Below are 72089 nucleotides of genomic sequence, written 5' to 3'. Positions count from 1 at the left end.
AGCAAGAGCTGGGCAGAATATTGAAGGCTGTTGGAATTATACAGAACTTGGAATTGGGGTCCCTGCCTTCGTGTTGTCTGCCCTCTAATGGGGGATATAGGGTAAGCATCAATTTATAAGGCCCAGCAGAACCCAGATCACAGAGCAGGTGCCATAAAAGCCATTGATAAAAAAGCTTCCACTCACCAAGAGTGAACCTAATGTAAACTAGGGACTCTGGATAATAATGACATTTCAATGTAGGTTCATCAGTTGCAACAAATGTACCCCTCGGGTGTGGAATGTTGGTAGAGAGGGGGAGGCCCTGTGTATGTGGGGCAGGGAATACATGGGAACTCTCTGCTCAATTTTGCTGTGAGCTGCTGTAAAAAATAAAAAGAAAAGCTTTTAAAAAAGCTTCCATATTCAAAGGGTAGGAAGAGTCAACTACCAGAGCTATGACACTTCTGGTGGTCACATGAAAGCCAGACGCTGAGTATGGGTTCAAGGGTGCTTTGGACCCTGAGTCATTAGAAATGAGTTTTTAAAAAGGAAAGAAAGAAAAGGAGGGAGGGAGGAAGCAAGGAAAAAAGGAAGGAAGGAAGGGAGCTCATTTGAAAGACTGTTTCCAATAAACCCACCAACCATTGATTTGTAAAAGCTTTCAGTTAAAAGTAATGAGAGAGAGAGAGGGAGATGCTGCATTTTCAGTATGTTTCCTTTGAGTACATTGTTTTCAGAAGATTTAATTTATTCTTTTCAGCGTGGTACAATAGAGGGGGGAATAAAGGTTGAGCGAGGGAGACAGTCAAAGGCCAAGAGATCTGCAGTGTGACTCCTTCCTGCAAATCCACAAATCTCCAGTAAAATCTGTAAAGGAAAAAGCCCTAAAATGCCTGCCTCAAAGTAATCAGAGAACAGGCTACATTTTGTGTTCTGGGTGTCTTAGGGTGTAACAGGGACAGCTCCCGAGGGTTTAGGAGAGCGAAGGCAAGAGAGGAGCATGAAAGGGAATATGAGTATCAAAGGAAAAATAATTTTATTAGTGCTGGTTTTCTTAACTATGGTAATGGTCAATTTGAGGAATATTGTTACAGCCAGAAGGATCCCTCCGGTGGATATATTATACCCCAAGCCTAGAAACTGCTGACATCAACACCAAAACCAGATGGTAGTTTCTAAACTGGTTTAATAATAGAATCCAGAGTTATCACACAGAAGAATTTCAACTACTAAACCAGTTTAATCTGAAATGATGCTTGGAAGGTACAACAGTGACAGAGGGGATAGCTCCAGTCATATGGGAAAGCACTCATGATCCATTCATCTTGGAAGATTATTATAGAAACAGAGAAATCACCTGGGGATTGACTGTTTATTGTTAGGCGATAAATTGAACCATGCTGGCAGGAAGTCATGACATCTGCTAAGTACTTTGAACTTGGCCAGAAAACCACATATCTCTTCTTGGTGACTCACTTCTCCAAGATGATAGGACTCACTGCTTTTCAACTTATTCATAATCAGACAAGAAAGAAGGTGGCAGGATGTCAGTGTGATGCTCAAAGATACTTGTGGGAGAAACATATTATATGTGTATTAACTTTCTCTTCTGCTAGATGTGGAGCAGATCGGAAACATTTCTGTGTTGGGTCCATGGAGACTGGGAAGGATGATGGGCGAATGCAGGTATTTCAAGGGATGGGTAATTGATCCCACACACATTCAGGGCCTCTGAGGTGGCAGGGCCACTGTGGGGTAGGGGTGGGGTTCAGTAGGCGATTACGGTGCTGCAATCCCTGTGGATAAGCTTGGCACCGAGGGAGTGGAGCCAAAAATGCGGTCACTTGACCTTGAAGGGATTATGTACACCTAGGGAAACAGTAGCAGTATGACTCCCACAGGCTGAGAATCAGGCCCTCTTCCATTCTCCCAGGCCCAAAGACATGTTTTATAACCAGGCTAGTTACAGCTGCCCAAGCATCTATATCAAAATCTACCTTCATCTGCCTCCTTCCGTATCTGTTTCCAGCCAGGTGTGATCCAGTCCCATCCTTCCCTAGGGTTAAGCTCTTACTGTCCATGATGTGAGACCTCTACCTGCTCCAGCTGGACTATTTAAGAAATCTTTAGCTCAGTGTTTCTCAACGGTGACTGCAAACTAGAGTCACCAGTTTTAAACCTAACTGTATTCATGCTCCAAATTTGGACTCAGTTGTTATGGAGAGAAATTGATTATTGAATTTAGATAAAGCATAGCCCAGGTGATTCTAATGTATAGCCAGGGCTGAGAACCATTGCTTAGCTGAATCTGCTTCTGGGTTCTGGGTAGGGTGTATCTGATGCTTTTGTTGTATTGACTTCTATTGAGTTGACCTTGTATTGATTCTCCAGTCTGCCTAGGTTCTGACCTTTGATAATTTTTTGTCATGTCTCCCAACCTATTGCCTCCTTGGCCTCTGAAACTTGCATTCTCCTACGCAATCTTCTTGAATATGGCTTTTCCTGCAGAAAAACCCAATCATATCAAGAGGCGTATTAGTAGAACCTTTGCTTCTAGAGACCAGGACATGATTTTCTGGTTCCATCTGCAGTCTCTGGCTGTGAGACATTAAAAAAGAGAACACGTGACCAAGGGGGGCCCTGGTATCACCACCCCAAGGCTATAACAATGTGTCTTTAGGGGTCTTGCTGTCTTCATGGCTCCCTGAGTTCAAAACCCAAGAACTGGAAGGTGTGTGTGTGGCTTCCAAGGTTCTCCAACTCAGAGCCAGCACTCCGATTATCGAACTTAATACATCTCAGAACGGGTGGAAAAACAGGGTGATCAAAGTTCACACTTTGCCTTAGTAAAATGTCCTCCCAAATGAGGCAAATGTTTGTTCCTGAAATGCCCGGCCTCTACTTTGGGATTCTTGTGTGTTGTTTAAACTTCATCATTTCACTGTTGAGGACACAGACGGGACAGTGGGTGGCTTCCAGAATTTAGACCAAGGTGAAACTCTCATAGACCTTCATTAGGCCTCACAAATCCCTTCCCTACTTTGTGTCTGTTATCCTGCGGCACAGGCTTGCCAGGATGACAGTTTGAAAAAAAGAGTGAGAACTTCCCACATCTCAACAACTTTGGTTAAAACCTCCAGGAGTTCTGGTCTCTTGCAAGTGAGAGGTTAAAAAAAATGCTTAGGAGTTGTGAACTCTTCCTTTGAAATTCTCATTTGCCTTTGAATATGCATACTCTTTGTCGTAATATAGGAGAGTCACCTGTATTACCCACAGCTCAGGCTGACTGGGAGAGATTTTCAGTCCTGCAAAGCTAACTTGGTGTTTCGTAGGATTATATCTTCTTTCTTAAGTCTTTTCGGGATGCAGAATGCTTGGTTTTCCTGAGCTCAGGTTCTGAGATCTGACGTACCACCCCACGGTTTTCAATCTGAAATGTAGCTTTAAAAACCAGCATAGAGGGCTGCCCTGGTGGTGCAGTGGTTGAGAGTCCGCCTGCCGATGCAGGGGACGTGGGTTCGTGCCCCGGTCCGGGAAGATCCCACGTGCCACGGAGCAGCTGGGCCCGTTAGCCATGGCTGCTGAGCCTGCGCGTCCGGAGCCTGTGCTCCGCAACGGGAGAGGCCACAACAGTGAGAGGCCCGCGTACCGCAAAAAAAAAAAAAAAACCTGCGTAGATATGGTGGTATTTGGAAAAACCAAAAACAAAAACCCAACTCCAAAATAGACTTATAAGTGAAGTTGTCCTCAAAAGGTGTTGAATCATATATTTGCTAAGTTAGAAATATTGTTTAAAGCAGCTTTGTTCGTTCAGTTACTCCCTGTTCATTATACGAAGGACCTATACAATTTTAACAATAGTTTTCTAGACTTCCATTCCTTTGTAGTTATGGGTAGTGGTGCTAATTTTTCAAGAAACTGGAATGGGCATTTAAGGTATGGGTTTAGGCTGCCTGGTGAAATTCAATGAAATCAATAGGAAGCTCCTATGTTTGCATTCTGAGCATTGGAACTAAGGAGGTGTCAACACACATACATTTCCCAGTAATGAAACTTCAAGATGTGCTCCTTAATGGGAGATAATCAACTGCAATGCAAATTTAATGAACTCTGATTTTGAATTGCAAACCAAACCCAATATCCCACAGAAAATTAATCTAGTCAATAATCTCATTTGAAGCCTTAAGCTGTGAGAACCATCCCCGGTACTGACCAAATCTGCCTCTTCAGATGCTCATGGGAGGTGACCATCCTTCTCAGGTTTACTGCCTGTTCCTGCAGTATTTTCTGCATATTTCACTACTGGCTCAATGCTACCACTCTTCATCCTTAACAGGGGTGCTATCAGACTTGTAGTAACCACCCCTGAAATGTTAACCTCCATAAGACTGGGGGGAAAAAAAAAAAAAAACAACTTGATCTGAGCTCATATAAAAAAAGAAAGAAAAGCTCCTTCTCAACCAAACTCCACTCCAGTTTAATGTAGGCATCTACCCCCGCCGCGGAACAGCTCCACTTTCCCCCCTCCATCCTCCATCAAGCCTTGGGGACCTTTTCTTACTTTCCTTGAACCACAAAGAATCTCCCTTGGCCCCTCTGTCTCAGAAACTGGGGGGCTATTTGCCCTGCATCAACTCTTCAAAGTGGAACTTCCTTCCTTGATCTCATGGCCCTTTATCCTTCAAAGGTCCCCAGAAGAGACCACCTGCAGAGTACTCTTCTTTCCAATGTAAAACTACTTCCTGTGATTACAGGTGCTTCACCTCCCATCATGCCTTTTTAGGAGTGGCCGACAATCAGTGGGACCAGGATGCTTTTCTGGCTCTTTTGATAAGGCGCCCTGGTGCCAGGCTGAGCAGGCAGCAGAATATGTAGGTCTGGAAGGTAGGAGAGAGATCACAGCTGGAGCCCTGGGTTTTGATCATCCCCACACGGAACTATTCATTGACATAATCGCTAAGGTAAGATTCTCAGTCAAGGAGATGGAAAATGGAAACAAAATTCCATAGCACCCTGAATCCTTTAGAAGGTGTGGATAAGCTCCATGGGGCCTGGTCTCCTGCAGGTGAAGGAGAGGGAAAAAAAAAAGGAGAGACAAATGTAGTAACTGGAAAGCCACACCATGTAGAGAATGCTCATGGCATAGAAAAAGGATGTGATGCAGTTTTATGCATCTTTTCTAAGTTAACGAGGAATACAGGTTATTAAGCATTTTGAAGAGTATTTTGGAAGCAAATAAAGCCTTCTGTAGAAGTTAATTTCTAAAGATTTATAGACTTGGTGCTGAACTACTGTTCTTACAGTAACTGCAGAAGGGAGAAGAAGACTTAGCAATAATGGTCTGGAAACAATAAGAGGCTGCCATAGCGTGGTTGGTGTGATTTGTGGTTCACAAACCACATGTGGTATATGCACTGGAATCAAGACTTGACGTGAGGAGAGACTTCTTCTGAAGCCACATTTGGGTTAAAGGTTATTCCCTCCCTGCCCCCCCCCCCACCGCCCCCGCTGCCAAGTTCCTTAGAGGAGAAAGAATTGAAGGCACGCGATAAAACCCACTTTGTAAACTTTACAGTTCATTTTGTTTAAGTAATCCTAGTATGCATTGTAAACTGAATCTGGGTTGCCAGATTTAGCAAATAAAAATATGGGACACCTAGTTACATTTGAATTTCAGGTAAACAATGAATGATTGTTCCAGTATATATCTGTCCCGCGCAGTATCCGTTCTGGATCTTATAGGATAACCCTAAACTGAATCTAATTCTCATTAAATGAGTGTCACATTCAACATTCCCAACAACACCGCCTCATGAGGATCCCGGTGAAAAGCCTTCTAGGCTTCGCTGTTGTCCTCTGCACTTACTGGGTGTCCTCAGTAGCTCCACCACATTGCTGTTTCTCCAATTTCTTTATAAAATTTTCATTCCCTTGTGTACCAGTGGCTTAAGGAAACCCTCCAGATTCCTGCCCCCTGAACCTGCTGGATCCTTCATGTGGTTTTTCTCCTGTTGACCCTTTTCTCCTAGTTTTTTTCTCTTCCTCTAGCCACTCCCCCACCACCTGGCTTTTCAGATGGTCTCTTGCTTTCCAAGATGACCCTCCCCTCTTCTGTAGATGTCCTCTGCCTCACACTCCAAGCTGGGAGCCAGCCTTGCCCACCTCTAAGTGGGAGCTGATTTTGTGGGTTGTGGCCAATATGGTGCACTGCAGCCTACTTACCCCAGTTAGCCAGACCAACAGATCTGATAGATCCTCCCTAACTATTCAAGCCTAGAATTTCATTTGGCCCACAGTGGCCAAGATGAGGAGAGAAGTCCCTCTTACAGAGTGCTGTCTCTTTAAGGCTGAGTTCTGCAAGGTTTCCACAGTGAAGGCAGCTCTCCAGGTGCTGGGGGAGTGAGGGGCCAGTTCTTAGCAATCACGTGGTTAAGGCAGAAGCACATCTGAGAGTATTTTTTACAATGTTTTATTTTATAATACTAGGATTTGGGGGGAAGGGCATTGTACAGTTTTCTTAGGAGCTCCAGACTCCGACTCAAAGCCTCATTCCAAAGAGCCCTTTCATATTTATTCACCCTGAAATAAAAAGATTTTAATTTGAGCTGACAGTCTCCACATTTCATTAGCACCGAAATCAAGTAAAATCAATTCATGTCACCAGGATTGTTTATCACAGAGGAGGAATAAAAAATATACACATATAACCGCATAGTGGCAGATTTCACCCAGTGGTTTTAGAGAGAAGATGCCTCTCTTTGCAACTGATGTACTCAATTCCACAGAGTACCCTGAAATTGCTCTCCCTGGTTACCTCTGTGGGGTTATCTCAGCATTTCTTGTGACCTAGAGCCCTAAGAGTTCTGGTTTTGGTCCTCTGAGGCATGTTTACCGATGCCCAGGCTGGCAGTGATAAATGCCATGTCTTTTTCGACCAGAGGTTATTTCGACCAGAGTCCTGCTCAACTCTAACAGCTCAGTAGCTGGGTATAGTTTCTGCAATGGCCCAGGGTGGGTTAGATCTGGGCAGGATGGGGGCAAGCCCCAGGAACCACTCCTAGCTAGTTAAAACATTATTTCCATGTGAGCTAATGCCATTCCTCCAGCTTTTCATGGAAACAGCTCAGAATTATCTAGCGACATCTGGAATGACTCTCTCTCTCTTTTCCCTCACAGTGTGAACACTGTCAGAGATTTTTACTTCATGTGACTATTTGCCCTGTAAATGTGATTATCGTAGTGACTGCATTTATCCACGTGGACAAATGAGTTTGTACACGTAAAAATCTTTGGGGCTGAAGCCAAACAAGGCCCCTCTCCTTTGCCACCCTTCATTCCTTCTAGCTCACAGCTATTTTTACAGCAGCTTGAGAGTCAGGAGTTTTGGGAACAAGCCAAGTGTTTTGGGGTGTGTCTGCAGATTCAAAGACCTTTGGGGAAAAAAGCAGCAAAAGAAAACAATTTTCCTTTCCTTGGTTTCTAAGCATTTCTGTTCATCTACATCATGTATGTGAATGTTATGCTAAGTTGTTTTACATTTGGGGGAATAGACTGTATTTTAATATTCTCTGTAATCTTGGTTTTCATTTCCTCGCAAGCCCTTTATTCTACTGCCAAATCGCTGACCTGTCTAACCTTTGCTGCAAGGATAAACTCTGACCTTCATGGAAATTCCACCATCTCAGGAAAGGAAAACTTTAGCTCCAGCCAGGCTGAATCTTGCAGTGAAAGGAAGCTGAAGTGAGATTTTTATTGGAATAGGCACTGTCAAATGGTTTATTCAAAGTGAGCATTTTAAAGAGTTTCTTTTTTAAAAAAATTGTCTCCAGCATTATTGTTTTAAAATATGTAGCTTCAGTTGGTGCCCGGAAGTAGGCTGTAAAAAAAAATTAGTAAAATCATAACAAACTCAGAAAAAATAAAATAATAGCAAACTCAATGTTTTCTCATAGTGTACTGATCCTAAGTTCAAATCTTCAAATTTTATCATAATGACTACAGGTCTTAATATTACAGATATGAAAAGCTACTTAGTCTTTCTCTTCCATATCTTCCCATTTCCCTTCCCAGTTCTGAAGGGCGTTTTTAGTCACTAAATACATTGTGATATTGCTTTTCCAAACTTTTAATTCCATGGGCTATGGAGGGTTTATTAAAATGGGTGTGATTCCCAGTACTATAGAAAAAGTATTCTTTGTGTGGGGAGGGAGCGGTAACAAGCCATACAATTACACTTATTTGCCTAAGTGTTATTTGATTTCCAGAAAGAATTTACTATTAGTCTGAGATCAAAAAGTCATTAGCCAAGATGAAAGGTGAAACAGAAGTCTGCAGTAGTTAAATTCAGCCTCTGGGTAGAGTTGTCTGCTACTGGTACAGGGACAGTGGGCCTATCCCGTGGAAGGACAGAATGGGACCATCTTTCCAGATCCAAGGTCTGAGGGGTTCTGTGGAATAGACATCACTGTTAGCTGGCTGAGAAAATAAAGGTCAACAGGTAGGACACTATTAGCACGAGTCCCTCAGTGCACGTACTTTCTCATTGGTATTTCATGACCCCTCTTCCCTCCCTCAGAAGCAGGAGAAACAATGAAACAAATATCTGTATTGAGCTTCTATTATATGCTGTGACGTATTTCAAGAGGGAAAGACTGTGTTCTCACCTGGCCTTGCTAGAGAGCTAAGCCACTTTCACGTGAACTCAGAGCCTGGCAAGGACGCATCTACCTTCCAACTGAGTAGTTGGTGATATTTATGCTCTAGGATATGACATCATCATGATCACAGTCTCCTGAGGAGTTGTTAAAAATGCACTTCAGGGCTTCCCTGGTGGCGCAGCGGTTGAGAGTCTGCCTGCCGATGCAGGGGACCACGGGTTCGTGCCCCGGTCCGGGAAGATCCCATATGCCGCGGAGCGGCTGGGCCCGTGAGCCATGGGCGCTGAGCCTGCGTGTCCGGAGCCTGTGCTCTGCAACTGGAGAGGCCACAACAGTGAGAGGCCCGCATACCGCAAAAAAAAAAAAAGTGCTTCATCCCCTGAGATTCTGAACTAGTCAGTAAAATACGAGGCCCAGGAATCTGCATTTTCAGGAGCACCCACAGTTTCTAGATGCAGCCAATCAAAGCTGTCCTCGTTTATACCAGGCTTCATCTGTTTTTTTAAAAATGTTAGGCAGGAGAAAAGGGCTCCAGCTAAAAAGATTAGTTCCGAAACCGTGCACTGAAAGATAGTCTTGAGGATTAATGGATATTTATAGATATGTATAAATATATGCATATATATAATACTAAATAGATATATACTCTTTATACTTATATACTAAATTTATTTAGTTTTATGTACCTTTTAATATTTTAATTATATATACATACAAAATATATATAATTAAGGTACATATAGACACGTTTTATTTAAGGCTGGAAAATACTAATGCTCCTTAGTAAGGATAATTATTTTTGTACCACATGAGAATTATTTTTGGTAAAAAATTCCAGCAGGGGCTGTTTCGCAAACTCCTTTGGCTGCTTTTGTTGTGAAGGCTTTCTGTGGCAGAAAGTCTCTGTGTTGTATGTGTATAAGGAGGTTGTATGCGTGTGAGGAACATATATAAACTGTATATATTATATATAATATATACATATATATAAGGGAGAGGGGAAAGAGCAGAGCTCTGTACAGATTGAATTTGGCCATTTGCTCCTCTAAATGCATAAAGTACAATTGTTATAACTGAACGTGGGTGGAGGTTAAAACTCCCGAAAGAGTGGTGTCACATTCTTGATACCGACAGTTCTTTTCAAAAGCTCAGCGGCAGTCCTATTTTCAGAATTTCTAAACTGACATAGTTTTGAGGTGCCAGCTAGTTAGAGAAGACAGAATATATTAATAGACTCAGGTGGTAAGATCCAGAGGTATGACTTTAACCTTTATAAATAAGATCCCTGGCTTTCAAAATCCGCCTCCCCCCATCCATCTCCAGCTTCCCACACCCCTACTGATTGCTCATCAGTTCCCAAGTTCCCATAATTTAGGACAGTGCCTTCCACTAAAAAATATCCCTGAAATACATTAGCACATGGACTGCAGTGCAAGCTAAGCACAAGAAACAGACCTCAACCCTTACTCCCCAATATTCTTATTCAGTGGGTCTGGATGAGGCCAGGGATTTGCATTTTCACAAGCATCCAAGGGCTTTCTGAGGGGACGGATACTTGGACTACAGCTTGAGCCAGTCCACGTTACAGCGTGCACGGCTGACGGTGGATTCCTTCTCCAGAGCAGAGGGTCCGCACTTCATGGGAAGTGCAGGGAATATACAAGCTCGGGCACACCAACACCTCCTCCGTGCTTTCTCAGGAGTAGCCCTTGATAATCATCCATACGAGACAGATGTTTAAAACATAGAAACAAATGAAAAAGACTAGAAAGAGCTCTTTACCTTCTTAAGACCATTATGAGTAAGATCATACGATGGGACCATTTTTTACCGGAGGAGGAGGGTTGCAAGCCTTTAAGTTTGGAACTCAGTGCATAAATATCAGCGGCATTTGTCCTGCAGAGCAGACAGGGCGTGGAGAATGAGCTGGAGGATGTTCCTCTGGACACCCTCCCGGGATAGCTGGGGACACACACCCTCTCTCATCCATTCTTCATCTCTCCTCCACGGACACTTGCACTTCTGAGGGCACAGACACTTCACTGTGAGGAAGACTGATTGGATTTGTGACCTGGAGTCAAGGGAGTCAGCTGGGGAGACGGATCGGCACGAGGTTGAACTTACGGGGAGCAGCAAGGGCCTCGGAAACACTGAGTGCACGGAAATGGGGACGGTCCTGGGTCAGAGGGACCGGCCTCCCTGGCCAAGGTGGTGATACCCAGGAAGACCTGAAGCGGACTGATCGTGATTCACGTCAGTAAGAAAGTTGTAACAAAGTACAGTAGGGAGGGACCACTTTGGGTAGAAGGTTTTAGGAAGGAATAGCATCAGCTAGAAGGACCTTGAAGAAAGAAAGGGATACGGATGTCAGATGGGGGAGCCAGGGAAGGGGCGAGAGCCTGGATGCTAAAGGATGCTTGGACTCCTGTGGTCCAGTCCGTTGTCATAGATAAGGCTGAAAGGCCGGCTGGGAACAGCTGTGTGTCAGGCTAAAGGTGTGTCGGTGTGTGTCAGTGATGTGATGGAACAGGTGAGTACTGTGATCAAGCCCAGGTTTCAGGAAGATCGATCAGGAAGCAGCAGATAAGATGGACTCATGCAGGGCAAGAATGGAGTCAGAGACATAAAGGAGATTCTTGCCATAGTAAAGGGAAGTGTTAAGGAGGCCTGAACTAGGGCAGTGGCATTTAGGGCCTTTGGGACACTTGAACTGGCAGTGGAGCTGGACCTGGTTAGGGAAAATTACCAGTTTGGTTTTGGACCTGTTGCACTGGAGATGCCAGCAGGCTGTCCCCGTGGAGATGTCCAACTGGCATCTGGAAAAGTGGGCCTGATGGTAGGACCACTGGGTTAGGGAACAGAACCTCAGGAGCTGCCTATGGTTAGAGACAGGAGGAGTGGGGAGGACACAGGAAAGGAGGTGTTCCCCGTGTGAGGGACTGCCGTGGTGCAGTGTGATGGGATACAGGGAATCAAAGAACCTCAAGGAAGAAGCGGCAGCAAACTGTCACCTGCTGCAGCAAGGCCAGGGCTGATAATCCCTGGGGTCGGGGCTACGGTTGGTGTTAGTGACGCAGGCAGAGTACGGAATAACTCGTAATCTAGGGTCGAAGCAGAGGAGCAGTATCTGCTTACACCAAGGAAGTAGCGTAACTGAAGGGAGGATTTTTTAAGTATTCATTCATTCCCTCATTCATTCATTCATTCGTATTACTGTCAGAAAGACAGAGGTCTGTTTGTCAGGGAGGTCTAAGGAGAGAGTGCAAAGGTTGAAGATATAAACAGGCCGTGTCCGGGGAATTGGCTCAGAGAGGGTCAGAGAGGATGGAATGAAGAAAAGCATCGAGCAGAGGCTTTGGCACGGGAGGGGCCCACTTTTTCTTCAGAGACAGGACGGAAGTTGCTGGTGAAGGTACAGAGGAGTTAAAAGAGAAAGGGTGTTGTTTAGCGGGTACAGAGTTTCAGTTTGGGATGATGAGAAAGCTCTGGAAACGGATGGTGAATGTACTTAACGCCACTGAATCGTACACTTACAAGTGGTGAAAATGGTAAATGTTATGTTAGCTATACTTGATCAGAGGGAGAGAGAGAAAGGGTGAGCTCAGTCTTGCAGTCAGGTAGGTAGGGAGGGTGAGTGCTGCGAGTCCCCGAGGGTGGAGATGGAGGGAGAAAAGCTGTGAGGACCCGTACCAGGTAGCACAAGAACTGGGCACCAGAATGGCCCAGGTTCAGTGGTGACGTGGGAGGTTCTCCTTTTCTTGGTAAATGTTAATCCTATCACGTCCATCCTTTGCCTAATATTTGTCAATGGTTTCCCATTTCTCTGAGGATAAAATTCTAACTCTACCAGGACCGCCCACGCCTGGCATGAGCTGAACTCTGCTCACCTCCCTAACCCTGCCCCCCACCATTCCCCTCAGACTCCTCCCTGCAGCCACACAGGCCTTCTCAGGTTCCTGGATGGATGTGCCGGGCACACTTCCTCCTCAGGGCTTTTGCACGTGCTGTTCCCCCAGAACAGCCCCCTTCATCCTGCAGGTTTCAGCCTGGACGCCCCCTCCTGAGGAAGTGGCCTCCCTCTTCCCGCATCATCCCCGATCACAGCACCTGGTCACTTCCTTCACAACACTTGTCACATTGGGGAACGATGTATGTATTCCTGTGTCAACTCGTTCATTCACTGTCCCCCCCACTAGTCTGTGAGTGTAATATCTTTCCTGTCTCTTCCCAACAAAGTGCTCTCCACACAAAGTAGAGATTTGCTTGGTAAATATTTGTTGAATGAATGAACGAATGAATAGATCAATCTCCTGACATTTTGCAACAGTGCCCAGTAGTCTGGGCACAAGAGAAAAGAAAACAGAGAGTGGTGATTACAGAGGACTAGGAATGACTTTGGGGAACGTGTGTGAGAAGCTGGGGGCAGGGGGAACTTACCAGATTCAAGAGAAACAGATGTATGAACCCACTAGGACCTTGAATGGACTGATTGAGATGAACGTACCCAAACAAGGAAGGGATGCAGGTGCACAGGTTTATTGCGTATTTGTGCTCGCGTGGCAAACTGAGCGTGATCAGGCCAACAGACACACTAGATTCATAGCCAGATTTCCCAAGTGCCGAGATGGCCTGAGGCATCAACAGTAGTGAGAGCTACTCTTGGGTACTTGCTCCAAAACAGTGCTTGCACTTTGCACATCAGCTCGTTTAATCCTCACAACAACCGTCCGTGGTGAATACTTTTCTGAAGATCAGACGGTGAGCAAGATGGCAGAGTCCCCATTCAACTCAGTCCCCTCTGCCTGTGGACACTGAGGTTTAACCACTCCTAGATTGTTACCAAGTGTATGGGGTTCCATATTCACAGTCACTACTGTCAAGGAGATGATAACTTCAAAGCAATCGCAGGAGGATTGAACATGAAGGTAAAACCCTCAGAAGGTTCACAGAAGGCGTATCTTCTAGGTGCTCATGTGAGACAAAGAGTTGGTCCCCCGCACAACATTTAATAACCAGATCACTTGCCCTGGGGCCTAACATCTTTTCTTTTGCGAAGTATTGTTTAAAAATACTTTGTCCAGAGCACACCCTTTAGTGATTACTTGATTGGAAAGCCTCTGTGGAAACGCCACATCTTGAGTCCCACTTGCAGTCATTCTTCCTCCTTCTTTTAAAGCACCAAATGCTGTCTTTGGCACTCTGCAGATTGGACAGAAGGTTTGCCTTCAGGGGCAGAGAGTGAAAGCCATAATTTTCTGCCCCACTTAGTGCTATAGGCAATTTTCATTTTCTGTTTATAAAAATTATTAGCACCGGTAGTATAGGAGCAGCTTTTGGGGTGGAGTTTTGTTGACATTTCAGCTTGGGAGCTTGGAAGGAAAAATAAGATCAAAGTGGAGTAACATGAGGAAATGTAAATATTAGGGAAACGGCCTAGAGAGGATGGTGAAATGCCAGTCCATCTGACAGCACATTTCCAAGGAGAACTGTATTTTCATGACCGGTTCACATGTAAATAGTCAACGGGATGGATTATTTTGGCAAAAGTGAGTTCAGAAAATCTGCTTGATAATATTCATTCAACCTGCTTTGCTTTCCTGTTGACGTCAGTATTTTCCAGCAAGAGCAAGTGTTCAGAAGCCACATGGAAGGTGCGAACCCCAGGCAGGAAGCCTTCCCGGCACCAGCCTCCTCTGGGCAATGGAGAGACAGTTCCCTTTGGGATCTGCTAGCACGGTTTTGAGCTTTGGCAGTAATGATCGTGAGGCCGTAAGAAATCGATTGGTGCTGGGAGAGACCCCTGCCTCCTCCTCTCTGAGCCCGTAGTATACAAATGGTCTTATCAGTAGTAGATATTAACATACTTAAGGGTTCAACGTAGAATCACTGTTGCAAGGCAGAGGAAGTGCTGATGTTATGGCTCCGTGAATTATTTCTCCTTATTTCCATCGACCTCTGTACTGCTCTTGGAGCGACGGCACCACACGTTCGGGTAAAGTAATGTGAAGCACACAGTGAGGTGGTTTTGTAGGAGCCGTAGGTTGAAAACTGCTCTAAAGGTCACTCTCATCTTCATCAGGCCACAGCTGTGTGGGAAATACATTAACCCATTAATAACCTGAGGTGGACAAGACGGACCGAGGGGGGAATGCCTGAAAAACAATACATTTCGACTGTATTCCCAAACAGTGAAGATTTCTCTTCATTCCTATGAGACTCTCACACATCACTCTGTAAACGAAGCTGATCGTGAAACTTGTGGGAAGCAGTCTAAAGTTTAAATGGGTACCCACACTCTTCTACTCACATAGAGAGACCCCTGTTTCCAAATCATGGGGATTTTAAATACAAAGAGGTATTGGTTTTCCAGGGCTGCTGTAACAAAGTACCACAAACTGGGTGGCTTAAACAACAGAAATGCGTTGTCTCACAGTTCTGGAAGCTAGAGGATCACCAAGATCAAGGTGTCTGCACAGTTGGTTCCTGCTGGGAGCCATGAGGGAGAATCTGTCCCAGGCCTCTCTCTTAGCTTCTGGTGGTTGCCGGCCATCTTTGGTGTTCCTTGGCTTGTAGAAGCATCTCCTTGATCGCTGCCTTTATCTCCACATGGTGTTCTCTTTGTGTGCATGTGTCTGCGTCCAGATGTATCCTTTTTATAAGAATGGCAGTCATATTGGATTAAGCTTCACCCAACTCCAGTATGATCTCATTAACTAATTACATCTGCAAGGACCCTATCTGCAAATGAGGTCGTGTTCTGAGGTCCTGTGGGTTAGGACTTCAACATATGAGTTTGGGGAAAACACAATTCAACCCATAACAAAAGAGTTGGTCTCTTGAATTAGGAGCTTATTAATTAGTTTATAAGATATATAGGCTCTTGATTTCCCCTTTTACTTTTTTTTTTTTTTTTTTTTTTTTGCTGCCCAGTTTCTTATAATAAAAGTTAGGTAAAGAGGGAAAAAATAAAGTTCAAGCCAATGTGTCTCACTTTGTGGCATGAAGCTTTGGTAACAGGATGGGGTGAAAACGAGGCTTTTAGTTCATGGTGTGTATAAGCAGCTTCCCATCACAATGATAGATACGGGGGTGGTGGCTGAATTACGGATAAGATACCAGACCTAATTATAATGACAATGATGAAGTAAGGATTGCAATCCAACTGAAAGTTGGGAGCCATAATATTGATATGTCTTCTTGCAGCAGTGCTCACTGCCATGTGATTTACTTGTCTGACACCTTCGTCAAGTGTGTATAGATGGCAGGTTCTATTCTAGGCTGACCTTGGGGAGCCCACGCTCCACAGGTTGGAGCTGGAGCATCCCTGCCTGGAGGTCCAGGACCCAGGACAGGGCTTGAAATAGGTTGTGTTTCGTTGAACAGACCGGGGCAGACTGGTGGGCTTCATACCAACAGACATGCTTGTTTGCAGGTCAAAAGGTTATGTAGCTCTTATTTAAAAAAAAACAAACAAATAAAACACACACCTTTTTCTTCCCACGTCTCACCACCTCATTTTCCTTCTAACCTATTCTCAAGACCTCAGTCATGTTAGACATGCTACTTTGCCCCATCGCTCCATCTCATTAACTTATTTTAGAGAAAATAGTTTTAACAGCTTTCTCCAAGGGAAATTATTCTGAAATTTCAACGACCACAGTTTTTCCAGAACATTCTAAAATGCAGCAGTAACTTCTGAAGGTATCAAGGAGAAAATGTTTAGAAAACGAAATTCCATTTTGCTAATTGCCATGCTGCATAGCTCTTAGAGGGCTGTGGTGAGGATTACGGGAGAAAGGCACCAGAGTGGATTACAACACAGAGCTGACCTTTTACCACCCGGCTGAAGCTTGAAAAACAAAACCAAATCCCATCTTACTAAACCATACCTGCGTCTTTTCTGGGAAATACCCCAGAATACAAGCTTGTTTGTTTTGTAAGATGGTTTCCCTTGCCTGGGAGAACAGTCCCGAAACTCAAGTCATAATGTTCTCATGCTGCATAAGCCTTTTGCCGCCTCGGATTGGGCTTGAGACCTTTTTTCCCCTTCTCCAGCACACATCAAATGCTTAAGATCATAGTTTGTCCTGGACAGGTTGTGCAATTTTAATCTTATAAATATGAAAATAAAAGGCACAATTAGAGCTAAAACAGGACACTTTATTTTTAAACCAAAGGAAGCAAAAACAGCAACAGGAAAGCAACCCAATTAGGACTGTCTCTGGGGCAAATGTCCATTGGTCCCAGTTTCTTCTACTTTTCCCACCCTTTTCTCCATCCCCATCCCATCCCTCTCAGCCTTCTCGATCTTGTCTGCCTTGGTGAAGCTCTCATGTTCTGATTCAACCCCAGCTTCGGCCACTAAAATAATGAAACTTAAAAAATAGATTTAATCTGATGTCTTTGGGACAATGCATTTTTCACTCTCAAGAATAAAGGGGACTTTGGAGTTGAGGAGATGCTTTAGCCAGTGAGTAAATTGCTGGTGGTGTCAAGTAAGGTGGCCCCAGAGTGGCAGTGGCCTACTGGTACAGACCCCATTAAGAATAATGGCTAATACTTACTAAACTCTTATTGTGTGCGTGTATGAGAACTCGTTTGTATTTTATAACAGTCCATAACGACAGGTAAAATGGTTTCATTTTACAGGGGATGAATTTGAGGGGGAAAGCAGTTAAGTCACTTCGCAAGTTACTCAGCTCTCCTGGCAGAGTTGGGAAACTAACCTGGGTCTTTCTGACCAAAACATTACCCATTACTCTCTATCTAATAATAGTAGGACAAGAACTAGGAGAACAAGGAGGCAGAGATCTGTTTGTGATCTTAAGAGTAGAGTTATACAAGATCCAGAAGTTGGAAGTGCCAGGGAAAGTCATTAAGTTCCAGTATTTTCCATTCTCCTTCAGCCATGGGGCAGGGTGAATGTGGTTTCTGCTGTTGACAAGGCCTGAGAAAATGTTACAACTGAAGTTTAAATATCAAATGTGTGCATACAATGGAATACTATTCAGCCTTAAAAAAGAAGGCGATCCTGCCTTATGCAACCACGTGGATGAACCCGGAGGACATTACGCTAAATGAAGTAAGCTGGTCACACAAGGACTAATACTGCATGATTCCACTTATATGAGGAGCCTAAAATACCCAAAGTCATAGAAACAGAGAGTAGAATGGTGGTTGCTGGGGACTGGGGGAAGGAGGGAATGGGGAGTTGCTGTTTAATGGCTATAAAATCTCAGTCTTGCAAGATGAGGAAGTTCTGGAGATCTGCTGTGAGACATTGAGCCTACATTTAATAACACTGTATTGTACATTAAAAATCTTATGGGGTAAGATGAAGGTAGATCTCATGCTAACTGTTCTTACCACCATAAAAACAATACCACCAAACAACCTCAAATGCATAATGGAGCCAGTCAACCTTTTCCAGCAATAGGATGGGGGTTAGGGTGCAGGCAGCACGGGAGAAAGTCAATGATTAGATGGTGCTTGAGTGGTGGATTACAGAGGCAAAGGATCAGAAGAGGACACAAGGCCATGGAGGATGCTGACAAGAGAGGATGTGCTAGAGGGCTCCAGGGTTCCACACAGGCAGATGAGGAGACAAAGCCAGTCACTTGTCTTCTCACCGTTTCCTCGGCCTTTCCCTCTTGCCGGCAGCCTTCTGGTTGTAGCATAGCTTCTGTGCCTGGGACGCTGATGTGCCTGCTTCCTAGTAGGAGGAGGATAAAGAGAGGTGTCTGCCCCCTTCTATGAGGAAAACGCTCTCAAGGACATCCCCAGCAGCGCTGTGCTTGTGTTCCATTGGCCAGACTGACTCATGGCCACCCCAGGCCAGGAAGGCTGGGAGAACCAGTAAACCAGCTGGGATTATAACTACAAGGAAGAAGAGAATGGGTGAGCGAGCCGTGTATCTGCTGCTACTATTGCTGTTCGCACCTTAGTGTAAATAACTTATCAGTTGGCTTTTTTACCTGAAAGCTGTTACGCTATAGGAAAGGAATTTTGGCAGGTATGTAGGACAGAAATAGACCTAAGGTGAGGAAAGGGAAGGATAGTTTCGTGTACCGTGCGCTTTAAGAACACAGGTTTCTGAGGAGTTCCAAGTGCAGATCGTTGTATAAATAGAAAGTGGCCAGGCAATTGAGGGGCCCAAGGGCCAAGTGATGGGATGGGGTGATGAAAGCAAGATGTGATGGCAGCAGTGATGAACCCAATTTATAATTATAATTTTCCCAGGATTGGCAACTCTTCTGGTGTCCCAGTTGCTAAACAACCTCTCCAATGCCTGTTTATTTGGTTTTGTTTGTTTTTGTTTTTATTGCCATGCAAACTAAACTTCACGGATGCCTGCTGTCAGTAAACCACACCCAGGACCCTTTCCAGGCCATTAAGAAAGATACTAGTGGGGCTTCCCTGGTGGTGCAGTGGTTGAGAGTCCGGGAGGATCCCACGTGCCGCAGAGCGGCTGGGCCTGTGAGCCATGGCCGCTGAGCCTGCTATCAAGAAGAAGGCCAATCATGAATTAGCTCAACAGGAAGAGCCCAAAGGAGGGGGAGATCCTGAATCGTTGCCTTTAATTTCTTTTCTCTCATTTTTTTTCCCAGTTAATTTTAGTTCAGTTTCATCTTGCAAGTTCCTTTGGCTGCAGAGGTGTGGGTTTTCCCTGCAGTGAGGTCAGGGCACTGGGCTTGGGGAGGATCGTTTACATTCTTGGTCTCCCCATGGATGGAGCTGCTGGCAGCTCTCAAAGGCAGACAGTGACTCTTTGTGGACACCGCAGTGGGTGACTTGCCAAAGGTCATCTACGGAGATGGGGAGAAGCTACCATCCTCGGGCTTCCCACTTGTACTTGTGGCCCACAGGAAACCCAGAGAAAGGTTTGCCCTTTTAGTGTAACTTCTGTTATCACCAGTTCAAGCATCTGGCACTGAACTGCTGGAAGATGGTTTTTTAAATTTGCGTTATTTAAAGAGATTCTATTGATTTATCACGCTATAGTTGCTACTTCAGATTCCTAACATATGCATGAGTGATTTATGAAAATGTTTGTATCTTCTAAAATTATAATTATTGAATATTGGTATAGTTTTCTCCTATGTCCTCAATTATTTCACTCCGTAAAGAGCCCTGATTGCATGAACCACCCATCCCCCCTTTGAAAGTCAAGCTCTCCCTTCCAGGCTAGGTTTTTGTACCAGATAATTTGATATTACACTCTCATCCCTTTTAAACTACAATTAAAAAACAAATTAAGTCAAATTTTTTAATATTTTTATTTGGAGAAAGTTGCATAATGAAGACAGTTCTACTTATTTTAGATTTTTGACATTCTAGTGAGATTACCGTGTTAAAAGAGTTTAATTCGTCTTCTTAATTAGCAAAACATATTTATAGGTGCTCTATTAGACAGTGTATAAAGGAAAAAATACAGGCTCTTCTGAGAAGTAGTTTTCATTCTAAGGAATGAATTGATATTTTCTATTCAAGTCCATAAAATTAATTTCAAAGTGATTTGAAAATTACCTGTCACACAATTGACTATTTTTAGGTTCATCTCATGGATCTTTGTAGATCCCTCCATTGTATCAGGTGCCACATGGAATTCCAGCTCTCCGTTTACTTGCTTGTCTCCTCTGCCAGCCAGTAAGCTACCAAAATGATTTTGGATGAATATATAAATGGCTGGGAATGGGAAGGAGAGTAAAATTAAACAACTAATAATGAGTTGAAGCAAATCCTTTAAAAGGCGGCAGTTACTGGAACAGAAGTGCACGGTTTAACTAAGGCACAGCTGTGTTAAGATATCAGTGTAAAAACACATGGAAATATTTGCATCTTATTGCCCCCAGATTTAGTTAGGGTCCTTTTGGCAGTAGAGAACAGCAAGAGTGGAAATGAAGGTTTCATCTTCCGCCCACCAGTATTTACTTCTCCATTCAATTCACAGAAGTCCCACCTTCCCTCACATCCTCACCATCGCTAGTGGGTCCTACTGCGACAGCCTCCGAGGCTGAGATCCCTGGCCCCTCCGTTCAGATAGCCTTTCCAAATCATGGGCCTGAATATGTCATTTCTCCTTTAAAAAACACCCAGTGCCTCCTCATCATCTTAAAAGAAAGCCAAGCATCTCAGCATGCCCTGCTGCTGGGCTTCTCCTCACTCGCCCCATCCACCACCAAATGGACCATATACGTTAGTTATTGTAAAATTTCTTGCAGCCCTTGCACTCGCCGTGTTGTTTCACATCTCCGTGCTTTTTGCACATGCTGTTCGCTCTGCATGGACTGTCCCTCTGCCCTTTGTCTTCCTATAATCCCATCTTCAGCTTCTAAACTGGGCTCAACAGTTAAGTCCCTTGAGAGCCCTCCCTTCCTTCTCTCTCTTCCTTTGTGACTGAGTTTATCTGCTTCTCTTGTAACATCTCTTTGTCCATTGGTGTTATTTTGTGCATGTGGTGATTGTTTCCTGTTCCCTGGCAGGAACTGGGTCTAGTTCATCTCTGACATAAGGATTCACACATTATCTGACATGTTGCATTTGCCTGATTCATATCTGTGGGAATGACTGAGTGAAAGAGTATTTGTAGACTTTGTTGAAGAGGTAGGGTTGTGGGAGATTTTCACATGGTGGGGATGAAAGGTTTAGAATGTCCTTGAATTCCAAGTCTATGTGTATTTAAGTTCCAAATACTGTATATTAGTTTTAGGGAAGCCTTCTTTCTAGTCCTAGAGCATTGGTTCTCAAAGTGGTATCCCCAGATCAGCATCATCAGAGTTACCTGACACCTTGTTGGCAATGCAGATTCTCGGACCCCATCCCAGACCTGGGCAGGACCCAGCAATCTGTATTTTAACAAGAAACACACTTAAATTTGAGAACCACTGCCCCAGGGAACAAGGAAGTCAGGATTGAGCGATATGCTGGTTTCCTAGTTTGAATTCAGTGCAGACCAGTGTGTTTACACAGGCTCACCAGTGTAAGGAAAAGCCACTAGCGACTCTGTTCAACTTACCTAAGTATATAAGATCCCCCCTTCCGATCTACTTTCCTTTCTTAGCCTGGGTTTCCTACATCCCTCAGTTTCTAATGGCAAAATAGAGAGTTCTAGAAAATAAGATCTAGAACGTTTGGTTAACAGGAAAAGATATATCAGGAACGAAAAAGGCCTGTTTATGTTGGAGCAAGTGCATTGGCCTCAGGGTCTGCCGTACCCATTGGGGAGAGGGAAGGACACAGCGGTACGTAGCGGATGGACCGTGGCTTTGAAGTCAGGGATACCTGGACAAGGATCCTACCTCCAACGCTCAGAAGCTGGCCAGCTCCTTGACCTTCGCAGGCCTTAACTCCATCAAATGTGAAAGGGGAATCACAGTCCCTATCCTCTAGGGGAATTATGAGGATCAAATGGGACACGACATATTCAGGTGCTCAACAGATGCTGGCCCTTTCTGTCCCCTACCATGTGGTAAATGGCCTGTCCTGGGCCAGATTCACAAGGGAACGAAAGGGTAGGGCTGAATCAGTCATTGCTACAATCTGAGGCAGGGCTACCCCATGGCATTCCAGCAAGGCTGGGTGACAGAGAAACCCTGGTAGGTTGCTAGGTGAAATACAGGACACCCAGTTAAATGTGAATTTCAGATAAACGACGAGTAACTTTTTAGGTAGTACTTGTGTGTCCCCTGCAACATCTGGGACGTACACTAAACAATTATTCTTCATTTATCTGAAGTTCACATTGAACTGGCTGGCTTGTATTTTTATTTGCTAAATCTGGCAACTCCGACTCACCTTAGGGTAGAAGCAAGTTCCATGGCAAGGCTTTCTGCCCCACTTCCTAATGTTTTAATAAAGGTCATCTCTGACCTTTATTAAAGGTCATTCTGGGTACAACCTAATAAGGAAACTCAGCACTGGGAGACACTGGGTGATGTGGACCCAAAGGGGAGGCCCAGCCAACTGTCTTGCGGATTTGGGAGGAGGGAAGGGCTGCTGCTGAGGAGTCTTGCCTCTGCCAGCAGAAGAACTGGAAGCCCCCTCTTGCCCTCCCTCCCACTCCAGGCCCCTCTGGAGGTGGAGTCGCGGTCGTTGCCCCATTTCTGTGCACACGTTCCACAACTTTAAGTCAGATGAGGGATTAAAAGCCATCGCCATCCTTGTTAGGATTCGATGGTGTTTTTTCTTATTTTCCAATCTGGTATTAGTATGGTAATGGGACTCTATTAAATCTAACAGGGAGTTGGATCTTAAAGCATTTGCTTATTTCCACCCCTTTGAACGGGCTTAGCAGTTGAATGATTTAAACTAGGAAGAGCCAAGGGAGTTAGGAAGGAGGGCTGCCTGCCCCAGGCAGAGCTGGAGGAGGGTGCTAAATGTGGTTATCAAGAGATCAAAGACCAAGGAGAAACTCCTTTGATCTGCTGCTTGTCAAAGTTGCAGTTAGATCTTTGAGACTCTGCATTTGGCCCCTGCCTCCTCCCCACCCTTTCTTCTTATTTCTTCTCTTTTCCTGGACACCTGGAAGTGCTAGACCCAGGCACGCCCTGGAGAAAGCCGTGTGGCTGAGTGTGCTTAGGACACAAGAGACATAGCCTCTCCTCGAGGAAAACCCCTTTTCTAAACACAGTTGCTTTCATTCATCATTTTTGAGGGGAGAAAAGGTAAATGTGAAATCCCCCCAGTTATACCTGCAGATGCATGTCCCAGCGTGTGAGCTGATATGAATCATACTGGTGGTTTCAGTGCGTTTCCTTTGATACAAACAGGAAAGGTACCAATTGGCTGGGACTAACTTTGAGTTGCCTGGATTTTCCAAATGTTTGGAGTGGCGGGGCCGGGGTGGCGGGGGAGGCAGGAGGCGGGGGAACCCGGGGGAGGTCTGTCACATCTGAGCAAAGGCTGTTCCATATCCAAGCCATATTCTACCTCTTCTGATTTCTGTGACTTTTATTTTCTAGATAACATAGGACTACACAACCCCATTTAAGAGCCCTGCTGTGTCTTCCCCTTACCCAGAAAAGCTGTTTATCAGGGCCCTTAAGATCTTATTTATGGCAATCCTCTGAGCAGCCTCGGTCTCATTCTGAGAAGTTTTTACACCACTTGTACGAGTCAGGAAAGTACAAGAATAATGGGTACATTTCTGCCGATGAGTCAAACACTTCATCCCTATCAGTCTGTGCAAGATACAGGATGTCTGTGGTTTTAACGTTTGCGTCCTTAATGGACAAGATTTGATATGTGTGTTTCCTAATCCCGAGCTATTGAAATATTGATTCTCATCCTGACCTGGCCTCCTGGGAACGGAGCCAGTCTATCTGCATCTCTGCGCTCCACATTTAGACCATCTTCCTGCTGGCCTAGACTGTGAACACCAGGATGAGATTAGATTTGCTGGGGGTGGGGCGGCTGGGGAGGAATGTAAATCCCAGTGAAATAACTGTCTGGCCTCATTTCTATTCGACAGAATGGGGCAGCTATTCTAGACGTTTCTGACCAGTGTTATCATGTGTTTTTACCCAAATATCCTTTTTGCCTTCTTTTCCCCGTAGGTGATTTTTTCAAATTTATTTTATTGAAGTTTAGTTGATTTACAATCCTGTGTTAATTTCTGCTGCCCAGCAAAGTGATTCAGTTATATATATATATATATCTTCTTTTTCACATTATTTTCCATTATGGTTTATTACAGGATATTGACTATAATTCCCTGTACTATACAGTAGGACCTTGTTGTCCTATTTGATTTTAATGTATACAGGCTGTCTGGTGAAAATAAGAAAAGAAATCCTAGCTAGAGATCCATTTGAACTTCAGAATAGAATTGTCTAAAAAATGTAAAGTATTTTACAAGGAATTCCAGAAAGATGAATAATTTATACCTCGTCGAAAATATCTTCTGACATGGAAAATATTAGAAGCCTTTCTGCTATTTGTATGATCTTTGAGTATTGATGAAAGATGGTTTGGAACCAAGCTGTCACAGCCTGGTGCTGGGCACAGTCTGATGGGCTCTGACGCCATCCTATTTGAAGATGGAGGTGTGGGGAATGTGTGTGCCAAGCGACCATCCATCATCATCAGTCCGACCCCTTTCTGCCATGTCGATGCTTAAGAAATAGAAATAGAACAAAGGTGAACCCCAAGGAGACTAACGGGCCCTCGCACAACATGTTTAATGTCTTCTTAAACATTGCTGACTCCCTTCCTTCATCCCCCTCTCTCACACCACTTCCCCAGTTTGCACCCACGCAATCATTCACCTGGACCAGGTGATGACTTCCTACTGTGCTTCCCCCTTGCGCAAGCTTGTGCCTTCCCATATTCATCCTCCATACTATTGCCAGACTGAGGTTTTGAAGATACCCACTTGTTTACAATCCTTTAGGGGCTCCCTACTACCCAGAGTCCCATGACCCTTTATTAACAGATACAGTCATCCATGACCTGACCCACCTCCGTCTGCAGACTTGGCTTCCTTCCAAACCTATCTTGAACTTCACCTTCCAGAAATACTGAAATGTCATGTTCCATGTTTGCCTTTGCACGTGTACTTTATTTTTCTTGGAGGTTCATTCCTTTCTCTTTCCCTTTTGGAGACTCCCCTCAAGGACATCTCCAGGAATCCTTCCGCATTTGCCATCTCTTTCTTCATTAACTTCCCTTCCTTAGCAGTACCTGTGTTTGCCTCCATCGCTGCCCTCCCCGTATCTACTGATTTCTTTTGACCCATTCATCTCCTTGACTACGCGGTGAACTCCTGGAGAGCGGGAGCAGTCCCTGTTTACCTTTGTGACTTACTCAGTGGAGCAGAGAAGGTGCTCACGAGGAGTCTTGACCGAAATTCAAGAGAGGATGCTGAGAGCAGAAACAGGAATAATAAAGGCAAAAAGAAATGGGCATCAGTAACATTTTGATTTCGCTGACAACCCTTTAAGGAAGGATTATTATCTCCATTTTATTGATGATGAAACTGAGGGTCACAGAGATTAAGTTTGGCCAAAGGTCACAGACAGCAGTTGGGGGAGCCATAACCTGAGCATGAACACCTAGAACAGCTCCAAGAAATGATCAATAAGGATCAATAAGTATTTGTTGAATTGAACTGGTTGCTAGAATATCTACCAGCATTATTCCTGAGTGGGTTCATCATCAAATCACACGTAGGAAGAGAATCTTCAAAGACCATCTAGTTTCTTTCGGTAGGACTTTATCTTAATACCGATTTGATATAGTAAAATTAGGTAACGGTCCCCTGGGTTTAAATATTCATTCATTAGTTCCTTCAGCAAGTATTTATCCAGTATCTTTTATATGCCAGGCACTGTACTAACACATAGGGGTGTGATTTAGGGGAAGAAACCTGCCCCAATGAGGCTCTTCTGGAAAATAATCTGTCTAGAAAAATCCCTGTAATAATGTGGAGTGAACTAACCATTGACTCACCAGTGGATGAGATACGGTACCGACCAGGCTCATAGAAATCATGCACACTAGTAGACCCAAGTCACTGAAGCCAGGAGCACTTATGAATCACCCAGGACTTCTGGATCTTCTTGGGTTTGTTAGTTGGAACAGAAAGGACTATAAGCAGCTGAGGAATTTATTGAAAAGATGAGTTGTGACTCAGAGAACTACTAGGACAGCTGAAGGGCCAGGCTCAGGACCTGGGCAGAGTCAGAGGGAGGCAATGCATCAGATTTTTGGCTAACATCCCTCTGCAGAATGGGCCAGTGGGGATGCTGCTGCCACCTGCCAGTCCCTGTGGTCCATGTGGCTGCTGGTGCTGAATTCTGATGCCGCTGGTACCATTACCACCACTAGAAAAGAATTATCCTATGTCCCCACATCTCGTTACCATCAGCTTCTCTTCCTTATGCGTACGTCTACCTGGTAAGCCCTGTGCACACTTAAGTCTGTACCTTGGCTGGCAAGGATGCTGGGAATGTGGGTACCCCACCTCTGCAGCTACTATAGAGGAGCAGGGGCTATGCCTCCCCAAAAGACTTATACATAGGAGAATTCTCCAACATAGGAAGGGCATCTAGACAGAAAAACAGTATCCACTATAGTCACTAACTTTAAATCTTAGGATTGAGGTATCTCACCAATGGCCACATCATACAATATGAAAACGAATAAGTATTTATCTTTGTTAACACTCCTAATTGAATTCCTGAACTGCCTTTGGTAATTAGCATCAGTGTTTTACAGAAATAGTGGTCAAAGTTTTACCACGTGCCTTTCTTTCTGGAAATAATAAAAAATGGAACAATAATATTTTGTGACAATATCTATTTTCCTCCTTCCCTTCCTCCCTTCCTCCCTTCCTTCCTTCCTTCCTTCTGAAAACACTTATCAGGTGTCTACTATATACGAGGCACTGTGCTTGCTACTAGAAAATCAAAGATAAATAAGACGTGCTTTTTACCATCAAGTTGTCCCTGACACCATGGAGGAGAGACGGACATGGACAAAATAATTACCCCGCAATGTTAAAAGGCCTAGGATAGACACCTAAAAAGGGTTCAGTCAGGACATGAAAGGTTGTATGTTCATCTTTACCCTGTGGAATTGACAGGTTAGAAAAACCTTCATAGACAAGGTGGTACTTGAATTGAGTCTTCAAAGATGTAAGTGGTCACCTGGAGAAAAGGCAGAGGGACATTCCCAGGTGGTGGGGTGGGGGGACTCATGATGAGCGAGGAGGGCATGAAAAATTGCTGACTAGTCAGCAACTCTGAGAGCTTGGGATCGCTGGGACACGGTGTTTGGGGAGATGGCTGGTGGACTGTGTGAAATAAGACCTGAATGAAATAAAATGACAGGCGCTCCTTGCATGCAAAGGGGTTTGGAGCTTATCTTGATGGACCACAGAGCCACTAAGATCTGGAATGGGATGAAAAACCAAGGGGCCAATTAGGAAATTATCACAGTCCAGGTGGAAGATGGTATAAGATCCTATAGTACTGTCATAGCCGTGGGAAGAGAAAAGAGGATATAAAATAATTTTTTAGGAGCTGGAATGTGTAGGACTGTGTATGGCTGAGGAGAAAGCTGGTGGTGCCCTTCCTTTAACAGAGAACTCAGGAGGAGGAACAGAATTTTGTTTGGGGGCGAGAGGGCTGGTTGGGTGGAGACTGAGATGACTCTTTATGCTTTAAATCTAGATGCTTTATGCTTTGATCATCTAGATGGAGATGTTGTGTTGGTGGCTGCATATAAAGGACGAGAGCTCAGGAGAGAGATCTGGAATTAGGGTCAAAAATAAAGAGTTCCATCTCTGTAGTTACCTTACCAAGAAATCTCTAGGCTCTCCTAGTTACTAGAGAAAACCTGATAACATATATTCCCAAAGCGTGAAACTGGAAAAGTCAGGCTTAGTCTCAGAATTCCAAAGTTGGAGCTCAAGTTTGCACCTTCCTAAATCTCAGAGTATTTAAAGCAAATAATACCGTATTTATTGGGATTTGCATTTATGACAGTGGAAAGGACACTGGGTTGGCAGTCACGTCTGTGTCTTCTATGGAAACTCTACCCACTACTTACTTTGCAACGGGGGTAAATTACTCTGGACTTGATTAGTTCTTCTCTGCAAGATGAGAACTAATTGATCTCTGTAGTCCTTTTTGGTTCTAAATTAGCCTGAATGACTGGAGTCCCACCTTGGATACATATGAAGCCACATCCTTTTGATTTTTTTTTAACATCTTTATTGGGGTATAATTGCTTTACAATGGTGTGTTAGTTTCTGCTTTATAACAAAGTGAATCAGTTATACATATACATATCTTCCCATATCTCTTACCTCTTGCATCTCCCTCCCTCCCACCCTCCCTATCCCACCCCTCCAGGCGGTCACAAAGCACCGAGCTGATCTCCCTGTGCTATGCGGCTACTTCCCACTAGCTATCTACCTTACGTTTGGTAGTGTGTATATGTCCATGCCTCTCTCTCGCTTTGTCACAGCTCACCCTTCCCCCTGCCCGTATCCTCAAGTCCGTTCTCTAGTAGGTCTGTGTCTTTATTCCTATCTTACGCCTAGGTTCTTCATGACATTTTTTTTTCTTAAATTCCATATATATGTGTTAGCATACGGTATTTGTCTTTCTCTTTCTGACTTACTTCACTCTGTATGACAGACTCTAGGTCTATCCACCTCACTACAAATAGTTCAATTTCGTTTCTTTTCATGGCTGAGTAATATTCCATTGTATATATGTGCCACATCTTCTTTATCCATTCAGCCGATGATGGACACTTAGGTTGTTTCATCTCCGGGCTATTGTAAATAGAGCTGCAATGAACATTTTGGTACATGACTCTTTTTGAATTATGGTTTTCTCAGGGTATATGCCCAGTAGTGGGATTGCTGGGTCATATGGTAGTTCTATTTGTAGTTTTTTAAGGAACCTCCATACTGTTCTCCATAGTGGCTGTACCAATTCACATTCCCACCAGCAGTGCAAGAGTGTTCCCTCTTCTCCACACCCTCTCCAGCATTTATGATTTTTAAGTTCAATCTAGCTTGGGCCTCCAGAGATTGACAGGATACCCAATCTCTCTAAGGGATCCAGATTACTTAGTTCTGGTAATAAACCCCTCTTGGCGAGGGAGCTGCCATACGTGACCCGTCCATGAGGTGGCCCTCTTGTGGCTGCTTGCGCTCCGTCACTGCCTTCCTGTAGACCCACGTGGTCACCGCTCAGGGCTCCCATCCTCTCCTGTGACGATGCCATTGCTGGTCCAGATCTCTGTGCCGAGTGGCTCTTTAGGACAGGATGATGAGCACATTCTCAGGGTCCACAGCTCTTGGTTTACATTTCCTTGCTTGGCTGTTCCCACCACCCCAGTACACCCACGTTATCCACCCTACACCAGAACCACATCTCCATCACTCTGCTCTTGTGGAGTTGGGGTTACATTTCTAGGCTCTCCCTTTGCCATGATGCTGAGACCCCCTCTGGAGGCCCTTGGTGTCTTTTCCTGCCAGCAGACCTCAGTCAGTCTCCTCCAATCCAGCAGAGACTAGTTTGTGGATACCTACTTACTTTACATTAAAGTTATTCTTCCCAGAGCCATGGAAACCTCCAAGAGGACTCGCCATCTCTAGGATAGAGACGAGATTGCAAATTTTAAATAATGACCTACTTTTGTTAAAAAATAAAAGTTAACAATTCTGATTTACCCAGATACCCGTTTCACATGGCACGTCTCTGTAAACAATGAGCAACAGTAAGAGAAGGGAGGGACCCAAAAGGAGGGACTGGGAAAGAACTCTGAGAAGTGCAGCTTTTGTAGTCAGCATCCCGTGAAGCAGATACAGTCCCTGGCTAGAAATCATTTTGTCAGGATCCAAGTTTTCAGCTGAGGCTATGGGAAATTCTGGTGGTGTGTGGCTAGGGGGGTGTCCATCATCACGACAGAAGGGATAGATAGTGCAGAGCCACCCACCCAGCGATCAGCTCTCCACATATGGCGGCCACATGCCCAGAACTGCCCTTCCTGCTTCTCCCAGCTTGGATACGAAAGTGAGGGCCAACCACAGACTGCCTGGGGGTGGGGGTGAGGCTGGGAGTGAGAATGTCCACCCCACAGCATCACAGAAGAGCCAGCAAGTGGGAGTGCCTCTGAGACTGCTGAGTGATTTTTCAAAGAGAAAGGGCAGCTTTGCAAACAGCGTGGGGAAAGCAAGCTGGATTGATGAGTAAGGAGCAAAACATTCTAGAAAAACATCACCATTTCTTGCACAATCAACCACTGAATATGTGTCATCAAACACGAGATCATCCTTACCTGGCAATAACACAGCTGAAATAGATCATTTAAGTAATTTTTCATTGTGACTGGGCCCAACATGGCCTTTAACCATCCCGTAACAAGAATACCGACAGTAGCCTGAAGTACAGAAAAAGTTTATTTTCTTCATAATCAGATGAAAGTGTTGTGGGTACAGAGCCAGAGAACAGCCTCATATTGGAATTTTGGGGTGCCTTAAACGTAAAACAGCTTTTTAATTTTTTTTTTTTTACAGTAACTGTACCATCCCAGTAAACTTTTTGAGATGAAATGAAGAATTTAGGTTTCACTGGGAAATCTACATTCAACTTGAAGAGGGTACACAGTATCCTCAACTTTGTTATTCTCTGAAGATGAGTCCTTTGAGAATTAGGATCCTGTTTTTGCTTTGTAGTCATCGCATGTGTCAAGGAAAACATTCAAGACAAAGCCACAGATTGACTTCAACCACAACAGCCTGAGGTACAGAGCATGAAATATGCAATATGTGTAACTCCTGGACCCAGCATCCTACTTAATGAAAACCCAGGAAGGGGACTTGCTGATCCTTGGTTTCATAATTAGAAGTTTTGCAGGCACAAACCAAGTCAAGAGAAAAGGTACACTTTTATAACTAGTGGTTGCTATAATTAAAGTTATTAGTTAAGGAAGGGCCATTACTCGGGGGCAAAACAATCAGAAGGAAGTTTTAGCAATTAAGTCAAATTCACTGTGGTTGTGAGGGTTTGGGTTTTTTGTCCCCTTTTCTTTCTGGAAAACAAAACAACCTCAGGCAAGTGTTCTGTACTTTTCAAAGAGCATCTTGACTCCACAGTGGCTGGAGAGCAAACAGCGAATGGTGAACTGTGCTGTTGATTCTATCAGCAGGTTAATTAAGAAAGCTGTTAGTGATGATAAAAAAAAAAAAAAAAAGCCAGCACATTTTCAATTCATATTGACAAAATCCATGACCTAGGCAGAACTGATGTTTGTTCAATACTAGGAAGACATGCTAGAGGCATTTAGAGGAAAAGGCCGACACAGAAAGCTGAAAGTCCGGTACAGGATGTCCCCTGCCCTATTAATAATGTTAGCAGAACTGATCGTTTGAAATTCCACGTGCTTTTCCCTCTCATATAAATTATGTAAGCGGAAGCATTCAAGACCTCAGATTCACTCTGAAAAACCCAGTTCACTCATAATGGAGTCGTCGTGAAATAGGGCTAGTTTGGTAGTTGGGAAACTGAGTTCTAGTCGGGGATCTGAAGCTAATGTGTTACGTGGTTTGGGACAGTGGGTTTGACTCTGCATTTCGACTTCTAGACTATGCGTACCTTCAACACAGTCCAGTCTCAGGAGCACAGAAAACCCACCTTTCCCGTGTAGCATTTTCCACTGGGGGAAATCTGTTCACAACTCCAGTATGGGATGGTAGGAATGCATTGCCCTCAGGGCAGTGGCACTGAGTGGGACCATCCTTCTGCAGGATAGAGTCACTCCATCTGCTGCTGGGGGGCTGGGCAAAGACTGATGAGTTTGAGATGAGACCATATTGCAGGTTGTCCTATGTTTGCAAACCCTGAAGTCAGACCTTGATCAGGAAAAATCTCCCAGTTCCCTAGTTAGGCTTTTATTTCATTGACCTTGGGGTTGGCTGTCCTGTTTCTCTTTCCATGGCCATTAGTCATTCCCAGCCCCCCCAGAATTTATCCCCTTGGGAACACCACAAACTGTTTCCTCATGCTACCAGCAAGTTACAAGTGCTTATGGGATTGCTTTAGGGGACATGGAAAAGGAGTAGAGGGAGTAAAAGGGTTCCTCCTAGACCTGGCATTGACTCTTGCTCCCTGATCCCTTTCTCCCTTAGGGAGGACACCACTGGTGAATCCCCAGTCCCCAGTTGGGACGGGCCCAGGGCAGGAGCCACCACAGAAAAGAGAAAGCGAGAGAGAAGGGACCTCTCTCACGAGGCTCTAGGATATAAAGGAGATGTAACTGACATACCTCTGACTGCAAATGAGGTCAGAGGCACTCCACATGTTATTTTGACAGTTACTCACCACCTCAGAGTTGAGTTAACAGCATCATTTCTCACGGCCTTTTCTGTCTGTCAATATTTGAGCACCTTTAGTGACTTAAGCTCTAAACTTAATCCTGTGATATTTTGGACCCTTCAAAAGTCTGGTGGTAAAAGATACAAATATTGACTCCCAAAAGTGAGTTCAGAGATTTGATTGAGAAATTAAAATGCACTTAAATAATCTCACTCACTCCGGTTTATAGAAAGCAAGGATATTGTGTATTTGGATGAAGTGGCTAGGTGGTGTATTGAAAAACCCAAATGAAAACGAGGAGAGAGACCTTATAAGTTACATGGAAGGACCACAGGACATTCCTGGGAAGGTCTTAACAGCAAGAGTAAAATGGACAATAGGAATTGGAATGAATAGAGTTGGAAGAACTGAGCTCAGAAAGTATAGAAGGAGGTGGAAGCTCAACTTGGGGAGCTAAACACACCACAAAGTAAATAAAAGCAGAATCTCAAAACTAGGATCTGTGCCAGAGGCACAGACACGGACTCTTTATTGCTTTTAAAGGATGACAGTTGAAGTAGCATGGGACTTTATTGGTTATTTATCTCCATTCCATCCTGTTTGCATCTCAGATTTGCTTCATATGATGGTAAAGCTTAACTTGTACAGTTATTTTGACCAAATGCCAGGCAGAAGGATGGAGGAAGGGGTGCCTCTAAAAATGGAAAGTAAGGGAAGCTAGTGAACATTTGACATTGGGTTTTTTTTGACAAGTAGTCATACTACTTTCAGGTACATGTGCATTTTCTCCATTTTCACAACCTCTTTCTTCTAAGTCTCTAAATATCATTCTCTGATTATATCGTTTCCCTGCTCAAAATCCGTAAGTCTTTTCATGTCTGTGGAATGAAGTCCAGCTATCTCAGCCTGGCCCTTGCAAAAGCTCTTCATTATCCAGATCCACACGTGTTAAACCAAAATACATAGCAGGCCTATGCCCATACATAGAAGGCATGTGACAAGTGTTGGTCCCCTTAGTGGATGTTAGTTTTTTCCATCTGGTATCCATTTCTTTTCCTCCTTCCTTTATCCTAAGATGACCCTTATTTTTCTTAGATCTCCCTTTATCCAACACTTGGAAATATGTCTCAGGGGAAGAGGGAGGCTCTGGTTGGTCTAAGAATAATCCAAATCCCCCTGCTAGTGACTGGTTTAGGAATGTGCTTATAACACAGTTCTGGCCAATGAGATGTGAGGAGAAGTGTGTCAGAGGCCTCTGGAAGTTTCCTTGCTTTTGAGAGGGTCTTAGGGAGAAGCGAAGTCTGTCTTTGGATGCTTTATGTTTGACTGGGTTTCCTGGAAGTAAGCCAACCCCAAGAAGAACAGAGAGATAGAAAGAACCTGGGTCATTAATGGCATCCCCAAGCTGCTGAAGCAACTACTAACTCTCAAGTCTTCCCTGCCTCTGGAGACCCTGTTATATTAATATGATACAATTTTCTATTTTAAATCAGAGTCAGCCTTTCAGCTACTTGCAGCCAAAAGCATTGTACACAATCTTGTTCCATTTTTATTTTCTGTTTCAACCTAATTGCAATCTGGATCTTTACCACTTCAGGGTCCCCAGCCAAATGCATCTGCGCTACTCTATAAATGCCCCTCAAACTCCCTCCCTCCCTCTACCCATCTACTGAAATCCTCACCATTAAAAACCTTATTAAAACATCATTACCCCTAAGAACTCTTTCCTGATAACCCACTCTCCTCCCAGCTGCCAGAATGTTTTCCCTTCTTCTTCGAATTCCAAAAACCCTTTCCTTACACCTCTTCGGTCATTTTTCCTATTCGGGCATCATAGTTATTCGTGTGAACGTCATGTCTTTTTCTAATTGGAAAGTCCTGGGTTGTATCATTTATAGTTTTGTAGTCACCTCCCATCTAGAATAGAGTCTGTTTTTTATATAAAGCACTTGAAATTTGTTGAAGGAATCAGATATTACTAGACTGATTTACCACCCACCCTCTGAGAACTCCATGGACACTAATTGGTGTAGTAATAAAGTAAGAACACTAATTACGCAGTTGATTCTTTAAAATGTCGCCTCCGTGTGAGAAATGTACGAAATGAAATTTTTAAAGAATCTGGTCCCTCTAGTAGGGCGATTGAGTGAAATTTAATGATGACAATTGAATGACATTGTAAACAATAGTATCAGTTCACTTAGAAAGCTCTTTGCATTTAAAATGCAAGAGTAAATCGCCTAAGGAACTTGGCTATGTTTTTTTCAGTTGATTGGAACAGTCAGATGCCCAAATTTCAAAAGCAAAACGGAAACGGAAGACAGTGCAGAAATTGTGCTCCCAACTCATCTGATGAAATATTGGCTCGTTGGATTTACAGTACTGTGACAAACCTAAGGAATTAGGAAACTGACATCTTGGTTTGAGAGGAAGGCAATATATTGTACTGTTAAGTAGCAATAGAAAAATGACTCTTAAATCAGAAATCATGGGTCAATAAACTTGCATTTCTCTTTTATGGGATCTTTTAAAACAATGACATTATTTGTTGATCTCCGATCCAAGTCTGACTGTAAGGATGCAATTAAGATTGGAGAGACATTTTAACTTCATCATATTTTATTGATTTTAATTAATTTGAAATATTCTATACATGCAGAAAAACACAGACGCTAACATTTCAGACACCCCATATACCCAGCATCCTGATTTAACATGATAATATTTGGCTACATTTGTAATATTTATTTTATATTTTAGATCTCATCCTTTTGTGTGATACTCAGAATAAAGTTCTACTCAGATTTTGAATTCACTAATTCATTATGATTTCCTTGAGTTTTATTTTTAATTTAGGCAAAATTTATATAGAGTAAAATGCACAGTAAATAAGTGTAAGTCCAATGACCTCTGACAGACCTACACATCTGTGTGTAAATAAACATCCCAATAAAGATGTACATTTTCACCACTCTAAAAAGTTTGCTCGTGCCATGTTGCCGTCAATCCCTCTCAAGAAGCACATCCTGTTCTATCACAGCAGATTATTTTTGTCTGTTCTTAAATGTCATTTAAACGAAATCATATGGTATATTCTCTTCTGTGTCTGACTTCTTCAGCATGACAAAATGGGTTTAAGATTTATCCATGTTGTCACACGTTTTAGTAGTTTTTCTCTTTAGGTTGGTTGGTAGTTTTCAATTGTATGAATAGACCACAGTTTCTTTGTCCATTCTTCTGCTGATGGACTTTAGGGTGAGTTTGGGATTATGCATAAAGTTACAATGAACATTCTTGTGCATGTCTTTTGTGGATGTGTGTTTTTATTTTCTTGAGTTAAATACTGAGAATGGAATTGCTGAGTCATAGGGAGGTACATTTTTAACTTTATAGGAAGCCAACAAATTTTTTTTTCCATAGGAGTTGTACGATTTATATACCCAGCAATGGTCTGAGCATGCCAATCACTGCACATTCTTGCCAGTATTTGATGGTTGTTAGTCTTTTTAATTACCATTTTTTTAGTGGAATGAGTGGCTTCTCATTGTGGTTTTAATTTGCATTTCTTTGTTGACTAGGAAAATTGAACACTCCTTCATATGTTTTTCTTTTATCATTTTAATCTACTCTGGTGAAGTGTCTAAGCATTTTGCCCATTTGAAAATAAGTTTTTCTTTCTTTCTTTTTTTTTTTTTTGGTAGTATGCGGGCCTCTCACTGTTGTGGCCTTTCCTGTTGCGGAGCACAGGCTCCGGACGCGCAGGCTCAGCGGCCATGGCTCACGGGCCCAGCCGCTCCGCGGCATGTGGGATCCTCCCGGACCGGGGCACGAACCCGTGTCCCCTGCATCAGCAGGCGGGCTCTCAACCACTGCGCCACCAGGGAAGCCCTGAAAATAATTTTTTCTTTTTTAAAATGTTAATTTGTAGTGGATTTTATGTATTTTGCATTCAAGCCCCTTGAGATATGTATATCTATCTACTTATCTATTTATATATACATAATTTTTCTCTTGTGACTTCCCTTTGTATTTTCTTAATGGTACTTTTTTTTTTTTTTTCAATGGTACATTTTGATTAGTGGAAATGTTTAATTTTTATTTCTCCTTTCCTACTTTCTCTGGAGTTAATAAAATATTTTTTAGTATTCTATTTCCTCTATTGGCTTTTTAAAAAAACAGCTTTATTAAGGCATATTTGACATACAATAAACTATACATATTTAAAGTGTACAATTTTATGTTTTGTCATATGTATACACCTGCAAAGCCATAACCATAACCAAGATGATAGACGTGTCCATCACTCCTGAAATTTCCTCAGTGCTCCTTTTATAATCTTTCTCCCCATCTCTTCTCCTCCCTGTTTTCTTTTAACCCCAGGCAGTAACTACAGATATGCTGTCACTGTAGATTAGTTTGCGTTTTTTAGAATTGTATACAAATGGAATCATACTCTATATACTCGTTTTTGTATGGCTTCTTTCATCAGCATACGGAATTTTGGTTCATCCTTATACCTGAGTATATCAATAGTTCGTTACTTTCTGTTACTGAGAAGTATTCCATTTGTTTATCCATTCATCTACTGATGAACATTCGGATTGTGTTGTTTGGGGCCATTACAAATAGAATTTCTATGAACATTTGTGTGCAAGTCTTTGTATTGACACACGCTTTCTTTGTTCTTGGGTTAATATCTGGTAGTAGAATGGCTGAATCCTACAACAGGTATATGTTTAAAAAACTGTCAAACTGTTTTCCCGTGGTTGCATCATTTTATATTGCCATCATCAGTGTAGGAATGTTTCAGGTACTCTACATCTTCACCAACACTGATATGGTCATTATAAGTTTAGCCATTCTAATAGACATTTGTGGCATCTCATTGTGGTTTTAATGTGCATTTCCCTAATGATGAAGGTTGAACATTTTTTTAAAATTTGCTTATTTTCTTTGGCGAAGCATGTGTTCAAATCTTTTGACCATTTTTTAAAATTGGGTTATTTTCTTGTTATTGAATTTTGAGAGTTCTTTATATTTTCTGGATACAAATCTTTTATCGGACATCGTTTGCAAATATTTCTCCCAGTTTGTAGCTGGTCTTTTCATCTTCTTCATTATCTTCTCATAAATGGCAGAAGTTTCCATTTCTGATTATGTCTAATTTATCAATTTGTCTTTTTAGGGATCTTGCTTTCGTTGTTGTATCTAAGAAATCTTTGCCTTACCCAGGGTCACAGAGGTTTTCTCCTATGTATTCTTCTATAAATTTTAGAGTTTTGGTTTTATATTTAGATCTGTGACCCACTTTGAGTTAATTTTTGTATGGACAGAAGTTAACTTTTGCATATGAATACCCAATCGTGATGCAACATTTGTTGGACGTCTATTGACTTTTTAGGTATTCCTCTTTGTATATTTTTTTAAACTGTTGCTCTAGGGATTTTATTATGCATTCTTAATTTGTCATAGTCCACTACCACTTCAGGTAAAATATGAGAATCTTGCAGTAGTATCACTCCATATGTTGCCACTCCATTCTTCATGAATTGTCATATATTTTGCTGCTATTTACGTTATAAAAATCCACAACAAAATGTTATTATAGTTAATTTAAATGATCAATTTTGTTTTAAAGAAATTTAAAACATAAGAAAGCAGGCTTTTCAAAATGTACCCACGTATTTACTAAGGGTGGTGGTAGTGACCTCTCTCTGTATAACTGAGTTTCCATCTGTTGTCATTTCTCTTCAGTCTGAAGAACTTCCTTTAAGAATTTCTTGAAGTGAGGATCTGCTGGTTATGAATTCTTTTAGCTTTCTTTTCTCCAAAAATATTTTTTTAAACCTCATTTATTGAAGGACATTTTCACTGGCTGTTGAATTCTAGGTTGACAGTTTTCTCTCTGTGTTTTACACATACCATTAGATTGTTTTCTGACCTTCATTGTTTCCTGTGAGTAGTAGTCATTCATAATTCTTATCTTTGTCCCCTGACACACAGTGTTTTTCTTTTCCTCTGAGTGCTTTATAATTTATCTTGATTTTTAGTACTTTGTGATATACTGAACTATGATTTTCTTAATGTCTTTCATCAAATGTGGAAAATTCTCAGATACTAGTGCTTAAATATTTTTTTCTCTTCTCTCTCCTCTCCTTCTTCATCTCCACTTAACACTGTGTTAGATCACTTTATATTGTCCCACAAGTCACTGAGGCTTTGTTTTTATTTCAAAAACTTTTTTCATGTTCAGCAACTTGGACATTTTCTATTGAGCTGTCTTCAAGGTCACTGATCTTTCTTCTGTCGCGTCCAATTTATTTAATAGCAAATTGCTTATCCAGGCGATCTTTTATTGAAGATTTTATATTTTTCAGCTTAATATCCATTGGCTCTTTTTTATTGCTTTTATATATTGTCTAAGATTCCCCACCTCTTACATCATAGTTATTCATGCTTTATTTCATATCCTTAAGGATATTTATAATAGGTGTTTTAAAATCCTCATATACTAATCCTAACATCTGGGTCTTTCAAGGTCTGTTTCCATTTTTTCTCCTTGATTCTTTGCAGGCTTAATAATTTTTTATTGCATGCTGGACATTGTAGATGATACATAGGGAGAAGTGATTATGTTGTCTCCCTTTAAAGGGTGATAAGTTTTGTTTTGGTGGTATTGAATAGTGACATAATTGGTAGATCTGGATCTAGTCAGACTTTGTTTTAAGGTTTCTTAGAATAGTCTATTACTATTTTTGCCCTAAGTCCTAGGGAATGGCTTTTATTCTAGGACATAAATTTTACTAAGATATGGCTTTTCTAGGGTTTCAGTTGGATGCCTGATGTTTTCAGTGAGGAGTGTCCACTCTGGCTGGGCCACAATCCCAGATTCTCCAAACTCTGTGTGCTCGCTAATAACTCTGTTCAGCTCTCAGCTTCCCAGCAGCAGAACTCACAGATTCAGGCTTTGTACCTGTGCTTCTCAGTTCTTGGCCCAGGATCTGAGGGAGTGGCCATCCAGTTTTCTTGGGCCCCAGCTCTGTGGAGCTACCCCTTTCTCTGGCCACGCCCCCACGAATTTTAGCTGCCTCCAAAACACATTCTGAAGAATAGTGGCAATATGGACAGCTCTATCTTATTTCTGATTTTAACAGAAATTTCTTTAGTATTTCATTGTTAGCTTCCAGTAAATATTCTATCTTGTTTTAAAATCTTCTATTTTTATTTTACTTAGAGATTTCATCATGAATGCTTACTGAATTATATCAATTACTCTTTTGTCATATATTGGTACAGTCCTATATTTTCCCCTTAATTTATTAATGGAATAAATTATGTTGATAAAATTCCTAATGCTCATTCTTAGGTTTCCGGAAAAAATCCTTATTTTATACACTGATAGGTATGCTTTTCAATTTTTCAAGCCTTTAACATTTAAATGAATAAAACAGAATAATAAGCTTTAAAATACAGGGTGCTTAAAAGAAAAAAGGACAAATACTTCTTAAATTTCAGTCACTTTGCCTTAAACATACAAAGGCAAGTTGATTATTAACAGTTAAAAGAAATTTATACTGTGTCTCTCTACTTGTGCTACTAAGACAATTACATTCAGCTTTCTTGAAGTATAATTGATGACAACTGCACGTTAAAGACAATTGTCTTTGATATTGTGAAAAGAATTTAGCTACCACTTGGGAACCAAGTGACCTTGTTTAACTCACCCTCTCAGAGCTTGTTACCTTCTCTGTAAGATGGGGGTGGAAATCACACCTACCCTGCAAGGTTAACGTGAGCATTAAGTGTGATGATGGGTGGGGGTATGTTTTGAAAGTGCTAAGCTGTTGTTGGTGGCTTTTTTTTTTTCTTTTCAGAATTGCTCTACTGTATTTCTTTTCCCTCCTTTTTCCCCTCTTTTAAAACATTAAGACTTCCGTGTCTTTTTAAAAGCAATTTAAAGTTCACAGCAAAATTGAGACGGAGGTACAGAGATTTCCCATATACTTCCTGTCCTCACACACGCATAGCCTCCCCATTATCAACATTCCCCCACCAGAGTGATGCAGTTGTTACAAATGATGAACCTACATTGATACATCATAATCACCCAGAGTCCGTCCTTTACCTTAGGGTTCACTCTTGGTGTTGTACGTTCTGTGGGTCTGAACAGAAGTATAATGACATGTATCCACCATTATAGTATCATACAGAGTATTTTCACTGCTCTAAAACTCCTCTGTGCTCTGTCTATTCATCTCTCTCTCTCCAAACCCCTGATAACCACTGTTCTTGTATTGTCTCTTTAGTTTTGCCAAGGAGTTGGGTTTTTTAATTAATTAAGTAATTAATTAATTATTGGCTGCGTTGGGTCTTAGTTGCGGCAAGCGGGATCTTTCGTTACAGTGCGCGGGCTCTTCATTGCGGTGGCAGAGCTTCTCTAGTTGTAGCGTGCACTCTCCAGAGTACGTGGGCTCTGTAGTTACAGCATGTGGGCTCTCTAGATGTGGCACATGGACTAAGTTGCCCCGCGGCATGTGGGATCCTAGTTCCCAGACCAGGGATCGAACTGGCGTCCCCTGCATTGCAAGATGGATTCTTAACCATTGGACCACCAGGGAAGTCCCTGCCATGACTATTCTTTATTACCTGTGGTCCCCAAGGACTACACAGCTGACATGGGACATTCCTTGTTAAGGAAAGGGCAGTAGGAAGATTCTCTCTTGAGCCTTGTTGTCACTGTCCACTATTAGATTTACTGTCCTGGCTGCTGGGCAGGACCCCCGAGGGTCCTGTTATTGTTTGGAGAGGCGTAAAATGGAAGAAGAAATCCACTCTCACTTCCTGAAAAAGAAGGAAAAAAGGAAAAGGGAAGAGAAAATTCATTTGTCCCTGAGAAGAAAAGGAGGAAAGAAATTTAAAGGAAATTCACTTCTGAAGACTAGGACTGTAGCAAAAGCAGAGTTCTCACCCTGCTTCCAATATCCCCGTTAGGACTATTTCATTGTTTTTCCTAGAGAAATAATGGGAAATGATTTTAATACTCCAATTCAACTACCTTAACATTTAAATAAATTTTTAGAGGCAGGCTTGGAAACCTAACCATCTAAAGAATTTTTTTTAATGCATTGTATATTAAAGAAGCATACAAACAAAAACCTTGCAAAGATGTTTTGTAACTTAATTCACCTTTCTGTCTCTACCCAGACGCTTCATCTACACCTCATCAGCTCAAGCTCGAAATGCCTAAAGACATGACAGCAATGCTTATGAAGGGTTCTATTGAATGGCTGAAGAATGCCGATCAGATATCAGGATGTATAGCAGAGGAAAGCAGCTGTTCTGTTCTGGAGCCATGGAAATGCTTTGGAATGGTTTTCGAGGAGCAGTCAGCAAACCTCCAGGTGAGTGTCAGATACTCAGGGCTGCCCTGACCCCAGACAATAAGAATAGTGGAGAGTTGTGGACAATTTCAGAGCTGAGGGTGTCCAGAGAAAATCCCAATAAGGCTACCCTTTGGCTAGGTGGCCAAAGTTTTACATGTACCAAAACATATTGAACAAATGTGCACATATAGCCTCAGCTTGTGACTCTGGGCAGTAAAACTATTAAATTGCAATATTAGGACTCAAGTATATTCACTTGAACTAATTTAACTTACGTTTCAGATAATGAGTCAGTTAAGTTCCTGGAATTTCGCTCCTCTTATTTTTCTTTCTTCTGAATTTAAATCCTAGTTCACCTAAGAGATTTCAGTTTTCTGGGAGATCTGATTTGTCTAAAATAGATGTAAAGAGAAGCCCTCTATATTTATAACCAGACCAGACCAGAGCATGGTCAGTGGTGAGAGAAACATCCCCATGGTTCAACTCTATAGCCCTGAAGACAGCTAAAAGAGAATTTGGGTTGATAGGCAGCTATCTGTTGATGGAATGGTGCACTTAGAAGATCTTCTGCTTTCCATTTGTAATGTTATCTGTTTGGTTGGTAGCCAGTTTGTTGTGTTTCAGGAAAAATTCTGCAGAGATAAACATATGCTTCCATGTTGTCATTCTTCTGGTTTCCACAATCCAGGACATAGGCCTGCCCACTATTTCATTTATCTCCCTTTGGAGACTCAAAATTGATTTATTAAGTTGACTTAGCTTGGGCTGATGCAAAGAAAGGTCAAAAATTGTGATGGAAAAAGGATTCAGAAATAATGGTGGAAAAAGGATTAAACAAAGCAAGCAAATCAAGATGGCAGGAGAAAAGGAAAAAAAAGGAAGAAGTGAAAATGATGATTGATGTTGATGTTGCTGTTTTAACTGAGAAATTTAAAGGCTGCAAAACATTGAGAAATCAAATTAATGACCTGGAAAATAAACTCAGATTAAGAAATGTCAGATTGGAGGATAATCTTGATGGGGTAGAAGTAGGAGAAACAATGACTGTTCCCCGCCCTTACCGCACCCCCACGTAAAACGTTGCAAAACTGCTTTGGGTGAATAATTTTTAATTCCTTCCACAAGCCATATCTTAATTTCGCTAAAGCTTGATGCCGTGACAGAAATCTGTAGTTTATATGTGAGATGAGAAATTCTTACAGGGAAAAGATAAATATCTTAACTTCCTTTGGCCTCTGATGACTTTTTGTTTCTGTGGAGAAGCTGACAGAGCTACTGGCTTTGATTGTTTTTGATTATGTAGGGCTTAAACCAAAGTTGTTAAGGGTACTAAACAGTATGTGTCAAATGCTTATCTGGCTAACTCCAATTATCATAATTAAGTCACCTACTCCCTTGAACTATTATCTTGATAAGTATCTTTTCAAGATTGTGCTGAATCAAAAGAATTTTTGAATAGTAAAGAGAAAAGTATTTTAGAGAGGATGTGAGAGGCAAAACAGTTTCTTTGTTCCTGATCCTACTTGGAGATTCCCAGAAATTGTTCTAGAGTCACAGTGGCTGAACGGCCTTTTTTATTAATGGGACTGGGTGTGGTGCATAATTATTACACAAATAATAGATAACAGTTGTTGAACGTCTACTCTATGCCAGACATAGTTCTAAGTGCTTTATATGTATAAATTCAGTTGGTCTGCACTACAATCAAAAGTGGTAGGTATGGGACTTCCCTGGTGGTCCAGTGGTTAAGACTCTGCACTTCCAATGCTGGGGGCACGGGTTCAATCCCTGGTCAGGGAACTAAGATCCCACGTGCCATACGGCACCACCAAAAAAAAAAAGGGGGGGGGGTAGGTATGATTAGTGTCTCCATTTTAAAGATGAGAAGAGCGAGCTGAAGAGTTAGATCATTGCCCAGGTCACCCAGCTCTTACAAAAGAGGCAGGATTCGTATTCAAGTTATCCTGGCTCCAGAATCCACCTTTTCAACCACAATACTGTGGTTCTAAGTTATTTAAAGACACTGGGATTTTAAAAATAATCTATTTCTGGCCATGGGTGTAAAAATATATTCGTGTATCCCAGGAACAGTTTTGTTAGCAAGAGGAAGTCTCTTTTTTGTTACCCGTTCATTTTAAGTCAGTTTAAATACAAAACAAGTCAGAGTTTTTGCACCGCCAAAAAGAGTACAGTAAGATGTGGAGAAAGCCAGAGAGGCATGTGTTCAGAGGCACTTTGTGTTACCTTCCTGGCCTGAATGGGATCAAGGTTGATACTTTCCTTTTTAAAAAAGATGGAGCTAAAATTTAAAGAACTGATTTTTCTTGTTTTAATTCATTTTATTTCCTTTGACATTATGGCCTGTTTAAATCACACAGCAGCTGTGAGTGGTAAAAGAAATGCTTCAGTTCAGAGCAGAGAAGAGCGAACATGTTTTAAACCGTGGAGTCAGAAGGTGAGAAACTCCCAGGTTACCCGGAGCAGAGCTACTCTCAGAAGAGTGGGATGAGTTGGTGACTACACCCCTCGGTGCAACAGGAAGCGGTGTCTCCCAACATGACGGATCTCTCAATACCACAGCATTGGAAAGAGCCTTTGTTTTTTTCCACCCAAGGGATCATTTTGAATAGTCCCTCAAGATGGTTGAAGTGGCTATAATCTGGTCAATGTTCCTCAAAGTGTGGAGAGTACCCGTGAGGCAAAATAGAGAAGAGATTGGAAGCACAGTGGGAGAGACGAGCCTCACTTCCAACCCATCCACTACTACACCCATCACTTTTTTCTTCATGCCTTGCAAGGTACGATGCTGCTACCAAAGTGCAAGAAAGTGTCTTTGTGAGTTTGAGAGCTCAAACAGGTGAGGGGGAAAGGCACCTGAAGTAACAGTGGTAAGAGTTTAGAAACAATATTAGAAGCCGTGGAATTACATCAAAACTCAGTAGGATGGAATTCCATCAAAAGTACTCATCTTGGAGCCCACTCCTTAGAGCCAAAGGAAGGCTTAGCTTAGATCTCTATTTTCTACATTTATATGAGGAAAAAGGTATGATTTCTTTCTTTTTACAATGTTTCCTGGCTACAGAAAAAATAAATTCCTCAAAATTTTGCGTGCAGAGAGATCGATTACATAACTTTAAGAGTTATCTCTTCTCCAAAGAGAAGGTGTCCTTGCAATTTTATTAATTAATTTATTTGTGATATCATAGGTTAAGCCCGTATTTACTGAGAATGCTGATGGATGAAGCCATGACCGTGGACCAAGATTCCAGATTTTGTGCTTGAAGACACGGGCAAAGCAGGTACAAGGTCTCTCAGCAGATATTTTTATTTGTGAAACGGGACAACACTTCTGGTTGCTTTTCAGTGGTGAGGATTAATGCAGTGCATGGTACTTGGCTTGACAACCTGTGAGTAGAGATTTGAGGACTTAGGTGCTGCAATGAGCACGGCATTATTATCACTTGTAATTTTCTAAATTACGGAATTATTTGAGCGGCTCCGACTGCAGATTGCACGTGAAGCCTCTGAAAGGCATTTTACTTCCTGCTTTCTGGGATGGTAAAATTGTGATCAACTTTATGCAAATCCGAAACAGAGAGTAGAGTTTGGGTTAGATTTCGTATGAGACACGAGAGTTTGGATGACCCTCATTTTCAACATAGTCAATAAAATGCCAATTTACAACTGAGATGAAGAACTAAAATTCTACTGAAGATTTATCTTCTTACAAGGTGTAGTCTGTATATATTTCCCAAAATTATGTGCTTTATGATTTTGTCATAAAATTAATGCCCATTCATTCAAATATAGAAAAATAGAAATAAATATGTCTCTCTTAAAGAGTCAAGTACCTTGACCAATTTCACAAGCAGTGAGAATGGAAGCCGAGTTAGGAACCCAGGGAGTCTGATTTCCAAGCCAGTGCTATCTTTGCAACGTCACAGTTTAGAGTTTAGCTAATTTAGTATTTTGCTTTTTGTTTTCACTTAACATTGTGCCAAAGGCATATTTGACGTAAAACTTTCTTAGGGGGAGGTATAACATTCTATCACGTACACCAACAGTGTTTTTGAACATTTTTAAAAATATCTTGCGAATGTCAGTATTCGGGGTGAAGATCAAGGGTTCTGGAAGGTTCGCACTGTGTGTCTGCACCCGGCTGGAAACACAGGCTTACACAACAGCCTTGCCCTCCTCACACCTGGCTGGGGTTTTGCAGAGCCAGTAGGAGGAGGCGATGACCACACCTGTCTTTATTTCTAGGAAGTCAGACAATGGCTTAGGAGATTTTACTTGGGAGGGAGAAAGAACATTTAAGAGGAATATTTAAATCGTAAGAGAAAGAAATGGAAACTTGTTTCTTGGGGATTCGCTGAAGAAAGAAAGGAGAAAAATCCCACCTATCCAGCATGATTAAAGTGGCCCTTTGCACTTAGATGAATGTATCAGGGTATAAATTAGTTGTTTCTACACTTTAGATCTGAAGGGAATGGGAAAAAGTCAAAAAACAAAACAAAGCAAAGAAAAAGGATAATTCACCATAATACTCTCAAAAGCCAAAGTTGACTAACACTAGCGCCCAGGTTATTCTAAGACGTGGATTTTCTGATGACAGGACTGGGAACCCTCCGTTCCTCCTAGGTGTCCCCTCGACCTCCCGGGAGGCCTTCCGCCCACTGCCACTCTGCTCTCACCCAGGAAGCTGTTGGCTATTCCTTCATCTGTTCTTTTCTGGGCTCCCCAGTTTCCTTCCAGCAGATCACTCCACTCCAACAAACATACAAATGTTCCTTGTCATGGATACACGTCCTATGTAGATTTACTCTATAGTTAGTGAAGTAGCAGACTCATTTTACAGTTCATAAACTAAGTTTGGATTCATGCTCAACCTCGCTACCAAAGCTTTTGCAGCTAAGAGCTGCAGCTCACATCACATGCCCTGAGTTGCCCCTACCTCTGTGCCTATCACCCATCAGCGGGATCTATTTTCTCTGCAGAAGCACATGCATTGCCCCACGCCGACAGTCACTGGTTTTAGCATTGGCTAATCACCAATACCGTTGTGTTAAGCGAGATTCATAGATGCTGATTGCATTTATTGCATAAATTACTTCATTATTAAAATCAGGTCATTTGAGTCCCCAAACCATTAACATGAAGGTTATTAACATAATTTCATAAGCTAATAAATCAAGCACAGGAAAAGAATTAAAGGGTTCTTAGTGATAAGTGTTTCTTCAGAGATTAAGGAACACAATTTTCTTACGCATATATTAACATTTTACGAGTGGGTTCTTGCAAGAGCAGTTTTTTCTCTCTCCATACGTGACTCACACTCTGTCTTCTTCATACTTGGCCTCTGAAACTCATTTTCAGAATTAAGGTGGTTTTTTTTTTTTTCCTTTTCAAAGAACTATAAAGCAGTTTTCTGTTTTTGATGATGAATGTGTAAGAATACATAGAAATTTTATTTTTTAATATCTTTATTGGAGTATAATTGCTTTACAATGGTGTGTTAGTTTCTGCTCTATAACAAAGTGAATCAGCTATAAATGTACCTGTATCCCCATATCTCCTCCCTCCTGCATCTTCCTCCCACCCTCCCTAACCCACCCCTCTGGGTGGACACAAAGCACCGAGCTGATCTCCCTGTGCTATGCGGCTGCTTCCCACCAGCTATCTATTTTCCATTCGGTAGTGTATATATGTTCGTGCCACTCTCTCACTTTGTCCCAGCTTACCGTTCCCCCTCCCTGTGCCCTCAAGTCCATTCTCTATGTCTGCGTCTTTTTTCCTGTCCTGCCCCTAGGTTCTTCAGAACCTTCTTTTTTTTTTTTTTTAAGATTCCATATATATGTATTAGCATACAGTATTTGTTTTTCTCTTTCTGACTTACTTCACTCTGTATGACAGACGCCAGGTCCATCCACCTCACTACAAATAACTCAATTTCATTTATTTTATGGCTGAGTAATATTCCATTGTATATATATGCCACATCTTCTTTATCCATTCATCTGTCGATGGACACTTAGGTTGCTTCCATGTCCTGGTTGTTGCAAATAGAGCTGCAGTGAACATTGTGGTACATGACTCTTTTTGAATTATGGTTTTCTCAGGGTATGTGCCCAGTAGTGGGGTTGCTGGGTCACATGGTAGTTCTATATTTAGTTTTTTAAGGAATCTCCATACTGTTCTCCATAGTGACTGTATCAATTCCCACCAACAGTGCAAGAGGGTTCCCTTTTCTCCACACCCTCTCCAGCATTTTATTGTTCGTAGATTTTCTGATGGTGGCCATTCTGACTGGTGTGAGGTGATACCTCATTGTAGTTTTGATTTGCATTTCTCTATTAATTAGTGGAGTTGAGCATTCTTTCATGTGTTTGTTGGCAATCTGTATATCTTCTTTGGAGAAATGTCTATTTAGATCTTCTGTCCATTTTTGGATTGGGTTGTTTGTTTATTTGATATTGAGCTGCATGAGCTGCTTGTAAATTTTGGAGATTAATCCTTTGTCAGTTGCTTCATTTACAAATATTTTCTCCCATTCTGAGAGTTGTCTTTTCATCTTCTTTATGGTTTGCTGTGCAAAAGCTTTTAGTTTCATTAGGTCCCATTCGTTTATTTTTGTTTTTATTTCCATTTCTCTAGGAGGTGGGTCAAAAGGGATCTTGCTGTGATTTATGTCATAGAGTGTTCTGCCTATGTTTTCCTCTAAGAGTTTGATAGTGTCTCGCCTGACATTTAAGTCTTTAATCCATTTTGAGCTTATTTTTGTGTATGGTGTTCGGGAGAGTTCTAATTTCATTCTTTTACATGTAGATGTCCAGTTTTCCCAAAACCACTCATTGAAGAGGCTGTCTTTTCTCCATTGGATATTCTTGCCTCCTTTATCAAAGATAAGGTGACCATATGTTCATGGGTTTATCTCTGGGCTTTCTATCCTGTTCCATTGATCTATATTTCTGTTTCTGTGCCAGTACCATACTACCGTGATTACTGTAGCTTTGTAGTATAGTCTGAAGTCAGGGAGCCTGATTCCTCCAGCTCCGTTTTTCTTTCTCAAGATTGCTTTGGCTACTTGGGGTCTTTTGTGTTTCCATACAAATTGTGAAATTTTTTTGTTCCAGTTCTGTGAAAAATGCCATTGGTAGTTTGATCGGGATTGCACTGAATGTGTAGATTGCTTTGGGTCGTATAGAAATTTTCACAAAGTTGATTCTTCCAGTCAAAGAACATGGTATATCTCTTCATCTGTTTGTATCATCTTTAATTTCTTTCATCAGTGTCTTATAGTTTTCTGCATACAGGTCTTTTGTCTCCTTAGGTAGGTTTATTCCTAGATATTTTATTCTTTTTGTTGCAATGGTAAATGCAGTGTTTTCTTAATATCTCTTTCAGATTTTTCATCATTAGTGTATAGGAATGCCAGAGATTTCTGTACATTAATTTTGTATCCTGCTACTTTACCAAATTCATTGATTAGCTCTAGTAGATTTCTGGTAGAATCTTTAGGATTATCTACATATACTCTCATGTCATCTGCAATCAGTGACAGCTTTACTTCTTCTTTTCTGTTTTGGATTCCTTTTATTCCTTTTTCTTCTGATTGCTGTGGCTAAAACTTCCAAAACTACGTTGAATAATATTGGTGAGAGTGGGCAACCTTGTCTTGTTCCTGATCTTAGTGGAAATGGTTTCAGTTTTTCACCATTGAGAACGATGTTGGCTGTGGGTTTTTGATTTATGGCCTTTATTATGTTGAGGTAGTCTCCCTCTATGCCTGCTTTCCGGAGGGTTTTTATCATAAATGGGTGTTGAATTTTGTCGAAAGCATTTTCTGCATCTATTGAGATGGTTATATGGTTTTTATCCTTCAGTTTGTTAATATGGTGTATCACATTGATTGATTTGCATATATTGAAGAATCCTTGCATTCTTGGGATAAACCCCACTTGATCATGGTGTGTGATCCTTTTAATGTGCTGTTGGATTCTGTTTGCTAATATTTTGTTGAGGATTTTTGCATCTATGTTCATCAGTGATATTGGCCTGTAGTTTTCTTTCTTTGTGACATCTTTGTCTGGTTTTGGTATCAGGGTGATGGTAGCCTTGTAGAATGTGTTTGGGAATGTTCCTTCCTCTGCTATATTTTGGAAGAGTTTGAGAAGGATAGGTGTTAGCTCTTCTCTAAATGTTTGATAGAATTCGCCTGTGAAGCCATCTGGTCCTGTGCTTTTGTTTCTTGGAAGATTTTTATACACAGTCTCAATATCAGTGCTTGTGATTGGTCTGTTTATATTTTCTATTTCTTCCTGATTCAGTCTCGGAAGATTCTGCTTTTCTAAGAATTTGTCCATTTCTTCCAGGTTGTCCATTTTATTGGCATAGAGTTGCTTGTAGTAATCTCTCATGATCCTTTGTATTTCTGCAGTGTCAGATGTTGCTTCTCCCGTTTCATTTCTAATTCTATTGATTTGAGTCTTCTCCCTTTTTTTCTTGATGAGTCTGGCTAATGCTTTGTCAATTTTGTTTATCTTCTCAAAGAACCAGCTTTTGTTCTTATTGATCTTTGCTATTGTTTCCTTCATTACTTTTTCATTTATTTCTGATCTGATATTTATGATTTCTTTCCTTCTCCTAACTTTGGGGATTTTTGTTATTCTTTCTCTAATTGCTTTAGGTGTAAGGTTAGGTTGTTTATTTGAGATTTTTCTTGTTTCTTGAGGTAGGATTGTACTGCTATTAACTTCCCTCTTAGAACTGCTTTTGCTGCATCCCATAGTTTTTGGGTTGTCATGTTTTCATTGTCATTTGTTTCTAGGTAACTTTTGATTTCTTCAGTGATCTCTTGGTTATTAAGTAGTGTATTGTTTAGCCTCCATGTGTTTGTATTTCTTACAGTGTTTTTCCTGTAATTGATATCTACTCTCATATAGCATTGTGGTCAGAAAATATACTTCAAACGATTTCAATTTTCTTAAATTTACGAAGGCTTGATTTTTGATCCAAGATATGTTCTATCCTGGAGAATGTTCCCTGGGCACTTGAGAAGAAAGTGTATTCTGTTGTTTTCTCATGGAATGTCCTATAAATATCAGTTAAGTCCATCTTGTTTAATGTATCAATTAAAGCTTGTGTTTCCTTATTTATTTTCATTTTGGATGATCTGTCCATTGCTGAAAGTGGGGTGTTAAAGTCCCCTACTATGATTGTGTTACTATCAATTTCCCCTTTTATGGCTGCTAGCATTTGCCTTATGTATTGAGGTGCTCCTATGTTGGGTGCATAAATATTTACAATTGTTGTATCTTCTTCTTGGACTGATCCCTTGATCATTATGTATTGGCGTTCTTTGTCTCTTGTAATAGTGTTTATTTTAAAGTCTGTCTTGTCTGATATGAGAATTGCTACTCCAGCTTTCTTTTCGTTTCCATTTGCATGCAATATCTTTTTCTATCCCCTCACTTTCAGTCTGTATGTGTCCCTAGGTCTGAAGTGGGTCTCTTGTAGACAGCATATATATGGGTCTTGTTTTTTTATCCATTCAGCCAGTCTATGTCTTTTGATTGGAGCATTTAATCCATTTACATTTAAGGTAATTATCAATATGTATGTTCCTATTACCATTTTCTGAATTGTTTGGGGTTTGTTATTGTAGGTCTTTTCCTTCTCTTGTGTTTCCTGCCTAGAGAAGTTCCTTTAGCATTTGTTGTACAGCTGGTTTGGTGGTGCTGATTTCTCTTAGCTTTTGCTTGTCTGTAAAGGTTTTAATTTCTCCATCGAACTGGAATGAGATCCTTGCTGGGTAGAGTAATCTTGGTTGTAGTCTGTTCCCTTTCATCACTTTAAATATGTCCTGCCACTCCCTTCTGGCTTGTAGAGTTTCTGCTGAAAGATCAGCTGTTAACCTTATGGGGATTCCCTTGTATGTTTTTTGTTGTTTTTCCCTTGTTGCTTTTAATATTTTTTCTTTGTGTTTAATTTTTGATAGTTTGATTAATATGTGTCTTGGCATGTTTCTCCTTGGATTTGTCCTGTATGGGACTCTCAGTGCTTCCTGGACTTGATTGACTATTTCCTTTCCCATGTTAGGGGAGTTTTCAACTATAATCTCCTCAAATATTTTCTCAGACCCTTTCTTTTTCTCTTCTCCTTCTGGGATCCCTATAATTAGAATGTTTATGCATTTAATGTTGTCCCAGAGGTCTCTGAGACTGTCCTCAGTTCTTTTCATTCTTTTTTCTTTATTCTGCTCTGCAGTAGTTATTTCCATTATTTTATCTTCCAGGTCACTTATCCATTCTTCTGCCTCAGTTATTCTGCTACTGCTTCCTTCTATGTAATTTTTAATTTCATTTATTGTGTTGTTCATCATTGTTTGTTTGCTCTGTAGTTCTTCTAGGTCCTTGTTAAACATTTCTTGTATTTTCTCCATTCTGTTTCCAAGATTTTGGATAATCTTTACTATCATTACTCTGAATTCTTTTTCAGGTAGACTGCCTATTTCCTCTTCATTTGTTTGGTCTGGTGGGTTTTTACCTTGCTCCTTCATCTGCTGTGTGTTTCTCTGTCTTCTCATTTTACTTAACTTACTGTGTTTGGGGTCTCCTTTTTGCAGGCTGCAGGTTCATAGCTCCCATTGTTTTTGGTGTCTGCCCCCAGTAGCTAAGGTTGGTTCAGTGGGTTGTGTAGGCTTCCTGGTGGAGGGGACTGGTGCCTGTGGCTGAGGCTGGATATTGTCTTTCTGATGGGCAGGACCGCGTCTGGTGGTGTGTCTTGGGGTGTCTGTGACCTTATTATGATTTTAGGCAGCCTCTCTGCTAATGGATGGGGTTGTGTTCCTGTCTTGCTAGTTGTTTGGCATAGGGTGTCCAGCACTGTAGCTTGCTGGTCGTTGAGTGGAGCTGGGTCTTAGCGTTGAGATGGAGATCTCTGGGAGAGCTTTTGCCATTTGATATTACGTGGAGCTGGGAGGTCTCTGGTGGACCAGTGTCCTGAACTCGGCTCTCCCACGACAGCGGCACGGGTCTGACAGTAGGCAGAGCACCACGACCTGTCAGCCACACGGCTCTTTCAGATACACCTTGGATGATAAGGACTCTGAAAATTCAAGTTACACCCGAGATTCCATTCCCCTGTGGTTACTCATCTGGATCACAGACATGTAGGACCTGTCTGCCCTGAGAGGCCACCTCCAGTATCTTCCCCATAAGCATCTTTGCCATAAACATATAAAGCAATTTTCAACTGAATCCATTAGCCTTCTGTGATATGCACTACCTATAAAATTCTTTTTTCACACTTCTTAGACTGCAAAGGCTTTGGGATGGCGGGGAAGGCAAGGTAGAGTTGGAAGGAAAAATGCCTTGGATTAGTCTTAGGTAGTGTGATTTTCATTCTAGGTGAATTTCAAATGTATTTCTAGATTTAAGAGGTTCTAGTGAAGTTCTAATTATCTCTCTAATTACAACACATACTGAGGTTAAGCGTTCTTATCAAATGGTGCATTAAAAATGGGTTTTATTCCCAGGCTGGATCTAATAGGGTGAGATACTGGCCTGAACACATAGAAATTGGTTCCCTCATTCATTTCACTTACCAGATTGTGAAAGATTCTGAGGGTCAGAACCATCATTATCCAGTGCAATGATGTTGCCTAGAAACGAAGATAAGTTCCAGTATAAATTAGACTATAATAACTTTATCCTTTGTGCAATTTGTGTAATGTTTTTGGCAAATAGCAACTGATGGATCATAATTGAAATACGTAGACTGTTGTTAGCAAAGCATTACGTGTGATTTTACAGGTGAATTGAGGAAATGGGTGGGCCAACAGTTCTTTCTAAGAACAAGTGTAGTGATCACACCACACTTTTTCCTCTATAATCTTCAGTGACTACGAATATTCCCCTGAAGAAAGCACAAACTCCCCTGGACCTCCTCCTCTCCACCTGCTTAAAACCTTTCAACAGCATCTCATTGCTCTTAGAAAAAAACATTTCTCAGCATGGCCCACAACCCCACGTAGTCTAGCCTGCCCTTATTGGTCTAGCCTCTTCTCAAAGCTGGCTTTGCTATTCTGCTTGCTTTCAGTTCTTCATAAGCACTTTTCCCCTTCCCATCACAGAGCCTTTGCACAGGTTTCCCTCTCTGATTATAATGTTCCCTGCTCTCTGAACCCATTAACTTCTGTTCATTCTTCAGATCTCAACTCAAGAGCTACTTTCTCCAGGAAGGCTCCCCTGAGCTTTGTGATTAGGTCAGATCTTTCCTGGCTGTGATAGTACCGTGAATGGCTCAATTACATGTTTGTCACATTGCCATTTTTTAAGTTTTATAGTGTGTTTTTCTCTACTTTAAACATGTTTACGTGGTAAAAAAAAAATCAAAATGAAATAAAAACATATATACTGAGCAATCTAGCTTTGATTTCTGTTCTCATTTACCCCACAACCTCTACTTTTATAGACAAACATTTTTTTTTATTAGTTCCTTATTTATCTTTCCGGTATCTCTTTTTTGCAGGGACAAGTACAAAATATGTATCTTGTTTCTCCCCTTTTTGACACAAAAAATAACATACTTTATGCGTGTTCTACAACATACTTTTTCTTCCCTAACAGTGTACTCTGGAGCTTATTCTATATCAAGACATAAAGCACCTCTCTCCTTTTAGAGCTGCGTAGAATTCTGTGAAACTCTTGCACTGTTTCTGGAACCAGTTCCTTATGCTGGCAGTTGGCTTGTTTTCAGTCTTTTACTATTACAAATAATGCTGCAATTAATAACCACATGTGCATGTCTCTGTCTTTTCCACGTGCAAGTTCTATGTGAATACCCACAAATAGGATTACTGGGTCAAAGGATAAATGCATCAGTAATTTTTTTTTTTTTTTTTTTTGCGGTACGCGGGCCTCTCACCGCCGCTGGCCCACTGCGGAGCACAGGCCCCGGACGCGCAGGCTCAGCGGCCACGGCTCACGGGCCCAGCCGCTCCACGGCATGCGGGGTCCTCCCGGACTGGGGCACAAACCCGCGTCTCCTGCATCGGCAGGCGGACTCTCAACCACTGCGCCACCAGGGAAGCCCATACATCAGTAATTTTGATAGAAATCACCGTATTACCCTTCCTGTGGGTTGTACCACTTCCCACCTTCACCAGCAAAACATGAGTGTCCATTTCCCCACAGCTTCATCAGTCGTGTTGTCCAACTTTTGGTTGGGAGGTAAGAAAGTGTACTCAGGGCAGTTTTAATGTGCCTCTGTCTTATTTTGAGTAAGGTTGAGTATCTTTTCATGTGCTTAAGGACCATTTATAGTTTTTGTGTGTATGAACTGACTGTTCATGTCTCTTTGCCCATTTTCTGTTGGGCACTTAATCTTTTCATTCCTGTTAACTAGGTGCTTTTATTAGTTGATATTAACCATTTACCTGTGATGTATGTTGCAGATGTTTTCCCCAGTTTGTCATTTGTCTTATGACTTTCCATATTGTGTTTTCAGATAGATAATATCTCTCTCCTGCTAAGACACCAGGGAGGGCAAGTCCCACAGGTCTTGGGCTACCACTATGTCCCCAAATCTGTTTCTTCATCTGTAAAAAATGTGAACCTTGTTGTAGGGCCCCTTCACCTCTGAAAGTCTATGATTTCATTTTCTCTTCTTACCTTTTGGTTTATTAAGGTTCCCCTGCCTTCCCTTCTCCTCTGCCAAACCCCGCCCCTGCCTTCCCCTCCCTTTGCCTCTCTGCCCTTGGGCTCAGCGGACACACATACCATTGGGAAATGTGGAAACTCACATGGTGTTACCTGAGAAGTGCCTAGAAGGGCTCCCTCCCCCATATATCCCACCTGATTTTCACGTGAAATTTCACCGTTAGTGATACATTGTCTTCTCAATTCCCACTAACTTTATTCAGGTCTCTGTTACTTCTTATCTGGACTTAAGCTGGTCTCCAGGTTGCTCTGCCTGGATCACTTCTTTTCACCCTTCAGTCTATGTGCTGCCTCCATATGACATTTCTTACAGAAGAGCTTTGATCATGGTACCTTCTAACTTTCTTGTATTGTCCATTTCTTTTATTGTTAAAGTTCCAAGTCCCTTCATGATAAGATCTCAAGCTGTATTTTCAGCTGCAAGTCTCATTGTGCCACCCCTGGTCCCTTTCCTCCCATTACGTAGGCTACTCACTGTCATCCATCTCCATCCTCTTCTCAGGCTGGTCCTTCCATCTGACATGTCCTCCTTTCAACCAGGTCTGATTCTACCTACGAAATATTACCCATTTCTCATCATCCTCCTCTCAAGCTGGGATTAAACTCTGCTTTCCCGGTGCCCTCATAACAGTTTGAATAAAAGATCATACTGCATGTTTTTCTTGGAAGGTATCTTAGTGGGGTATATCTTAGTGGGGTATATATTTTTCTTTGAGGGTATATTTTTTCATCCTCATAAGGTCTGTAAGTAATAGTCTCTAGGGCATTTATTGCCTAGAATTGAAGCAACGCTCACTCCCAGGAACTTTAATTTAATTTGTACAGTACTCCTGGGATGGTAGAAAGTTAGGTAAGAGTGAATTAGTTTAGCAGATTTGGTTTTTTCCTCTTAAATTATGGTTCAGTAAAATATTAGTGTATACCTTTGTGGATGGGCGTGTGTGTGTATGTTTATGGGTGTGCGCACACACAAATGCCCACACCATTGCATGCTTATGGAAAGGGAATAGTGTTGAAAGAGAGGAAAGTATATAGAGGTGAGAATAGAGGGGAACTGAAGAGAACATTCTTCACTTTATGGTTTTTCCAAGGAGCAATTGCGCTCTTTCCTGAAACCGTCCACCTCTTTGTCCTGCCAAATTATATCTTTCCCATCTCTTTGATTTTGGATAAAATTTATCCATGGAAACTTTTCTAGTTAACCCATAAAGACCACACCCCTTGCATCTCTCTGATAGGTTAACACATTCTGCATGGATGTGTTAAGACATTCTTGAAACAGTCTAGTGTATCTTGAGGCTGTCTTTTATCCATCTTATCGCCTCTTTGTCCTTCCTGAGATAGTACTTCCTAATTTAATCTTAGAGCCTTTCCAGAGGAATAGTTCATGACTCTTTGAGAGTGAAAGAATTCTGCAGGATATTTGATCTGGGTCAGACCCTAGTGCTCACCTCCATAACCCTCTCATTTAGCTGTGCCCATGGCTGCCTGGATTGAAGACTACATTGTTCCAGCCTCCCTTGCAGCTAGCTGTGGCCATGTGCCTAAGTTCTGGTCAGTGAGATGTAAGTAGAAGTGCCACATGTAACTTCCAGAAGTGATTTTTAAAGCAAGAAGGTGCTCCCTTTTAAGCCCTCTCTCCTTTCCAGTGGAGAGGGATGTCAAAATAATGGATGAAGCTTGAGAGGGACCATCTTATACTATGAGGTGTGATCCCTATGCTAAAACTGGCAGTATAGCAAGGTAGAGCCTGCGTCTGTGATGATTTTCTGCTGATGCATTTCTAGATACCTGCCCCCAGTCTTCTTTTATTTATTTATTTTAAAATTATTGATTGATTTATTTGACTGCACCGGGTCTTAGTTGCAGCACATGGGATCTTTGTTGCCACGTGCAGGATCTTCAGTTGCAGCATGCGAACTCTTAGTTGCGGCACGTGGGATCTAGTTCCCTGACCAGGGATCGAACCCAGGCCCCCTGCATTGGGAACGTGGAGTCTTAGCCACTGGACCACCAGGAAGTCCCCAGGCTTCTTTTACATGAAAGAGAAGTGAGACATTTGCCTTGGGCAGGTCTTCATTATTTAGGGTTCCATTATTCACGGCCAAACCTAATCCTAACTGAATATAGTCATAAAAAAGACCAAGATCTGGAGAATTACCAACAGGCCTCAAACAAGATTGACATATTAAATTCACTTTGGAGTGATAGTACCTCTCCTTATTTAAGCCATTCCCAGGAATTTGAAAGAAAGGAGCAAAAAAATTCCAGGCTGGCATGATACCACAAAACAAACTACCCGAGAAGATTCTTGTTGAGAATGCAGTGACGTGGGCATTACATACAGTAGAGAAACTGAGCTCCAGGAAGGAAAGTGACTCTCCCTAGACCACCCACCTCATTAGTTAGGCTCTGAACTCTCCTTCCTTGAGGTTCCTAGGCCAGTTCTCTTGCCTCAGCACGTTTTATCTGCAAATTTAATCCACTCTCCATCAGGAAAATTGGTTATACCCTGGGAAACTGGGCGGAAGCAGAGTGGAATATTCATCTTAGCTATAAGGCCGTGGGTAATCAAACACTGAGCTTTCATCTACCACCCACAAAAGAGAAGTTTAGCTTTCAAAATGTCTGCAAAAAAAGTTCTTTCAAGTTGTGTCTTTCTGACTGTAGGAAATGAGTCCTGCGTGAGATGATACATGATAAAACACTTTGTGTGGGGCTGAGAGGTGCAGTGGAAGGCAGTACTCTCCTGTCTTCCCTGTGGAGTTAGAAATCTCCAGGTCCCAGGAGTTGACAGGCGGACCAGTCACAGTTACAGTTACAAAGTTGTGCTTGAGATCATGAAATGGAAACATAAATATGACAAACATTTTCTTTGGTACTAGATGACAATTTCCCAGTGCACAGAGCTCTTCAAAAAACAATATTGCTATTTAAAAACAAACAAACAAATAATATGCTGTTTCTTTCTACTAAATCTTTCAGCATATTTCTTATTCATTGCAAATTTCTAACACCTGTCTGTGTATAAAGATGCTAAATCCGAGTTGGATATAACAAATCCTCATATAATAGGAGTTGTGCTTTTTCAAAGGCTTTCCTCCCCGTCGTTTCAGGAAAGTTGCCTATCTTAGAATCTCAGGTTTTTAACACTGACAGAAACCTCTTAGTTCAATATATAGAGAATCTAATCCCTTCATTTATAAATGAGAAACATTGAGGTCCTAAGAGAAGAAAGATTGTGCTACAGACTAGCTCAACTAGCTCTAGGTCACAGAGCTAGCTGAAGTTTTAATAAGTATCACTTCAACTGCTTTTAAATCTTTGCAGAACAGATTAAAAAGAAATATAGGACTTCCTTGGTGGTGCAGTAGTTAAGAATCCACCTGCCAATGCAGGGGACACGGGTTCAAGCCCTGTTCCGGGAAGATCCCACATGCTGTGGAACAACTAAGCCCGTGCACTGCAACTACTGAGCCTGCGCTCTAGAGCCCGGGAGCCATAACTACTGAGCCCACGTGCCACAACTACTGAAGCCCGTGCACCTAGAGCCCAGGCTTCACAACTAGAGAAGCCACCGCAATGAGAAGCCCACGCACTGCAACGAAGAGTAGTCCCTGCTCGCCGCAACTATAGAAAGCCCGTGCACAGCAACGAAGACCCAATGCAGCCAAAGAAAAAAGTTTATTAAAGAAAAAAAAACTTAAAAAAAAAAAGAAATATCTTTTCTTCTGTTTTCCAAGCCACCCAGCAGTCCAGATGAGAATCATAAATATGGATTCATAAATATGGGACAACAAAGTACTACCGTAGACAATTCAAATATTTTTCCTTTACCCTGAAAGAACAAAATGTATCATAACCATTCATTCTTTCTCACCTTTGTCGTCAGCTTTCTATGCATGGGTTGAACTGGCTTTTCTTTGCACTGAGGTGTGTGTGTGTGAAGATGTCATGTATTAACAGCTAATTAGGAGCATTTCAGAGCAGAGGTCGGCCTCGCTAACACAACCGAGTTTCTGTGTCACGGTGGTGCTGGATGCAGCTGCTGCTCTTAGGTGTCAACAAAGAAAGCCCAGTACAGTGGAGACGTTAGCCTAGGGCTAGAAGAAGCCTTCTGAGAGTAGCCAAAGTCCTCATTTGGAGCCTCCCACGTAGCTGTGTTGGCTGTTGGTCTGAGCAAACTGCTAGATGCCCGGAGGCCCCTAGTAACCCACTGCTAGCTCACAACACCTCTTATATTTACATGGAACAAACTACAGGCCCCCCAAAGGGGCAGCAAATACTTGTGAAAAGAGCCATACTGCTAAGAGAAGGAGACTGAGATTGTAGCCACCACTCTGCCTCTAACTGGGTGATGTTTCCATCCCATCGGCCTGCATTGTCAAAACAGTAGTTGGCCAAGCTTTCAGTCCTCAGACAGAAGTTGTCAGGAAAAAGTAAAACAATTAATGAAATAGCATGCTTTGGGGGAAGAGGAGAGAGAATGACATATTAATATCACATAACTAGGAGGTGATAAAATCTACATCTTCTATACATGATTTATCTGATTTACTACCTGCAGTATCACTAGTATATAAAATATCAAAGTTCTGTTTGATGCATTCCAGGGAATTCAGTATTTTGCCTTTATTGAAATTGATTAGGGTGTGGTACTTTTCACTTTTCATTTCAGACATTTAGAATGAGAAGGAATTGCTTTTCTAGCTTCAACTTAAGAAAAACAGCTAATGAATTCATCAGTATTTATTCAACAACAACTCAGTTTGCACAGGCCTGTGCTCAGAGATATTGGGATTAAAGCTTGGACCTGCCTGATTCTTGGAGTACATTTTAGGCAGCATGTAATTCATACAAATGCCCTCTTGAGCACCTATTCTAGATGAGGCAAAGAAGGCTGTTTTGACGTTACTATTTTGAGATGGCCACTTGGTAATTGCCGTCTTCACTTCCTTTTTTTTCCTTCACAGGGAACACAAACATTTCAGAACTCTTGTCACTGGTGTTTAGTGAAAACTAATAGAAACTGATTGCCATACAGAACACAAAGGATATAATTGGTTTCACAGTTACTTAGTGCTCTCCCAAAAAACAAACCATAGGGACTTCTAGCTAAACACGGCAGATAAAACAAAACGAAACAAAACATGACTGAATCTCCATTCCCTCTCGAAGCCCCACTAAGATGACAGAGAATGAAAAAGCACACATCAATAAGGACCATGGGAACAAAAGAGGAAATAGCTTTATTTTGAAGGCCAGAAAGCAGATGGATGGGCAATAACTGACCTACTAGACAGGAGAAAGCTGAATGGCAAGAGCCTGTAAGAAGCAAAGCCAAAAATCTGGTTTGATGGAGCCACCGAGGCCCCAAGAGTCTCAGCAGTAGAGGCACCAGCTGCCTCCAAAGGGGTGTGGACAAGACTGACACCAGGAGGAGTGATTAAGAATCTGTTTAAGGGGCTTCCCTGGTGGCGCAGTGGTTGAGAGTCCGCCTGCCGATGCAGGGGACCCAGGTTCGTGCCCTGGTCTGGGAAGATCCCACATGCCGCAGAGCGGCTGGGCCCGTGAGCCATGGCCGCTGAGTCTGCGTGTCCGGAGCCTGTGCTCCGCAACGGGAGAGGCCACAACAGTGAGAGGCCCGCATACCGCAAAAAAAAAAAGAATCTGTTTAAGGAATACTTGGACCTAGATTCCCTATGGTATCCTGCACCGCCAGTGACTGTACCTTCTCAACTCAGTACAAGACTGAAGGTTGATTCTCAGAAGAGGTTGAGTGAGACTGCTCTGGATGAGGGAATACTGGACACAGCTGAGGGCACTCGTGACAACTAGAAAGCAGGGAGGCTAAGAGGGGCATCTGCAGACCAACTAGTGGCACCGCCAGCAACATCTGACCCCCGGAATGCTGCATGTGTGCTGGCAGGAGAAAGGAGCCTTCCTCTTTGGGTAAATGGATCAGCCCAGGAGACGGTGTCTACAGGCACTGGGGTAACTGTGGTAAGAGTGATGTCCACATCCTAATCCCTGACGCCTGTGACTATGTTAGGTTACATGGCAAAGGGGAATTAAGGTTGCTAATCAGCCAACCACAATAGGGAGAGTGTCCTGGGTTATCCAGGTGGGCCAGTGTCATCACCAGGCTCTTTAGAAGTGGAAGAGAGAAGCAGAAGAGGTCAGAGTGATGTGATATGAAGAAGACTTGACCCACTGTTACTGGCTTTGAAGAGGGAAGGAGAAGGCCAAAGGTCAAGGAATACAAGTGGCTTCTAGAACCTAGAAAAGGGAAGGAGGCTCCAGAAAGGAATGCAGCCCTGCCGACAAGCTAATTTTAGCCCAGCAAGACGGAATCAGACATTTGACCTCCAGAACTGTAAGATAGGAAATTTGTGTTGCTTTAAGCAGCCAAGTTTGTGGTCATTTCTTACCGTTGCAATAGAAAACTAGTGCAGACACAGACTGTTGGGGGAGCCCAACGGTGAATCTCATTTGTTGCAGATCCCACGCATACACTTTCATTCCCCAGACAGGAACTTTTTAGGACTTCTCTTGAAAATGGACAGCCAAGGAGTAACAGATATTTGAAGGAAGTATCTAACATAAAAGGCAAAGTTCAAAATTCGTGAACACCACAGAGGGAAGAGACCATTCAGGGAGCAGAAGAAAATGTAAAAAACAAACAAAACTCTCAGAGAAATAAGAGAAGATATTGCATCCATGAAACAAGAACAGAGTGCTCTTGAAAAGGAGCATTCACAAGACTTAAAGCACCCTTAGGATTTCAAAATATAATAGAATAAATAAATATTAAATAGAATGGTAGAGAAATAAAGTTTTAAAAACTCCAAGAGAGAGGTCAGTGGCAACCCATCAACATGGATCTCTGTTGAAGATATCAAGAATAGGTCTTACTTTAAGAGATACCAAGTAAAATTTAAAAGAAAACAAGAGGGTAAAATTGATTGCTATGCTCAGAAACACTTGGTACTCCAGGACAAAAGTTAAGTACAACGCAACCAAATAAAGAATGATCGTCCATGTGACCGACAGAGGTATCATTTGTCAAATCTCTTATGCCCGAATAGAAGGGCGTATGATATTCTGCGGAGATAATGCTCATGAACCCCCGAAGCATGGTGTGACGGTTGGCCTGACAGATATGCTGCGGCATTCTATCCTGGCCTCCTGCTGGCCCGCAGCCTTCTCAGTTGGTTTTACGTGGACAAGATATAAATACAATGAGGAAAGCTTTGATAGTCAGCCTGGTACCTTCACCTGCTATTTGAACTAAAATTTTGCCAGGACTACCACTGGAAATAAAGTTTTCGGGGCTCTGAGGGGAGTTGTGGATGGAGGCTTATCAATGCCTCACAGTACCAAATTGTTCCCTGGTTACGACTCAGAAAGCAGGGAATTCAAAGCAGAAGTACCTCAGAAGCACATTGTGGCTCAGAACGTTGCAGAGGATGTGAGTTACCTTATGGAAGATGCTAACAAGAAACAATTCTCCCAATACATAAAGAACGACATAGCTGCAGACATGATGGAGGAGATGTACACGAAAACTGTACCACTGTATGAGAGAATCCAGCCTATCAGAAGAAGCCTAAGAAAGAAGTTTAAAAAAAAAAAGAATTGGAACTGTTCCAGAATGTCTCTTGCTCAGAAGAAAGATCAAGTAGCTCTGAAGACAAGCTGCCTCAGAGCTCAGGAGTGGACCACTGAGAGATAAATCAAACCACATTTTCCTATGAAGATTTTTCAGATAAAGACAATAAATTTATTGACAAAGCAGCGAAAACCACCACCAACAACAACAACAAAAACCTTCGTAAAAGTAAAACAAGTGAAAACAGTTTTTAAAATAAGAGAAAATAAGATTAAAAAAATTATCTGTAAAAGATATCCAATAGAAGTCCCATAATAAGTAGAAAAGTTATTAGATTGAGTCAACATGCAATTAGATGAATGAAAAAGGACCCCCACTGAGATATATCATTGTCCTTTTTTTCCAGAAGTCCAGTAACAGAGATGATTCTAAAAAATTCTAGAGAAGAAAACCTGATTATGGACAAAGGATCAGGCATCAGAAGGTCTCAGAGGTCTTAAAAATAATATTGGAAGTAGAAAAGCAGTGCCTTAACAATTCTGAAGAAAATAACTTCCACCTTAGAATTTCCGTCCACGCCGTTAGACAGGTCTGCAGGTGGGGTAGCATTTCAAACATTCAAAGTCTTTCCAGGAACCTACTACAGAATACCCTCCAAAATGAGGAGAAAGGAAGAGGACACCAGTAGACAAGAAAGAGGGCATCTACAGAAGAAAGTAGCCAAGGGAACCTCAGAGTGTTTACGATGCAACAGGGCCAGAGAAGACCGAGTCCAGATTGAATAGAAGGATGGAGGGCTCCAGAGGGATGACTCCAAGGGGGTGGGGGAAGAAATTGATCATTCATCTGTTGTTCTTAGGAAATGTATACTTACTGCAGAGTTTGGAGCTGAATAACGGGCAAGCACATAGAAAAGCTTTAGCAAACGACTCAAAACAAGACAATTACTCAGGAGCAGAGCAAAAATCCTCATGTAAGAAAGAAAATATAATCCTAGTTCACTATGAGACCTAGTTATAAGTAAATGTCCATCATTATAATAGGGTCAATATTAAATACTCATTTAACTCTGACTGGTGATATATGTCTATGTAAAGAGGATGGTGGCGAGGGAAAGTACCTATGCGTACGTATACTACTTGTGTGTAGCAGATTGCAAAAATGGCCACAATTTTCTTCTCCCTGTATCCTTCACGATGAGACTTTATAGCACCTCCCATCAAGAGGTGGAGTCTATTCCTCTTCCACTCAAATCCAGCTGGCCTTGTGAGAGAATGAAGTGGTAGTACCAGAAAGCCAGTTCTGAGCCTGGGCCTCAGGAAGCTGCGTGTGCTTCCACTCGGGCCCCCGGGACCCTGCCCATCCTCTGTGTGAACGTGCCTGGCCTCTCCTGCTAGAGGATGGAAGACCATGAGGAGAATGGAAGAACCCCCCTAGCTGAGGCCACTCTGGTCAGCCGGCCCCCAGCCACCCCAGTAACTGACCACAGCCAAGACCAGAATTGCCCAGCCCAGTCCAGTTCAAACGGCCGATCCACAGAATTGTGAGTACATAAATGGCTGGTTTAAGCCAGTACATTTGGGGACGATTTGTTACACGGCAAAAACGAACTGATACTATGCGTACATGTGCCAGTATGTCTACAGGAGGATGTTAATGCAGTGAGGTGAAGTTTTTGTGTTCTATAGTGGGAAATCATTACATCTCTCTAAATCTGAAAAAGCAAGCAACACAAGAGAAGCAGGTTGTTTAGAAACATGATGACAGAAGCAGTGAATGGATTTTAAAATGGATATCCAAGGCGTGTAAATCAGGGGTCGGGACGGATAGAGGTTTTCATTACAGGCTGTGTAGAATTGTTTGATTTTTAAAAATTAAGTACGCATTTCATTTTGATAAAACTGCAAATTAAGTGGAAATCAAAAAGAAAAATAACTAAATTTCCCAGTTATTGGTAGTCAGCTGGTGTAGGGCATCGGCCATTGCCAGCAGTAGTCACGTGTTCAACAAATGCCCCAGCAGCTGGAGGAATTTCCTCCTAACACCTTAAGCCACAACCAACCCAGTTTTCCCTTTTGATTAGTATTCAGTCTTCTAGCTTGCATACTTGTGGTTAGTACACAGTGGGAGAATAGGAAAAAAAGCACATGAAAAGTTAGATGCTGAGCGCAGACACTGCAGGTGTTCTTCACGTGGGTGGTCTCCATCCTAACAGAGTCAAATGAGGACCACAAACATCAAAACATAATGGAAAACTAGCTGCAACCAAAAGCAGGGCATGGAAAAACTGGTCACTAAAAATCATTCTGTGGTAACATTGTTGAACTGGCCTGGGGAAAAGATGGAGCAAATCCCGGTGCTCAACACAGCGAAGTGGCACTATGAGCTCAAAACACACACAACTGCAGTAACGATATCTATTGTCAGACAGTCACCCTCTTCTTCCCTCCTAGTATACTTTCTGTGCTTTAAATGTACTTTTATCTTTGCAATGATTCTTTTTAAGTCAGCTTATAGAATTCTCTTTCCTCTGTTACATTGGGAGAAAGTAAGTGATATTTTGAGAAGACACAGAAGGTAAAAATAAGATACTAGATTCTAAATGATGTGTTTATTAGTCAGAATAGATAGATGCTGTAGTAATGAAAGCCCCCAAGTCTCTAGGACTTAACATCACAGGCTACATCTTCAAAGTTAGGTCTTCAGAAGAACTCTGGTTATCTAATTCACTCAAGATCCGAGCTGATACACCCTGCCATGAGCACTTCCTCTCAAAGCTGACCGGAAGTGACAGTCAGCACTTCTGCTCGTATTTTTTTAGCCACCTTCACATGGCTGTGTCTAAATTCAAATGGGTGGGAAAATGCAATTCTACCAAGTACCCAGAAGGAGAACTGGAATATTTGTGACATATGCCAACTCAATATGCTATTCTCCCTGCTGTTCAACATAGTCATACGTCACCTAGAATATACATGAGTTCTGTGTATTTTTAATCCAAAGTATAGGAACTTTTCCTCGATGAGTTTTACTCTGGAAAATTATTGTGCTTCAGAAGCAGATGATGCATCTGACTAAGGGGGAGGGCCTGGGAGGTAACATGAGGTTTGAAAGTTACGTAAAGTAATGTGGTTTCCTTTTTTTTTCTTCCTGCGGTTTAATGATGCAGCACAGTATTTGTAGACCAATCCTGGTCTTCCTCAAGTGGTTTCTATAACAAGATAATTTTCTTTCACCCGATCACTAAGCAGTTTGCTTTTGCTTCCAAGTAAAGCCTTATTTTCGCCTAAATTTTGAAGACTGTGACTATAAGGGCACACCACTTTCTGCCTGTTTAAGAAATAATCGGGGGGCTTCCCTGGTGGCGCAGTGGTTAAGAATCCGCCTGCCAATGCACGGGACACGGGTTCGAGCCCTGGTCTGGGAAGATCCCATGCGCCACAGAATAACTAAGCCCGTGCACCACAGCTACTGAGCCTGCGCTCTAGAGCCCACGAGCCAAAACTACCGAGCCCGTGAGCCACAACTACTGAAGGCTGTGCACCTATAGCCTGTGTTGCGCAGCAAGAGAAGCCACCTCAGTGAGAAACCCGCACAACAAAGAGTAGCCCCCGCGCGGCAATGAAGATCAAATGCAAACAAACAAGAAGATTAATTAATTAATTATTTTTTTAAAAAAGAAATAATCCGAGGTGGTCTGGATGTAAAAATGCTGATGCATGCATGAGAAAACTTTATTTAAATCTCAAAGCAACAGTTGCACTTTGAGAAGGAGAGGTTCAGGTGAGCAGGGCCTGTGGATCTGGAGGATCAAAGCAGAGTTTTCAGATGAGACACCGGAGTGGGGAAGGTGGGGAGTAGGTTTCCGTCCCTGGGGACCAAGGAAGGAAACTTATTTTCCTACTGTTATTTTTGAAGAACTTCAGTGTATAAGCACTGGGCTTCTCTCTTGCATCAGGATGGAAATAGAGAAGTAGGGGTTCTAAATATTTAGCCAAAGTCCCAAAACCCTTTGATACTACAGCTTCGAATATGTCATGCATCACATCCAAGTATGGTTACACTTCCTCGCTAAAAGCCAAACAACCAGGAAGCTGAAATAATCAGAACCCTTTATTGCCTGGCAGTAAGAAGATAACACATGGCAAGGAAATCAGTTGAAATCAGGCACACCTTCAAGAGAAAAGCAATTATCAGAATGTTACAGGGTCGGGACTGATCTCAGCCAAATTTCTTAACTTCTTTAAAACATATGGCACATTCAGGCAGAAATAAACTTCGCTGAGATGAACCATTTACCACATGTGGCTCATTTTGAACTCCAAAATCTTTAGTGTGGAAGGTTCCATCTAGTCAGAATTATAAGCAGTAAGTTCTTTAACATGAGGCCTAAGGAGATCTGTTGTGAATATTTGTTGTGGATACTCAGACCCATAAGTATGTGCCTTAAACTTTAAACCATCTATTCAGGGTTCTGAGAGAACCCCTAGCTCTTACTCATGAACATGCTGGTGACATGTGACAACCAGGGGTCTGAAGGAGTGATCTGAGCTGGTCTGCTAAAATCGCCTCTATGTGAGAACCTTGGGGCTAGACCACTTCTGTCTTACAGAAATATGATGCAGGACATAAGTGTGAGCCTCAGAAGTAATTTTAATTTTTCTAATAGCTACATTAAAGAAATGTAAAAATAAACTAGCAAAATAAATTGTAATATTTTTTATTTAACCCAATATATCCAAAATATTATCATTTCAACAGGTAACAATATAAGAAATTATTCATGAGGTGTTTCCCATAGTGTTTTTTTTTCCCTGCTAAATCTTTGAAGTCTGGTGTATAATTTACACTACAGGACACCTCAGCATGGATGAACGTCCCTTCAAGAGCTCAGTAGCTACATGTGGCTAGTGGCTATCTTGTTGGATAACACAGGTCTGGATGGCTGTTAAGGACTTTGTGTTTGTCCCTCCAAAATTTATGTGTGGAAACCTAACCCCCAATGGTCGGTATCAGGAGGTGGATTTGGGATGTAATTATGTTTAGATAAGGTCATGAGGATGGAGTTCCCCCCACCCTCACCCTGCCATGCTGGGTTAGTGTCCTTATAGGAAGAGACTAGAGCTTGTTCTCTCGGCCATGTGAGGATACAAGGGGAAGACAGCTGTTTGCAAACCAGGAAGAGGTTCCCACCAGACACCAGTTTTGCCAAAGCCTTAATCTTGGACTTCAGCCTCCAGAACTGAGAGAAATAAATGTTGTGTAAGCTCCCCCAGTCACGGTATTCTGTGATAGCAGCCTGAGCAGACTTAAGTCAGTGGCTTTGCTTTTTTCCACTATCAGTTTGAATGCCATGGTTCTCTGTCTCTGTAGTTAGAATGTAAGTATTAGAAAGGCAGGGACCAAAACTTATGCTCACAGCCGTAAATCCATCGCCTAGCACAGTGCCTGACACGAAATCAGCACCTATGGTTGAATGAATATGAGTACGTGTATGCACTCTCTGTCAGCTGTGTCCTCTTGCTTCCTGTGGTGATGGACAGCAGATAGAATACAGGCATTTCTGCTTGGTCACTTCATGCCAGTTTTGTGTGGGTACATTTGTACCTAAAGAATTGCCCAGTGAGAACTAAAGATGTGACTTCTTGGATTTATCCAAAAAAATTATATTCGGGAGGAGGACGAAATAGGTAAAGGGAATCAGCTGTATGACGATGGATGGAAACTAAATTCTGGGTGGTAAGCAAGCTGTAGTGTATATAGAAGTAGAAATATAATGTTGTACACGTGAAACTTGTATGTTATAAACCAGTGTTACCTGAATAAAACAATAAATTTAAAAATTATATTCAGAATATGATTACTGTTAAATACATCGTATGAAACAGTAAACGTTGTTGTTGCCAATTTATCACAATGTTGGGTTAGTTCAGATTCTCTACCAAGCATTCTGGAGGAATGGTAAATTTGTAATTTTGTTGTTTTGTTTCATCATATTAGGTTTTTGGATGAATCCTATTCTAATCCTGGTTAATAGAACTGTGTACAACAAAGAGGGTAAAAGAAACCTCAGTGATGGCCATTCTCCCCTGTAAAGACCTTTTTTTTTTTTCATTTAAGTGTACCATGTAGAGAATTAAAACAGGTCGCAGAGTAACACTTGAATATGAGCTAGCATAGCTGGGTCTGTTTCTTCCTCGGTACGAATGATCTCTTCTTTGTATGTATTTACCTTTGTGTTGTTTCATCTGTGAATCTTCTTTCCCAACAACCGTCTCCAAAAATGCTGATGAAACGATGACACCTCCACAGCAAATGATTTTCCTTTAATTCTTTCATTCTAAAACAGAGAGTTTTAGAAATTTTCTAATACCATCTCCTTTCCAAATCTTCAAGATCATCAAACTTCTTTCGGGTGGGGAGCTTTTTAAAAAGATTAAAGGGACAGAAAATGTAGACAATGGAAATGACAAAAAGTATAATAAATAAAGAGGAGGATGAGATTCGGGACATTTCCAAACAGGAAATAAAAAGCAATATGGAGTGTGCCAGGCGGTTGATTAGTAAACATATGTTATTTTTCTTGAAAAAGAAGTATTGAAGGACTTCACCTCCAGAGATTATATTTCATTGGCTCTGGTGTGGGTCCTGATCATTGCATGTTTTTAAGTCTCATGGGTGATTTTGATGATCAACCATAGTTAAGAACCAGTGGTTTAATTTCCTATATAAATTAAAAGAGGGGATACATAATAGGGAGATATATCCTAAAATCCGTTGTTTTTCTCTTGTGAGACCTTCTCTGGGCAAAGTGAGGTCTTGTCCAGTAGTAGGTCCTGGACATAAATGAGGGTTAATGAGAAATACTTTGAGCTAAAATTGAAGACAGCTAGGTTTGATTTTGTTACTGACAACCTGTCTTTAAACAAGTCATTTATTCTTGCAATCAGTTTTTCTACCTGCAAAATGGATTTTGCAAGCAATGGCCCTTACTTTATGTTTGTTGAAAATGTGATTTGAAATGTACTTAGGCTGTGGAAGTTACCTTAATTAAAACTGTTATATCAATAATTACTCATTGGTGTATAAAACAAAAGATCAGACTTGCTTCTCAATATTTCCCCCCAAACACTTTCTTGCTACTTTATTCATTGGTGGAAGATCCTTTTTATTGTTCTCATGAGAAATCATCCTAAGACTTAGTCTAAGGATGGAGGCATAGACAAACACAGCAGGATCACAGATACGTAACAGAGAGAGGCACAAATACACATGGTTTCTCTGATATCTAGTAAAATCCCAAATTAACACAAAATTAGTTCCAAAAAATTATTTCTTTATTGTTTTATAGTATATTTTCAAATATATGTTTTTTTCCCTTATTTGGATAATATTTCATAATCAATGCATAAAAATTTAAGGCATTTAAAGCATTCTTTTGTTAATATTTTTTAAATGGTAGGGCTAATTTCAATGAGACAAAAGAAAACTGTGGTTAATAACTAAGTATGAAAACATGGCTAGTTAGAATTAATTTGCATATGTAAACTTAATGTTTCTTTTATTCAAATCGAGAAATTTGCATAAAGATTGAAGGGCATTTCTTTTATGTCATGTTTTCATTCTGTTAAAGCTCTGATACTTTATATATCGCGATGGCTCCAAGCAGTTATTGTTCTGATATAACAGGGTGTTATAGTGATAGCTCAGATTTTGTGGTGAATTCATTTTCGTGGAAAGCCAGTATTATATACTCCATCAAGTGTGTTTAGGATCTATCTTCAGAGAAGATAGATGGAAAAAACACATACTTATGTATCTGTAAAATCAGAATGATCTAGAAAGATGGAAGGTAGTATCAGCCAGCATTGGGCTGTCTTGCCAAGAGGATACTTCTCTGATTGGTTTATCACTCACGAGAAGAGGCACACACGTGGAAGCCATCTCAGATGGAAGCCAGCACATATGCCTCTTGTAAAATACCACCCTCTGAGGCAGTGGAGAAAAGCTCTTTATTCCCATCCCCACCCCATTTCCTGCAACTTGTGAAGTCACAGAATTGGGGGAAATAGTGACGCTTCCTGGCCTAGATTTAGCGCCATCTGGGAACTAGAATGAGCTGGTGCTGCCACCACCGCTTTCATCTGCCACATTCTCGGAAATTCATCACCCATAGGGTGATTCTAGCCAATACAAGTCACTCTCATCCACGGGCAAGAGAAAGAAAGACTAGGAAGTGAGTCCTGCCCAAAACGTCCTCCTGGCTGCTTCTATGTGCTACCACATCCTGTGTAAAAAGGCCTTAGGCTGACTTCCAAGGCCACCAGTAACTTGGTTCCACTCTGCCTGCTCCTGTCCCCTGCCAAATTGGTCTCAGTGATCTCTGAACAGACTCCTCCCTGCCTCTGTCCTTACCGAGGTTGTTGCTCTTCCCTGTTATCCTTCCAGGGGGCAGCCCAAGTCTCAAATCTTCAACAAGTCTTCCCTGATTCCTCCAGCTCACACTGCAGTTCCTCCCTTCTGACCTTACAATTTTGTCCCTAACAAGTAATTTAGAACCTAATTACATGCTAGGATGTATTGTCTTTTGACTGTTTCGTGTGTTAATTTTACTTCCCCAATTAAATTGTAAGCTCCAGGGGATAACTTTTGTGTCTAATGTCTATGTGCTAAACTCTCACTTTCCCTTTCTTCTGGTAACCATCGGAGTTCTAAGTCCTCAATAGGTGTTCAATAATTCATAGCATCTTAGAGTTGGGACTTTTAAATCCAGATAATAGATGGGCAAATAAACTCCGCTGTATTAGAGAAATGACCACTTCCATAATGCTCTGCCCTCTTCCTTCCTCCCTTCCTTCCTTCCCTCCCTCCCTCCTCCCGTCTTTCTTTTTTCCTTCCTC

The 72089-nt window shown here is 41.8% G+C and overlaps 1 pseudogene; it reads left to right on the top strand.

Annotated features, from left to right (window-relative positions):
* The first annotated feature begins 30127 nt into the window (after positions 1–30127).
* LOC136129694 (large ribosomal subunit protein uL18-like) lies at positions 30128–63312 on the top strand (annotated as a pseudogene).
* The last annotated feature ends 8777 nt before the right edge of the window (positions 63313–72089 follow it).

This window comes from Phocoena phocoena, chromosome 10 (genome assembly GCF_963924675.1).
Source record: "Phocoena phocoena chromosome 10, mPhoPho1.1, whole genome shotgun sequence".
NCBI classification, from domain to species: domain Eukaryota; kingdom Metazoa; phylum Chordata; class Mammalia; order Artiodactyla; family Phocoenidae; genus Phocoena; species Phocoena phocoena.
This window is presented reverse-complemented; position numbering and strand designations above follow the sequence as displayed.